This window comes from Hippocampus comes, unplaced genomic scaffold (assembly GCF_001891065.2).
Source record: "Hippocampus comes isolate QL1 unplaced genomic scaffold, H_comes_QL1_v1.1 scaffold157, whole genome shotgun sequence".
In the NCBI taxonomy this organism is placed as follows: domain Eukaryota; kingdom Metazoa; phylum Chordata; class Actinopteri; order Syngnathiformes; family Syngnathidae; genus Hippocampus; species Hippocampus comes.
In genome coordinates this window covers 710703-781672 of record NW_017805149.1, presented here as the reverse complement: position 1 = coordinate 781672, position 70970 = coordinate 710703, and the positions used below count along the sequence as shown (strand labels likewise).

At 43.4% G+C, this 70970-nt stretch overlaps 4 protein-coding genes and 2 long non-coding RNA genes across 10 annotated transcripts in view; 2 read left to right on the top strand and 4 right to left on the bottom strand.

Moving 5' to 3' along the window:
* Nucleotides 1-5828, bottom strand: part of gpr153 (G protein-coupled receptor 153) — a 19560-nt gene extending 13732 nt beyond the window's left edge. For 2 of the 3 annotated variants that reach the window (XR_002168050.1, XM_019868131.1), the window contains exons 1-2: nucleotides 5231-5687; nucleotides 1-95 (exon numbers count right to left, since the gene is read on the bottom strand). The exon at nucleotides 1-95 is cut by the window's left edge. Coding sequence is in view for 2 of the 3 variants with exons in the window: in XM_019868131.1 (XP_019723690.1) it covers nucleotides 1-95; nucleotides 5231-5583 (448 nt within the window). In the remaining variant the exon portion in view is untranslated. Of the gene's footprint in view, nucleotides 96-5230 lie in introns of all 3 variants that reach the window. The other variant, XM_019868132.1, reaches the window with a different exon arrangement.
* A 17154-nt stretch (nucleotides 5829-22982) lies between these two features.
* acot7 (acyl-CoA thioesterase 7) lies at nucleotides 22983-58202 on the bottom strand. Of its 2 annotated transcripts, XM_019868127.1 has the most exons (10): nucleotides 58052-58202; nucleotides 57869-57943; nucleotides 53634-53751; nucleotides 51626-51782; nucleotides 44030-44121; nucleotides 43145-43256; nucleotides 42852-42938; nucleotides 32518-32634; nucleotides 30312-30496; nucleotides 22983-23354 (listed from the first exon to the last, which is right to left on the bottom strand). In XM_019868127.1, the coding sequence occupies exons 2-10, from the start codon at nucleotides 57916-57918 to the stop codon at nucleotides 23259-23261; spliced, it is 1014 nt and encodes a 337-aa protein (XP_019723686.1). In that variant the 5' UTR covers nucleotides 57919-57943; nucleotides 58052-58202; the 3' UTR covers nucleotides 22983-23258. The 2 variants fall into 2 exon arrangements, with proteins under 2 accessions (XP_019723686.1, XP_019723685.1); XM_019868126.1 differs by lacking the exons at nucleotides 57869-57943; nucleotides 58052-58202 and adding an exon at nucleotides 54552-54715.
* On the top strand, nucleotides 23364-38913 carry LOC109514765 (uncharacterized). Its single transcript, XR_002168049.1, has 3 exons — nucleotides 23364-23954; nucleotides 28825-28830; nucleotides 38902-38913. It is a non-coding gene; the product is annotated as an uncharacterized LOC109514765 (long non-coding RNA).
* Nucleotides 55826-56746, top strand: LOC109514764 (uncharacterized). The gene is made up of 2 exons (XR_002168048.1): nucleotides 55826-56301; nucleotides 56387-56746. It is a non-coding gene; the product is annotated as an uncharacterized LOC109514764 (long non-coding RNA).
* A 546-nt stretch (nucleotides 58203-58748) lies between the features above and the next one.
* On the bottom strand, nucleotides 58749-60771 carry LOC109514763 (transcription factor HES-2-like). 2 transcript variants are annotated; one of them, XM_019868129.1, is made up of 4 exons: nucleotides 60001-60770; nucleotides 59818-59913; nucleotides 59617-59704; nucleotides 58749-59522 (listed from the first exon to the last, which is right to left on the bottom strand). In XM_019868129.1, exons 1-4 carry the CDS (start codon nucleotides 60088-60090, stop codon nucleotides 59218-59220), a joined length of 579 nt encoding a protein of 192 aa, XP_019723688.1. In that variant the 5' UTR covers nucleotides 60091-60770; the 3' UTR covers nucleotides 58749-59217. The 2 variants fall into 2 exon arrangements, with proteins under 2 accessions (XP_019723688.1, XP_019723687.1); XM_019868128.1 differs by having other exon boundaries at nucleotides 59818-60771.
* Nucleotides 60772-66919: 6148 nt separating this feature from the next.
* hes2.1 (hes family bHLH transcription factor 2, tandem duplicate 1) lies at nucleotides 66920-68189 on the bottom strand. The gene is made up of 3 exons (XM_019868096.1): nucleotides 68064-68189; nucleotides 67765-67948; nucleotides 66920-67658 (listed from the first exon to the last, which is right to left on the bottom strand). The coding sequence occupies exons 1-3, from the start codon at nucleotides 68151-68153 to the stop codon at nucleotides 67324-67326; spliced, it is 609 nt and encodes a 202-aa protein (XP_019723655.1). The 5' UTR covers nucleotides 68154-68189; the 3' UTR covers nucleotides 66920-67323.
* Nucleotides 68190-70970: the final 2781 nt, after the last annotated feature.

Below are 70970 nucleotides of genomic sequence, written 5' to 3'. Positions count from 1 at the left end.
CGTGCCAGCCCACTGCTGGGAGTGTGGACAGGATGAAAGAGACCATCCAGATCCCCATCACCGTGTGCACCGCCTGCTTCTTGGTGTTGCTCAACCTGGAAACACAAATACACAATTTAGAACAGGAAACACGAATCAGCCCACAAAAAAACAACAACACACGGCTGCCCCTTGACTTACGAGCAACCCCCCTTCCTATTTGCTTTGACTTGCGAGCAACCGTTCACGACACAAACGCTAGACGGCGGCAGCAATCTCAACTCAGCTCACTTCCCATTAAGCAGCAGTTTGTCAGAGAGTGAACAATTCTCTAAAAAAGAGGCTTGAGACTGTTGACTGACACAACCAGTTCAGAGTTTACTGCCAAACTAAACATAAAGAGAACTAAAACAACCATATGACTGTCCCTTTAAGTCCACCAGCTTAATGTTCACGGTAAATGCCAATGATGGGCTAAAAAAAAATCACATAATATCATGATACTCACAGGCATATTTTCTTTATCTTCACCCCCCAAAAAAAGTGTCATCTTACTACTTGAAAAAGTAACTCAGTTATTACAAATTACTTCCAGGGGTGTCAAACTCATTTTTGTCGCGGGCCACATTGTAGTTACGGTTTCCCTTGGAGGGCTGTTATGAATTTTGGGAAACCATATAAAAGTTTAACCACCTCCACGTTTACATACACTGTGAACAACAAATTGATAACTAGTTTAGACATCAGAAGTCAAGAATAATGGATTGTTCAAATATTGTAATTATTACATTATATATGACCATTTGAAATTTTGGTTCAGACTTTAGCAAGCATCACGGAAGTTGACATGCTTGAATTGTTTTGTGGGCCACATAAAATGATGTGGCGGACCAGATCTGGCCCCCGGGCTTTGACTTGGACACCTGTCCTTTTTTTTTTTTTGGCCTCTTTGGTGAACTAGAAGTGCATTTTAACAGTGATGTTGACGAATAAATATTGTTTTTAGTAAAAATAAAATAAAGACAACCTTTTTTGACTTAACGTGATTTTTTAATTTTTTTTATTTGAAAAATGTGTCTTTTCCGGATTTCACTTGCCATAAATGGACTACTTTTTATGATTAAAAACAATAGAATAGACAGTCATTCTAGACTTCACTGAACATCTTTTTTTAACTGACATTTATCATGTTCATTGTTTATAAAAACGATGACATTTGGGAGCGTCCTGCAGTCACACATTATGCTGGGACTTTCTCTTTAAGCTTGAATGCATACCGTGCTGGGAATATGTTATTGTTTTTTGGTTTTGTTTTTTTAACGTTGAATTTTTTAAGCTAGATAACACTTTGAGAGCACAGCGTGTGCAACAAACCTTAATATTTTTGTCTTTAGCTGACACAAATTCAAAATATAGTGACTTGTATTTCCAGTTTTTGATGTCACGTCCTTTGGATTTTCAGCCTAGGCTGGTATGTTTTTTTGTTTTTTGCTTTGACTTGCAGGCAAAAATGTGTGGTGGCCGTGAACTCAACTCACTTCACTCCAAGCAGCAGAGCAATTCTTCCAAAAAAAAAAAAAAAAAATAGAGAGGCTTCAAGTTGTTTATTGTCACTCCCGGTTGAGGTTTACTGTCAGATTAAATATAAAACAAAGAGAATTCTACTTTGTGTATTTAAAACGACCACATAACTTTGCCTTCAAGTATGCTCTGTTAATACTGTTACAGAGTTAATGAATAGCATCGGCGTGGCAGTTCCTACTTTGTATTTGGCTCCTTGATCTGAATTGGCCGCAAGGCTGATGGAGAGTGATGTGCACCAAGGGGGTGTGGCTTTAATTTACTTTGTGTGCGTAGAATTGAGGGTACATTTGTTTTGCATTAGTACAGAACTCACCACATTCCTTCAGCAGAACAGGAATAAATGTTGCATGTCTGATATTTGCACTTGCCAAAATCCACCAAAACATCAACAAAGATACACCCCCCAAAAAATTAAAATATTGTTGTTTCCATGTCCTAATCCATTTTTAAAGGATTATTTCACATACATGGTCGCAAAATGAAGGGCAGCAGTAGCTTCTGCAGCTTTGTGCAAAGACTAAGGAGGTCTTGTTGTCATTATGAGCAAAAAAAAAAAAAAAAAAAATGCTAGCCTTTCCTCAACATGCCAACAGTTCCTATAGCGGTGAGAACGCATCACTAAGCAGCTTGAATCTATTGCGTGAATGAGCGTCGCAAAGGGCAGCGGACGCTGTGAGAGAGCAGCAGCACACCACGACAAGGTTGAAATTCATTATTCAGGCTGTCAGTGTATGTTAATGTCAGAGACAAGGCAGCCATACTAGCTAGCTCAGCTGGGCAAATATGGAACCGCTGGAATGAAAAACGAACGTTTCCCCACACGGCGTTTTTACTGTTCTACAATTCTGTTGTTACAAGTAAGTGAATACTGAAAGGAAATGGCGAGTACAATGCCAAAGAGAAGGGAAGTGAAAAGCGGCTCTGATGGGTGTGATTGGGACAAATTCATGAAATTTAGTTGACAATACACCAGCTAGTCACGTCGGTGAGCCTGGTTTTGATTAACAGTCAGCAATTCATAATTAATTGTACAATGTTTATTATTTTCACAGTGGTGTAAAATAGCTCATGTGAGCTGTTCATCTTTTGACTGAACAAGGAAACCAGCATATTTGATGATACAGGTGTACAATGTACACCGCTGCAAAGTACACTCCCAAAAATAAACACATTGTCAAAGGCCCAGTGGCGTAAAAATGAGCGCTTTCAAAATTTGACACACAAACAGAGAGGAATGTTGTAAATATCTTGCATCTGTCCTATGCCTAAATGTTCGAGCTGCAAAAATATATGCGCTTAAAGCCAACAGTGGTTGAAATGTATGTCGCAAAGGCCTTCCAAGTCTTTCCATGCTGCGAAAAAAGGCGCTAGTTAACGGGCTTCTTCTAGGGCTCCCATCGGCCGGCAGACGGGTGGCGGGCTCGTTAAAATAGAGACATTGAGCTGTTATGTAATTTGTGGCATCGAGGGTTTAGGCATGGATGGCGAGTTAACCGCTTTCTGTCGTGGTAGAGATGGATATACAGTGGTACTTCAACTTACAAAATTAATTGGTTCTGGAAGACATTTCTAGAAACTAGAAAAATTTGTAAGCAGAGACACGTTTTCCATGTAAATGCCCTAATCCGTTCCAAGCCCCCACAAAATTCAGACATAAATGTTTTCTAACGCATAAAAATGCCTCAAAATATGTAACAAATACATGTTACAATTAGATTATTGAACAATAAATGAGAGTTGTGCATCATGTAAAAAACAAAGAATAAACAATAAAAATGGTGGTCGTTTAACTTTTAACTGCATCCTCATCGTTTTTTTTGCCCTCTTTAGTTCATGTTCTCTCTCAGAAGTGGTTTTTGCCTGGCGTTTTGTAAAGAACTGATCCAAGGACATTTGCTTTTAACAATCTTTCTAAAATGTCCAAGGCAAATATCAGCGTAGTGAGCGATTGTCCGACTGGTGAACACTTTTTCTGGGTGATTCACAATTACGTAAAACTATCAGAACGTCTCATGGCCCAAGGGGCGAATGACGAGGACGCTGACGAGACACATATCTACCTATTTATCTATCTACACACATAGACACACTCGGTAGATGTCCCTCTTAGCCAATGGGATGCCAGGAAGATGCCAGGTAATAGCCAATGGCAGAGCAGCTATGAGTATGTTGCGTTCGGGAAACTCTGAGCTGCGAGTAGTAGCCCATACTGTATTTTTACCTTTCGTATCTTGAAATTACGTAACAAGAGGCGATATTTCCGGGTGAAGCGTTTCCTAACTTGAAAATTTCGCATGAAGAGACAGACGTTCGTAAGTAGAAGTACCACTGTCGTTATAATAACGACAGTACGTAACTCGCAATTGCGCTGGGTAACCACAGATGCTAACAAGGGCGCTCGGTTTTCATATCGTGGGGCGGGGCGGAATCACCCCATTTTAGCTAGACCCAAGAGTTCAGGACAATTGAAATGGTGAAAAAATGTTTCAAGCTACAGTACCGCTCCACAATTCAGTCTAACATAGTTCTCTGTCTTTTCACAAGGTTTCATATGTTCCAACTTGTATAACGCATTATAAGAAAATCTCCAAATTCACTTGATTGGGTCTTGAAATTACTCCCTCTCTGACCAAAACAAATGTAACTCTTGTGCTGGACTTGATTAGATTGTGCAGGTATGCCTAATGTTACGGCCAGTTCGTATCTAAAACACCAGCGTGTAAGTGTGATAGATTGCGAATTTGAGCATCTGTTTGTCTCCGCAGTGCTGCCAAATTGGCCAAGCTAACTGTAAATGCATCATGCCCGAAAGGCAAACTCATTCTTCGTTTCTCAGCATCGGACTAAGGGTGAGACGTCTCGATCATCACCACGTATCACCGCAACACTTTCTGCACATCTCACTCACCACACCGCAAGCTTGTCGCTCTGCAAAGCTCAATACCGAGTTCATAGGTGCTGCGTTTGTTGGCTACTGGACGGCGACCACAAAATGAGAATTTAAATCATCGTCATTTAACAGATGGTCTGCAGCAAACCAAAGCGCTTTGAGGCGTGCCTTCGGCGAGCTGTCTTCATCTGCGCCAATAGTTTCTAGCAGAGCAAAATGTTTCTATGTGAAGCAAAACAACACCCCAAAAAAATATCCTACGATAAACCATCTTAAAAAAATATGTCGTGTAAAAATACTTACAAATTTGGCCAAATGGGGGGAAAAAAAGGTCCTACTGCCTAAAAATGACCACCATAAAAGAAATCATCACGTATCCAAGCTAAAAATAGCAACCACATCTTATTGCAAAGCAAGCGTCGATGTGTGAACAGCAGATGTCTTGGGAGTCTTGCGAGGCCAAATTGTGTTACTGCAAGATCATGCTGTCTGCTCACGGGAATCTTTATTATTCAGTGTCACTTTGCTAATATCGCTTGTGGTTTGGAGCCAAATGGAGCCGAAGGCCAGAGCTGGCAGATGCTCCTTGTGGAATATTCTTCCATGGTGTGAACTCAAATAGAAGCATTGGCTGGAGAGGAGCGTCACCTAGTACAGACTGTGAACCCATCTGAGAAGATAATTCGTTCAGGACCATATCCCGCCATTCACACCCAAGTCTGTTTTGTTTCCCTCCACACAAAACAAAAAAAAAAAGAACAAGAAAAGGTGGCTCACCTGTAGTTGACAGGCCAGCGTACCATCCACATTCGGTGGTAAGAGAGCGAGGTGACGGAGAAGCAGGTGACCAGCGTGAGGGTGTAGAAGGTGGACACAAACACCTTACACAATCCCTCATTCCACTCGTAGTTGGAGTGCTGGCGGCGCAGCGTGATGACGCAGTACATGGTGATGGGGATGGCCATGTTGAGGATGTGCGTTCCAGCCAGCGTGCAGATGAGGAACTCCAGCGGCTTCCACTTCTTCTGCTTGGCGCTGACGCTGAGGATGCTCCACGTGTTGGCCAGGATGGACACTCCCGAGCAGACCAGCCAAGCCAACGTGTTGGCGTTGATGATGTCATCCACCATGTTGGAGACGGGCGGGGCACAGCCTTGGGGGCCGCAATGAACTGTTGGCGAGAGCGGAGGCGCGCGAGGACGAGGAGGAGGTGGCGGCGGCGGGCAGGAGGGGATGCAGGGCGTCGGCCGAGGCAGGCATCCTACATGGGCGGGCGTGCACTCTCCATGGGAAGTGCCACAGCACGGCGACGACACGACAGCGGGGCGACGCGGTGGGAGGTGAGCGGGGAGAGGGTGGCGGATCCGGGCTGGTTGCCTGGGAATCGGAAACAGAGCGGGGGCGGCCATGTCATCAAACGCCATTAGTCGGTCCAATTGAAACTAATCCTTCATCAGACATAATCCCTCTTCCCAGTCAACTAATTACGCGAATCATCACACTGTATTACAGTTAATACCGAAAGTCATTCATTGGGCGTCCTTCAAGCAGAAACAGTGATCAGTCAGCAGGGCTATTTTGAAAAGAGCCGCAAGCAACATCCAAGAATTAAGCTGCCAGTGTAGCAGTGGATCAGAAAAGTCCACACACCCTTGGTAAAATGCCAGGATATTGTGAGAAATCAAGTTAAAACTTTTTTTACACAACTGATGTGACCTGTTCACTCAATTAAAAAAAATAAATCTTTCCGAGATGTGAAGCTGTAATAAACACCTAAGATGATTTGGTAGAACAAGTGTAAATAAAGAGCTGGGATGTGGCTATATTCTGAATTAACCCATCACGTTCATAATCATGTCGAATTGGCGTCCGCACACACCTGCCACAATTAAGAGAGCCTCATTAACCACAAATAAAATTCAAATGTTCTAGTAGGCTTTTCCTGACATGTGTTTTGTTCTCTGACAGTGTTCGTGTTAGTGCTGACACTGACTGCTATTTCCAGAATTTCACAACTCCTTCCTTAGTGACATTTTGTTGAGGACACACAAAATGGCAAACATCCACAAATGAAGTCATTGTACAAATAACACAACATAGTTATTTGAAAGGGCTTCTTGATGTCGCAGTAAAATATAAAAATAAAATAAAGAATAATAATCATATTTGCCCGTGTTCATATCACTGCAAACTGAGCATATTTTCATTTGCACCGCAGCTAAATCACAGATACTTAAGCGTTTATGAAAATATCGTTTATGAGCCACGGGCGCGAACGGGGCACAGCAAAACGGAATAAAAACCTTGTCACAACAAGCTATTAAAGATCATGCACATACTGTAAATATTACTGCTGGTGAGAGTCTACTTTTACAGCACCATTTACGACGCAACACGAGCCAAAGCACCGGAAGAAATAGAATGATGTTCTTCCCACTGCGGGGTGAAAAATGCTCGCCACACAGCCAGGGCATGTTGTCACATTCATTCTCTGTCTTTTGGCGTGTCCAAACACTCTTGTGCTGCGGGCTGTGGGCAGTACCCCTGAGAGGGGACACTGACAATGACCTCATCAGCATCATCATCATCATCATCATCATCACCACAACCAGCGCTTGCACAAGAGAGTCGCTGATGGTGTCGTGGTTCATTTGCCAGACCTCCGTGCAGGCGAGCGGCGTGGGTTCAGTTCCCACTCAGTGACAGTGAGTGTAAATGGTTGTCTGTCTCAATGTGCTCTGGTGATTAACTTGGCGACCGGTCCAGGGTGTAGTCTGGGAACGTCAGCTGGGTAAGGCCTCAGTTACCCATGACCTTGAATGGGAAAAGTGAAAAAAATGGAAGCCTGGATGGCAAAAACAAAACAAAATTAATGTACATGGTTTACACTTTCTGTTTGATGTGCTTCCAGAATTGCCAATTCATGTTCAAACGTAGACAACAAATTGTGGGCTTTTTTTCTCGGCACAATTTGTGAGACAAAATTCACTTGCACCCTGAAGCCTTATTTTAAAAAAAAAAAAATGTCATACAGCAGTCACCATCTGGTGTTGCATTACAAAATGTGGGGCACCAGATAGCAGACAATGGACACAGAAAAAGTGATAAACGGGGTCAAAAATTTTTTTACACATTTTTTTTTTGCGCTTATTCCAAATCTGCCCTTGTTTTTTTTCTCTAGCTCATCTGATTTCCATAATCATCATCAGCATCATTCAGAAAATGTGAAAGAACAACTCAACATCGACTATCAACACCCACTACTTGAAATGATGTTACCGTCACTTCAAAATGCATCCATCGCCTTTAAAAGCAAACAAACAAGCCACAGCTGGATAACGCAGGATTAAGTTCATTAAATATTTTCATAAAAATATTTCCCCTTGCTGAAAAGCTGAGCCTCAAAACAAACATGAAATTGTATAGTTCTGACCAAACGAGATTTTTTTAAAAAAGGCACTTGACCAATATTCGCGATGGAGACGATCAAAGCAAACTCCCGCATCGTGTTAAAATACGATCACAAAGCATTCCAAACCAAGCAAGGTCTGTAAAAAAAATTCCGTCTTTGATCCAGAGGTCCCCAGGTGCTTGGGAGAGCGAGGTGCTCTTCCACAGTTTGAACCAAATGCAGAAATTCTGTTTTACAAGCATAGCAAAAGTATCAAAATAACCCTACAAAGACTCCCCTTTAACTTAGCTTGTTAAGGATTGTTTATGATGGACGTAGGTGAATGGAAATATGATGTACCTTTAATTGAAAAATATATACTCAGGGCTAATTTTTGGAGAGTGACACTGTATTCTTTTCGTAACCTTGAGGGGCAGTTATTATATCAGTGAATTGTTATCATAGCTGACTTTTATGAAGCTGGCATGGGATCAATTCTTCCCCCAAATGATTTCAGCGCAATTCCCTTTTGCTCTCATGAACAGGGACAGACTCTATTGGACAGTATAAGCAATACAGAACATGCTTGGATGAATAGAGGGAGCCAAATATTTTGCCACCTTCAAGAAGGAACGCTGACAATTACAAGACTTTCTCTCTCCAACTTCAAGGGCCCGAATGATAAGAGAGACGCATGGAGTCACCGAGAACAGACGGTCTTTGCGAAGAATGACTTGCAGAGAAAAGACGCTGTTAATTCATGTTTCGACCTGATGAAATATGCGGGAACAACCTACTTGTCAACATGCCATATGGGGAGGTCTCTGACATGTGCTGGTAGAACAAGTGCATTTATTCAATTAGCTCTGGTGGGCTACAGCTTGACCTGAAATTATTTCTGCCCAAATTAAGAGCTTCAAAAATGATGAATTCTATTTCTATGGAGTCCTAGATACAAAAATCTTGAAAGCGCTGGCTGACGTTACTTATGACAAGTCAAACCACCAACCATATTCTGTATTTTACCTAGCAGTGCACAAAACGGCTGTTGGTGTATTTTATTTTTTATTTTTTGAACAAGGCACCATTAGCAGTGACTAGAGATAATACTAACACGAACTCTTGCTCTCCTACAGGAAATTCCATTTAAAGCCCCTTAAATGAGATTTATTAAATGACACATTTACTGACAATCTGTACGAATTTGAATTTTTTTTTTTCCCCGATTAGGCTTTATTATTTGGAGTGTCTAAAAGATTATCCAGAGTGATTGTAAAAAGTAACTTTTTTTTTCTCCTCCCTCAAACTGTCAGGTTGACAATTCCAAATGTTAAACTCTCTCAATATTTACAATCACAAATCTTAATGCGTGCGTTCAATACAGAGGACTTTGTGAATGTGATGTGAAACGGGCGGTAGTTAACACGGTAAAAATGACAAAGGGGAGGGTTTGCAACTGCCATTGTGTGTACTGACGAGACAAGCAACAACTCATTCTTCTTTTTGTCATTTCAGGTAGTCTGGACTTCCCTGTGCCAACATGCTGCCTCTCACAGGACAATCTTGGTACTACAACAGACACCTGATTTTTTTTAGGGGAGGAGACTCCCAATTCTCGGTTGGAGATCTCGTTATGTGTGTTCATCTCGAGTACACTACGGGCTGTAACAGCAGTAAATGGCCATTTTCATTCATCCTGTGTGGGGTTGCTCACATTTTGTTTAAATAAAACCTGCTAAAATATGATGTAATATTATAGATCAAAACGTGTGTACCTTCCTTTAGAGCAGGGGCCCCCAACCTTTTTTGCCCCACGGACCGGTTTATGTCAGACAATATTTTCAGGGACCGGCATTTAAGGTGTGGCGGAAATAATACAACAAAATAATATGGTATGAGCTGCATGAAAACTGTGGTGTTTTCGAAATATCATAATAAACACAAGGAGCGTCTAATCTCGCCGCAACACTCCGATCGCTGTGGCAATGTTTAATGCCTTCAAAATACGATACAACGCAAATTCAAAGTGCATGAAAATGACGACTCACCACAGCACCGAGCTTGATTTTCTGCAACCAGACGGTCCCATCTCGGGGTAATAGGAGAGACAATGACACCTCAAGTGCGATCTCCAGCAGTTTTTTTACTCATTTTGCGAGCTCCGGTGTTTGTTTTTAGCCTAATTGGTCACGTTACGGAGAAGCGTGGCTTGACGTGTGTCAAGCTGGACACAGACGGATGTAAAGGAGAATCCGGTAATTTTTCAAAATAAAACATCTTTCGTATTCCGAAATAAATAAAACGGAATTAAGGCAAGTTCTTTCTGTGCGGCCCGGTACCAAATGCCCGGCGGACCGGTACCGGTCCGCGGACCGGCGGTTGGGGACCCCTGCTTTAGAGAGCCTGTCCGAGATGGGATTTATGCAACACAGGATTTAAGGGGAGCCAAAAACGCATATATTGTAAAATACTGTGCAAAGTGCAGTTTTTTTTTTTGCCAGCGATCAGATGTGCTTTAAAATGTTTTAATAGACGATAAAACAAGACTGCATTGTGTTGCCAGCTGGAAGAATCTGAATTACCAGAGACATTTTGTGGCTGTTGAGGGGATAATTACCAACTATTTAAGAGTGTACTACAACGATACTTCAATGCCTTGAAAGAAGAGTGAGATTGCAGGTATTCATGGGGTGCAGTGTCCCCACCCCCCCCCCCCCACACACACACACACACACACACACACACGGACACAGAAGAGCTCTCCTTCACAGGAGAAGGGATTAGGTCGTCACTCAGAGGTCACCACACAATCAATCTGGTGCTCATTAGCTTGTTATCAGAGTCCAGCAGAGGCGCCTTCATGCAGAACCAAGCGTATGCAGGACCCGCTTGTTAACCCGCTGTCCCACAAATAGACTAACAGGGGCTGAAGGGCATGATATGGGGAGGTTTTCTGCAACTCTTGCTCCCTACAGTTTGCATAAAATGGTATTTCACTGCCCCGATAACTCAGACTTCCTGATCCAATCCGCCACCCAATGCCACTCTATGTGATCACATTGCACCCATGGCCTGAATTAAGATGTGATTAAGTGCCATTAGGATTCTTATAACCGGATTAGCTTTTTTGAGGCTCCAAAGACCTTTTCTTGTACACAAGTGACCTGCTTACATCACATCATTCATAAACCACATACCTTAATTTCAGCTGCTTAATAAGGATAATAATTAAGTAAATATAATAAGGAAATAAGTAAGGAAGTAAGGTAGGAAGAAAGGAATAAAGTAAGGCAGTGAGATAATAATTAACTTCATCATTATCTCTCTTGAGCATCTGGGGACACTTGCTTGAGTCCCCTGGGCAAAGGTGTGCATTTCTCCATGATGTCATCTTGTCATTTGGGGTAAAGGGCTTCCCACTCTCGAGTCAGGGCAAAATAATATGTGTTTGGTTTGCTGTGTTTTCCTTTTCAATAAAACAACATTGCATCATGTGATCACAGGAAACAGGAGAACGACGCTTGTGTTCAGTTCTTTTTTTCCCTATCGTTGCCATAACCACCAAATCACCCTATTTCCCACCAAAACATTTTTTTTCCATTAACTCTGACAATGTGGTCACAAAAATACATGTTCAGTGTGAATTTTTTCTTCAGTTATCCTATATAATAACACACGTCCAGGCACATTCTGACCTCCACGGATATGTGCTGTGGATGTCGGTGTATTTCCATCCATCCATCCATTTTCTGAACCGCTTATCCTCACAAAGATCGTGGGCATGCTGGAGCCTATCCCAGCTGTCTGTGGGCAGTTGGCGGGGGACACCCTGAACCGGTTGCCAGCCAATCGCAGGGCACACACAGACGAAGAACCATTCGCGCTCACAATCACACCGAGGGACAATTTGGAGTGTTCAATCAGCCTGCCATGCATGTTTTTGGAATGTGGGAGGAAACCGGAGTACCCGGAGAAAACCCACGCAGGGACAGGGGGAACATGCAAACTCCACACGGAAAGTCCGGAGCCGGAATCGAATCCTGCCCATCTGTACTGTGAGGCAGACTTGCTAGCCAGTCGACTACCGTGCCGCCTGTATTTAATTTTTTTGGTGTTAAATCCCCCCTTTAAAATAAATTGAAAAATAGTTGAACAATTTAGGCTTCTGATTTCAAAACTAGTTATCCCTCAATTTGTTGTGTATACTGTAAGAGCTAATATAAGGGGATCATACATTTACAATTCACAATCCTAAAGAAAAATAATGATAATGATGAAAAGTGTCACATAAAAATTAAAACTCTGACTATAATTAGGCCTGGGCATGCTAATTGTCATTTGGAAGCTGGGCTACTTCAACACAGACCTTAACTAAATAAGCCAAGCAAGAGAATGTACTAAGTACTTGCTTAACAATCACAAAAGCCAGTCAGTGTGTGACAATCCCGTTTTGAAATCAATAATGTTGGATCGACTTCAGGCAAGCCCGAAACCAAATTGGAATAAATGCTGACATTGATGCTAATGCTAATGCAACATGAGGGGCAGCCTGGCTGATCCACCAACTACAGCAGGTGCTCCGGACTCAACAGAGATGATGAGTTTCTCATTATTCCGCACATCACCCCGCTCATTTAAAGGTGTTAGTTCAAAAAGGAAAATATTATTGCTTAGGTCTGCTTGTTTTTAACTATTTCCAGGGTCTAAACTTTTTTTTTTTTTTTTTAATAAAACTGAGGCGCCCAGATGTGAAAGCATGAACATTAAGTCCAAGCATAAATCGTCCACCAATGAATTAGATATCGCACGGTGGATGTTCCCACACTGCAAACATTTGATTCAAGTCATTGGGGAACGCATTATTAAATGGAACATGCGTCCCGATTAAATAATCTCGAGGTAAAATTCGCACCGGCATCGCACACAGAGGTACCTCTTCCCTTTTAATTGAATTGCCTCTAATTGCTTTTCCTCTCTGCATTGAACATAAAAGTCCTTTGGACTTTTAGCGAGATTATTTTGTCATTTTTGGAGTTGGGCTATGAGACTATATAGTTAAAACGCGAGCGCTGTGAATAATCTGCTTGTGTGAGGCTTCCATCCTTTATTTATGTTTTTTTTTTTTTTTTTTTTTTTTTTTTTTTTTTTTTTATGAGCTGCTATTTTCCATGTTCCTTTGCGGCTTACGATGTATAAAGACAATACAAAGGCGCAAGATGACGATCTACTAATCATGATGAAGTCAAGGCGCATGGCGGAATACGATCTGGCGCTTGCCATCCCTGTGGGACAGTTGTAAACACTTTGTTACAGTCACCAGCTTCTCGGAGGAAGTCGCTGAATTTTCCATCGCGTAACCCGAGCCTTTCTTCCTGTTTATGTAAAGCTCAGAGTGAGGTGGGATCACTGCTAGAGCCAGATGGCGCCTTTTTCTTTCTTTCTTTCTTTTTTTTTTTTGTCTCAACGCTCACACATCGTTCCCAGCATTTGAATCTCCCCACGTTTGTTATTTATGAAAACATGCGCTGTGCTTATGGCGTTCTTATCATCATCACCACCACAGGAGAGGCGACGAGAATAGCACTCAGTTGAGCGCAGACCTCCAACTGGGCTGGAAAATCTGAATTTGATTCAGCAACAGAATGTGCATATTCATAGATGCACACCTCCTGCAGATGCCGCAAATATTCATGGAGAAAAAGGGAGAGTGTTGAGAAACTTCACGGTTTAAACTAAAATATGTACAGTGTCCATGCCTCATATGGGAAATATTTGCTAACATTTAAAGGCATGTTTACAGAGGAGGCGCGTCAGAAAGGTCCCAGGACTGGCATCACACAAGATTTATTTCAACCCTAAACGATATATTTTCCCATTCAATGCGGGCCAACCAGCACGTCTGCAAAGACATTTTGGGCATTTGCTTCTTTCAGTGCATGAGAAGTGGTGAAGGTTGCGACAGAACAACTCAAAACGCTCCAGCTCACCATGCCTTGAGCATCTGACAGTTCCCGGTCAAGAAGAACATTGTTGTGCTGGAGCAATCTACCCAACTCTGTGATTTTTTTTTTTTTTTTTTTTTACTCTCTCTTTCCCAAGCTCAAAGGAGTCCTCAAGGGGACCTGTTTTGAAGAAGTGGTCTACATCAAGAAGGCCCTGATGACGCAACTGTCTAGAGTTCCGGAAGAATCCTTCCAGGAGAGCATGAATGTGTGACAGAGATGCCTGAGAAATTGCATTAGACTTTGGAGAGTTATATCAATTGATGTCAAGCTGAAACTTATTTTATTTTTTTTAATTTTGACTTCTGTGACACCTCAAACTATGAAACAAAAAAAAAAAAAGACCGAAAAGGTAATTTTGATGGGAAAATAATCCGTTTACAAATATGAAACGAAAAAAATCAATGAATGGATTGAGTATGGCACTTTTACACTGTGTTTGCCATTCACTCCATGAACAGGTTCATCTTTTCTCACATTCAGCACACACACGTTCTTCCAAATACGGTGACACATTTTCAGTTTATACCAAGCGCGTACATACTCTGTGAAAGTGTAAGGTGCCTAAACTTGACACACCCTTTCTCTCTCTGATAATCGACATGACAACTTCACATCCACCCCTTATCTTTATCTTCAACTCAAAAGCTGTGCTGATCTGAAACCCAAAGCGATGTCAAGATCTGTTCGTCATCGCATTAGTCATTGGTTTACAAAGCTGAATTTCACAGACGAGCTGGGGCCTGACCTTCTTTCAGGCCTACCCTTTGACGAAAAGTACTTGGCAAATATATTCATCGGCGGGAGTGAACGGTTGGCTTCCAGTTAATGAGTTTTCAAATGTTTGTGTTTCCAAAACACTGTTGTGTATGAACAAACAAAACGGTATGTTTGTTTAACATCCATAGTTGACCAAAGTGTGACTCAAACAAGCCTCAAACTAAGAAAAACGAGCCCTTCCGGTCCAGGTCACAAACAGCAATGACAAGAAACTCCTTGATGCGAGCAAACGGCGTGTGAATCGGGGCCTACACGTTCTGCGCTCAAGTGACAGAAAGCGCAGAGTGCACACAAATAGCAAGAGGCAAAACGTGTGACGCACAAAATGTCAGACGTGCGCCGTGAAACGCTGAGCTCGGTGGTGGAGGCGCCCCTGTCACGTGATCTCCAGCCTGCGTGGCCACATGACATCCCACTCTGCCGCACACTTAATGGCCCCTCCATTGACATGAATGTCTGCTGCTACGGTTGCTGAAATGTCGACACGTTTAAATTTTCAGAGCGACAGCATAACACTCCGATTTACTGACTTCACCAAGAACATGAAATGCAGAGGAGTAACGTTGGACCACTTGGCAGGCGCAAATGACCTGGAATCGTGTGTTCGTTCACGTGACAGAGACACCAAATTTTAATGAGCATTCATAGGGAATACAAATGTTGATCCCGCCAGAATTTGCCTGATTTCAGAGACATAGAAGTTGCTCAAACCAGCCACAACACTCCTTTGCAAATGAAGACGACAATACTTTTGTTATTCGTAAGAGCCTACAAACAGCCCATTGGGCTGCTCGCTAGTTTTGATATGAGAGGCACTGCCTATTATATGACAGTGGGGAGATCATTTGCAAAAGAACCACCCCCAGACTGAGTTTCTCCGCCTTCGACTCGGGGGGTCAGGCCGGGTGAAGATCCGTCGCTAGATTGCACCGAAACACGATCATATCAAAGTCGAAAGGTAAGCAGAGCTGCATCAGAAGGATAGATTAGGGTTATCTAACAGTATTACCTGCATTCGTTTCTGACAAACTGCACATAGAACATTCGAAAGTTGTCAACGTGGGGCAGGAGGTGTTTGTTTTTGGGGAATGTGTCTGCTGCATGCGCCACATGCACAAATCTGCTGCACTAATTGACAAAGAGTAATTTGATGCCTTGGTGAATTATTACCTCCAAAAGTAAAACTATGAGTGAATCTTGATGGGTGGTTCGTTTTTTTTGGGGGGGGGGGGTTAATTTACACGTAGCTTTGTACAAGCATGATTAATTTGCACATTGCTGTCTGACATGGGTGAACATCCGCTCCGGAGTGAGTCCAAAAGTCTCCAGTAACACCATAAAAAGTCGAGGGTTGGAAAAGTTGCTTAGTAGGTAAAATTAAAAGTTAGCAACATTGAGTCACTATCACTTTATTAGTGGCAAAAAAACATTTTCGCCATAAATGAGATGGCACCGCCTTCTTCAAAACGGAGCGATTTTAAACACAGTGTGACGTTAAAGAGAGGTAGATGTCAAGTGCGGTGCAGTTCTTTATCTTCGCATACTTTGAAAGAAAAAAAAACCCTCATATTATGGACACAGTAGCAGCAAGAAGAGTGTAAAGAGGAAAAAAGTACATGGAATCAGATATCCGCAGACCGGAAACAGGCGAAACAATATACTCGTGCCCTCTGTAGTTGCACTACAAATATAAACACAGTGACATTAGTCACAGGGCTTGAAAGAAAATACAAATATTTTGTACAAAAGTTATGACAGTGACGACACATTGATGTGTATTAATTATTTTGGTCACATCTATGTTGTTATGCTCTCTCGGGTCTTATCGTTGCCATGAAAGGTGTCAATATCTAAACAGAAAAGTTCTAGCAGTGTGCAGATGTATAAACTCGCACATGCTGATTGTTGCTCTCACACATCACACCTCAAAATGAAACATTTTAAACCGTGGTTGTCACAGCATAAGAAATGAATACATCTGTATATGAGAGCACCTTTCCCGTCAAGAGAGCAGCTACCTGATGAAAGGTCATTTCTAGTTTATTAGTTTCAGATGGAGTCTTTCCCCACACCTTATCAAACGTAAGATTATCATCCTGGACCCAGCATGGTGCACATGCTGATGCTGCGTTGACGGCGTTGCTATCAGTGTGTTATTTCACCTCTCAACTGGGTCATTTTTCATCTCGCATCCAACAAAAAAAAAAAATCGATTTGAATGCAATCAGACAAATAGGTCAGATTAGCTCAGCGCATGCTGGAATGCTGCGTTAGTTCACGTGTCTTCACATCGGATGCAGGACACCACCTGTTTGGGCTGGAGCCGATATAGCCCACTTACTGGTCGAATTCGGCTACTACTACCTTATCATCATCATCATCATCATCATCACTAAACTGACTTGTGTGGTGCGGTTTGTTTCTTACCTTTTGACGACACTATGAGAGCGTCCTTTCAGCCTCTCACCCTCCACGCGAGGTGGTTCATATTCTCACAGGAAGTGGCTTCCCGGCATCTGTCCAACAGCCCAAAGTCAGCAAAAGGGGGTCGGCAGCTCTAAAGATAACGGAGGACCTCCTGGGGGGGGGGGGGCACACACTTCACCTCCGCCGGACTCCTCTTTGTCTTCCTAAGCGACGGAGAAGACCGTCAGGTTGAAAGATTATCGACGAGTATCGATCAAACGATCAGAGTCGCTCTCCCGGCAAGGCCGATAGCAAGGTATCGAGGGTGCCCGAGTGGTGCGAAAGGCAAGTAAAAGATGTATCATCCTCGCCTGTTCGCTCGCCCCTCACCTTAGTCGCTCGGCGGCGCTTCGGTTGCTGTTGCTGCTGGCTGGCTGGCTGGCTGGCTGCGCGCTCCCGCACCCCGCACAGGCGCGTGCGCGATCTAGGCAAGACGCTCCGTGGCGGTGGCGGTGGGAGCGGGAGTTACACTGACCCCAACGGGATTGAGAAAAATCATTCATGGAAGGGGGGAGCGACAAACACTTCAAGCCTTATGGGGCGAGCCTTTAAACCAGGGATGGGTGACTGGCTGCCCGGGGGCCACACTCTGAGTGGCCCCATGATAAATTAATGAATTACCCCCCCCCAAAAAAAAAATTAAATTACAACCCCCAAAATTATTTAGAAACGATGATACGAAATATGGGGAGTGAATATATATATATATATATATGTATATATATATATATATATATATATATATAAACTAGTGGAAAAAAAAAACGGAGCGAATTTTCCTGTGCTGATGGCAGACATGGCTTGGTTGTGCCTACATTGGGTTTTCTATACTGACCTACACTACAACATCAACACCCAATAATTTTGGGTGTATTAGGAATGATATGTAGGACAAACGTAGCACCTCAATAAGATCCAAATTTTCCGTGAGGTGATTTTTGGAGGAAAAATGCACAAGATAAGTTTGTGCATTAAATGCTGGTTTCTTGTTCAGCAGTTTTGTGCCATCCTTAAATTGTGGGTTTCACATTTTACCATGGAAAAAAGGTGCACACTTGTAAATGCAAACACACATACACACACAGTTAACTCATCAGTTGCACCCAGGCTTTATCTATCTATCTATCTATCTATCTATCTATCTATCTATCTATCTATCTATCTATCTATCTATCTATCTATCTATCTATCTATCTATCTATCTATCTATCTTTCCATCTATCTATCCACCATATATGTCTTCAATTTCGAAGGTTAACATTATGTTATATAATTTGCAGCGGCTGGAACTGCACTGCATCATGACAGCTGTTTCTGATATCTTTGTTACAATACCGTACCGAGCTATATGGGACAGTCAAAACATGAGAAACAGCTCTCAGTATGATGCAAACCACAACCACAAATACACACATATCGTTCAATAATTGTGACATGTTACAGGATGGAAACAACGCAACAGTGACATAAACATCATCATAGTTTAACCCCACCCCCACCCCCTGACAGCTGTCACCTCAGACATTGTGGAAGCGGAACCGTTTTAGGTGTCCCTAACTTTGTGACTACACTGGATCACACAGAGTATGAATCACACGGCATCACGTTATTCACGCTGCTTTAAAAATGAGCAGTTTTCATTGACATTATATGAGTGGTTATGTAAGACTCCTCCCATGGAGGCTGCCTTCAGAATAGCGTTCTCCCCTCTGGGCTCACATTGTACCCAATGAAAAAACAAAGAGACCCTGCATGAGACGAGAGCTGCCTGGAACACAGACGATGTTCTGTCTTTGCAGGATGCACCTGCCTCCCATTCGCTCACAACTACACTTGACAGCTGCACATCCTGGGAGGTTCAAAAAAAAAAAAAAAAAAAAAAAAGCTCCTCTTGATTCTGAAATAACAAGAGGGGATTTTGGAGGAGGGGGGCGAGGGGAGGGCTATTTCCCAAGAGCTTATGTGATCCAGTCAATAAAAGCTGCGCCGTGCTCCCTCGAGGTTTCATCTCCAACGACATCTGTAATTGGACTGCAACAAAAATCAACACAATCTGCATATATTTGCGGTGTTTGCCTCGAAGTAGGCCAACGAGACACAACAGAAATTTGGAGCGTGAATCGAATCCTTCTGCATGTCAAAATGCTACTGGGTCAACGATATTTCATTGGATGCTTCTTTCGAAAAAATAAAACAAAAACAAATAGTCACTCTAACTTGAGCAGTGTAGCCTACACACAAATCGATAATTAAACCTAAAAAAAAAAATGTCTGATGAGGATCTTAAAAAAATGCATGCTTCGGCACTCGAGGTCATTTTTTTTTTTTTAAACAAGTTGTCCATTTCTTGCCACGTCGTCGTAATGTTAAGGGACCTGGAAGTAAACAGTAACAGAAGGCATTCCCGCCCACTGGCTCCTCTGGCACCAGGCTGCCCCCGCTCTCCCTCCGTCAGCCTCACACCATCACCCACCCGCCCACATGTACACACGGACGAGCTTTAATACCTGACATTGTCACAAGGTCTTACCGGTGGTGTATGCTCCCTCACAAACGCCGTGTGTTCTCGCAAGAAAGACAACCACCACTCTTGGGGCTGGAGCGTGGTCATCTTACTGCCAAATAGGAGCCCAGTTTAATGAGACCCGCCAGCAAGGTCCCTTGTTGAATGAAAACACCGAAAAGGATGGCAGTGGGAGGTATTACAGGCGCGTTACCCAAAATTCCCTTGCAAGGAAAGCTCTGCCGCTTCCAAGTCCAGGTAACGGAAAGGCGAGCTCGAGCTCGAGCTCTGAGAATGCGTTTCCCGGTCGCTTGTGTGTGCAATGGTCAGGTGTCCCGATATTTTTGCCCGTATCGTGAACAAAAGATGGAGGCATATCGACTCACTGGTGAGGCAGGTGACAACAAACTTGGTTGTTTTACACGATTCATTTCTCTTATCATTTCGGCGAGCTTGAAGTAGGATGTGGACGTGGTTCGGGTATCTGTGTGAAGATCAACTGTTATGCCTATCAAAAAAAAAAAAAAAAGATTTCTCCAAAGTGCCCACTTTAATCCATCCTTATGAGCCCTTAATGCTTTTCCCTCTTGCTCTCGATCATCGTTCATCCTATGTAAGTGGCTTTGTCGCTCTCCCCATGCACTCTCTTATCCATCATTGCTCTCATTCAGATGACATGACGCGTGCTTGTGGGCTTCATTTCTTGTTCCCAGTTTGTTTGATGGACAGCTTCCTCAGGTGGCTTGCGTGATTTTCCGACTTTCTTCGTTCTCTTTTATGTTCTGTTCCTGCACGAGCTTTGGTCCCCACATTCCAAAAACGTGTATGTTGCTAGGTTAACCAAAGATTGGAATGGCTGTATTTTCTTGCCCGGCCCAAGTCGAGCACAAAGCGGAGACTAATTGTGCTCAAGGGTGGAATTTTTCTTTCTTTTGTTATTTTCACAGACAAGCGCAGTTCGCGACGTTGTTGCCATGAACACAGCCGACTTGTTTCCCGGCCAATGGAAGCGGCTCCTCTCATTCCCTTTCGAATCTCAGCGCGTGAGTGATACGCAGTATTTGACACCGCGGAGGCAGCGATAGACTTGCTGGAGTCGATGCAGGAGATCGAAGCGCACAAAATACGTTTATTAGGGATACAATGACATCTACCGCACATATCTATCTGTGGAGTTCGAAATCTGCCTCCACCTTGATCAAATTCACCATAATTGCTTTACACAACCGGCGCCACAAATTAGACCTGCTTCAACCTGGTCGTAAACTTTGTCTACTTTCAGCCACCAAATTGTCAGGTGTGCCGAAGACATGTACAATGATGACAAATGAGATGTTTTACAGCAGTGCACATAATTGCATTTCAATAAGAAGAGATCATGTTTAGCTTTCTGAAATTGATTGCGTCCTCTTTTTTTTCCTCCTCAAAATGCTTCAAGCTCACTCGGGTTAAAAATAGATCCAAACCAACCACCTTGCGGAAGCTCGGGCCGAACTTAATTTTCGTGGCCGGGAATGAAAAGCTCGCATGCTGCGCTGGAGGGACTCGGGGGACAGACACAATAACCTTGAATGACAAATCATTTTTGTGCTGGCACAAGGAGGAAGAGCAAAAGAAGTGCTTTGCTGTGATGATTCCGTGCCGGCTGCCTTTTTGCCATCTTTCTCTCTCTCTCTCTCTCGAACGCAGCCTTCATTCTAGTGCGCTTTTTCGTCTCACGGCAAATCTTGCCATCTGTTGCATGGAATGAAAATCGGACGACTTTTTGAACAACTTTCAGCTTTCTAACAAGCTGGGACTCCAAATCCCAAGAGTTGTTGAACACATCAATCGTCCCGAAAATGTGCATGGTTTTATTCAAATTAGTATTGAAATAGTTGTCATCATCAGGCGACTCGCATTTTGACATCACGAGGACCAAGATGATCAAACAGGTGATCAACAGTACCTTGCCAGTGCGAGGCTTTCAGCAGTGGAAGGAAAGTGGCCAATGATCTTAAGATAAGATAAGATAAGAAAATCTTTTTAGTCTCACAATGGAGAAATTCCCAAATCACAGCAGCAAAGTTATGAAAGGAAGAAGTCGAAGAACAAAATGTATATCTCGCGGCGCCAGCTTGAAGTCAAAATAACAAAATAATACAACACAACACAAAACGCAGGGATCTTCATTTCAGACCTTACATTTCTGCATTTCTGCTTTTTGCAGATTATGTGCGGCTGTTGGCTTCATCAAGCCATGATCTCCAACTTTCACTGGGGCGGTTAGCAGCCGAGTGTGAAGTGGTTCGGGATTAAAATCAGCACCTCCAAATCTGAGAACAAGGTCCTCAATCGGAAAAAGATGGCATAGTATTGGGGTCTTGTTCGCAAGCGAGGGAAGAATGGAACAGGAGATCAACAGGCGTATCGGTGCAGCGTTTGCAGTGATGTCAACTTTGTATTGATGAAGGAGATTTACGTTGCTACCCTTACCTCTAATCATTAGCTGGGGGGTGTGACCAAAAGAACGAGATCCCGAATACAAGCGACCGAAATGAGCTTCCGCCGTAGGTCGTCTGGGCTCTCCCAAAGAGATCGGGTGAGAAACTTAGTCAGGAGGGGCATGGAATGAAAATCTACTTCTTCACATTGAGGGGAGCCAGATGAGGTGGCTCAGGCAATTGATCAGGATGCTTCCTCGACAGTTCCCAGGTGGCCCTGGGGAAGGTCCAGGACACACTGTAGAGACGATGTCTGCCAGCTGGCCTGGCACCACCTTGGCATCCCCTTGGAGGAGCTGGATGAAGTGGCTGGGGACAGGGTAGTTTGGGCTTATCTACGAAAGCTGCTGCGCCCGTAAATCAAAAAGTGATATACCTTGAGGCAAATTGATCGAACTGCACAATAAGTGTCTTTCTCATTAGAAAGGTGCTCGTAAATAAGTCCTCTATACTGTACTGTAAATGCCATTGAATTTCGATTTTTGGTGGTACGAAGCTGGCCAAGGCGCAGAAAGCGTAAAAGCGAGGAATATGCTTGTGACAAAGCGGCAGAATGGAGAATCAGAGTGCACATGGCGCTTTTACAGGAGGAAAGAAGAGAAAGATGTGAGGCAGAGTGAGGGAGCACAGGGGGAGAGCGAGGGTGGGGCGGCGGGGTGGGGTGGCGGGCTTTGGTGTTGCGTGGAGGCGTGGGAGACATGCGAGTTGAGTCAACCCCCAAGCCACCGCTGAACCTCCTCCCCCTCCCCCCCTATGATTTCACTGTGAACGACAGTGGTGAAAAGATGGGTGACGTGTGTCCTCTGTGCCAAGGCATGCCCATGATGATGATGTCATCACCATCATCATCATCATCATCATCATCATCACCAAATAAGCAAAGACATGAGGAGAGAGCTCAGACTCGCGTTCGGATCTTTTATTTGTTCCTTCATGTATTTATTTTGGTGGCACTATTACCCTGTACACTTCATCAAGTCCTTTGAAAAGCTTCTAATCTAGTCAGCACTTGTCTGTCACAAAACTAAAATATTTCACTCATGAATTTAACACACATACTGTATATAGATATGATCGCTTTGGCGCATGAAACAGGTCACGGTTCAGGAGGCTACAATCCGAGGAGAGGATGAGGAAAAGGGACTTTGTTTTCCTTTGGTGTCGTGTTGCGGCCGTGTCATTAGTTGGCTTCCTTCGCTGCAAGTCTCTTGGCTTTATTGAAGAGGTAACGGGCTTGGCCTTCATCATAACGCTTTTGCTCATCCTCGCCATTAACCTGAATATAAAGAAAGTAAGAAACGGACATTGCAAAATATAAGCACATTAGCTATCAACTTAAAATTTGCTGTTGACCAAATCTCTCGCTCGCTCTCTCTCTCTCTCTCTCTCTCTCTCTCTTTCTCTCTCAGAAACTGAAAAAGTTGAAACCTCCTTTTTTCACCTTCACTGAACTCAAACAGGCTTTAAAATTCACAGGGTTGCCCACGTCGTTCAATTCCGCCGCCTCGCCACTTAAAACGGCGCGGCCACCCACAGCAACAATGCCCGTGGCAACTTTGGCAGCGCAGTCGGTCCTCTCCCTCGTCTACCTCACCAGACAGGGGGAGCACGCGTGCGGCTGTTTATTTTTAAATACACTCTGCAAGCGAATATCCGCATTCATGGCTGATTCAGACCGAGACTCTCCAATCTGCTCACACCAGGGGGGGGGTTGGCACATTCAAGAGCACCTGCCACTCAGCGGCGCACCGAGCGCTGAGCTGACAGATGGCACTTTTAACTTTACGGAGGGAGCAAGGTGGCAGCACATATGACAAAATGTCAGCATTTTGGGACGGGGGCAAAGGTCACCTCTCAAATGGGATGACCATTCAAGGTTATTTAGGTTGGCTTGATTTGAGTGTCGAGGGTGTCGTGGAATGGAATGTAAAATGATGTGTGTTATCCCATCAGACTGATTTTCAAAAACAAGCGACACAAAATGAATTGAGTTATTTTGAAACAAAAAGAAGAAAAATAAGAAATGTACAAAGGAGTTCATCACTAGTCAGTGTTTTAAGCCATGATCAATGGCTTTATCTCTTTAAATTTACCGAGACACACAGTATTGCTGAGAGCGCCACTAGAAAGTGTACATTGCGCTCCCTTGAAATTGCTATTCACACTGCAGCTGCAGATTAATAACTATGATTACTCTACCGCTAATGACTACCAGCTCTCCGATAGCAGTCCTGCGTGTTTCGTTGTGTTATTGTACACCAAATGTCTGCGTCTCAAAGAATATGGTAAAACTTGATTATTATTATTAGGCAAAATGTTGGACACATATCAAATTGTCATTTCGGAAAAAAAATATATACTCTTGACTGCTCCATACTAGTTTTCTTTGTTTTGTTTTCTTTTGTTTTTTATCATAATACAACTCCAATACCATTTACATGACCCCAATTTTACACCTTGCATCCCCAAATCTTTACGATGCACGGAAATCAACACTGGGCTGCAGTCACGAATGTCCCTTGTTTCGCTTGCCGCCATGAACCTGTTGACTATCAAGTTGAAGGCTTGCCGTCTAAAAATAAACACTGCATTACTTGGATTACAGCAGGTTGCCATGACAGCCAGCCTTGTTTTCATGTCAGGGGACACCGGTGGAGTCGCTGCCACTAAGGAAGGCAGGAGGAAAGCAATCTCAAAGGAAGCAAGGAAGGAAAAGTTGGAGGACAGGAAGGAAGGAAGGAGGAAGGAGAAGAACAAAGGTGAAGGAAAAGGGGCAGAGTTGCGGGAGACTAAGACTAGACGGGAGCGAGAAAAATGAGAATGAGGCATGAAGAAAGGGAGCCGCAGAGGATGGAATGCTGGGTGATGTAAGAAATGGAAAGAATAAAAGGAAGCGAGGGCAGAACTGGGGAAGGAGATCCAAGTTCGATGGATTCAGATGAGAAGCGTGAGAGGGCAGGGGAAGAATGGAGAGGGGAGGGGCCAGGAAGTGTGGCGTGAGTGTGGCCCGCCTCTCAAATATACCAAGAGAGCAAGCAGTGCAGTGACAGCATCCAAAGTGCGCTAACGTGTCATATAATGCACTGGAGTGTATGTAGAGGACGATGGAAGTGGAATACGGCAAAGAATGCTTTTCGCTTATCTTTTTTTTTTTCTGCGGCCCAACACAAAAAAATGATGATGCTTTTTTTTCACGGGAGATACCACCAGCCCCCCGTGTCCACTGCCCCCACGCTGTCCTCCTTCCCCAATTTACATGACATCCCCCACCATGCGCGCACACACACACACACACACACACACACACACACACACACACACACAATTGTTGAGACCCTGCTGAGAGAAAATGGCCAATTCCATAAATAGACACAGAGTGGGCTCAGTGGGGAGGAAGCCTGGTTGACAGAAAGGGGTGCTGGGGTGCCAGGGTGGTGGGGGGGAAGCACCAGCAGTCAAAAATAGCACAAGCTGTCTTTCACCTGAACTATTTATAGAGCACAACTGGAGCTGAAACGGCCCCCAAGTCATCAAATATTCATCGGTGAAGACGCTTACCGTTTGATTGCGTCGGCGTCTATTCCAAGATCATGTATGGTGACTCAAATGGAAATGTAAGCCGCAAGGTTTAATTAAAGCCACAAGCGCTGATCAATGCGTCTTTTTCAACGCCGTGCCTCTTGGCGGATGTTACAGTACATACAAAGATGGAGGACTTGATGCGAGCGCAGTGTTCCGCTGCATATTAGGAAGGCAATGTTGAAAAAAATTAACCTATTTGCTGTTCTTTTCACTAAATCCTGTTTCATATAAAAGTCATCCTTTTATAGTACCAGGGGTGTCAAACTCATTATGGTTGCACGGCACTTTGTAGTTACGGCTTCCCTCAGAGGGCCGGCATGACAGTGAAATGAAATAAATGTTTTAATTGTCTCATCCTATTATTATGGATGACTAGTTTTGAAATCAGAAGTCAAGGATAATAGTTTGTTCAATACTTGTTCAAGTTACCGCAAAAAGGGTTATTTAAAAAAGTGAAATTTCAACGTTCAATACTTATTCAAGTTACCTCAAAAAGGGTTATTAAAAAAAAAAAAAAAAAGTGAAATTTCAACGTTACTTACTACAGCTGATCATTTGAAATTTTGGTACCGATTTTAGCAAGAATCATGGAAGTTGACATGATTTGCTTTTGCGGGCCACATAAAAAGATGTGGCGGGCCAAATGTGACCCCCGGGCCTTGAGTTTGACACCAGTGTTTTATACGGCTTGGGGTGTCCATGGACAATTACAATCATTCTGGCGTGGAAATAAGTCATGGATTTTCATTTTTCTATGGTACCCGGTTCCTGTTGGATCTCATTTAGGGCCCTGAAATTAGCTCAAAACGCCTCATTTCAAGCATAACGGCCACATTCCTCTTTAGTGTGTCTCATGGGTCTTTGAGATTTATTTATTTATTATTATTATTTTTTGCGCATTCTATCACGATCGACCTGTATTTCAAATTGTGTGTCGATTGGTGAAACCGGCGTCGGGGGCGAATTAATCAATTTGTTGAAAGACTCTTTTTTTGGGGGGGAGTGGGGAGAATAGGGGGATACATAACACATAACAAAACAAGGTCCTTCCACTGTCCAGTACATACGCCGTCATCTAGCTTGCACTGCAAATTTACGGTCACGTTTCCATTCATTAAAGTCCCATCACTAGCAGGTGTTAATTGGATTGATGTGTTGCATCTTATTCCCTGCTCATGATAATGCGTCTCTTTTTGCAACGAGCGACAGACGTTAGGTGTGGAGTCAGTAAGAAGAATCACATGAGTGCTCCCTCATTTCCATCTCATTCTGTTCCGTGTTTAAGAAGAAGAAGACCAAAATAGTCTCTGTTTCGCAGAGAAATGAACGCGCTTGGTCGTCAAGCTAATGCACGTTTGCACACGCGCACAAGCACACGTACAGGTGCCCGCACACACGCGCGCGAGCACCCACAAACATTCAGGAGCTTTCTCTTTTAAGCTAGCACATCAATCCTTTTTATCTGACTGTATTTTTGGCCGACATTATCTCTCAACAAATGCACACGTACACTTTTCATTTGGCACGCAGCAACAGAATCGCGGCCGTGCACGTTCCATTTACGGAGCCGAGGATGAATTATTAAAATCATCAGGAGAGCTCATTTTTGTTGTTTTGCGTTTCTTTTCATGGAATCGAGACGTGGAGGTGCATTACAGCAAGGGCTATTCTGGCTAAGCTTGCGTGCGATTAAAACAAAAGGCAGGAGCAGCTCATTCGAGATGGAAAAGTGGCTCTAATGAATGCGTGGAAGCAGATACGCAAAAAGGTGAAGCAAACATGGACGGGCTTGTGTCAAATAAAGATGGGGGGGTGGTAGGGGCTTCTAAAAATGTAGAGTGGAAGCAGAGGTGGATTGGAATTCAAATGTCTGTATGCGCCAAAAAAAACAAACAAACAAACAAACAAAAAAAAACCCAGGTGCATTTTCCAACTGCCACCATCCGAAGCCCCTCCTTCACCTACCACCACAGCACATAAACGTACATTTAATGTACCGCAATTAACCCATTATGTTCTTTGTACAGTCTGAAATGTACTCAAGTAAACTGTAAAAAAATATTTTTTTCCCCTGAAATTAGCTCGCCATCTTTGGCTTTTACGTTCTCAAAACAATGTGTTCCCATATCATATGTTGTGCACTGACTAACGACGACAAATGCAAAATGAGCAGAAAAATACACCTTTATATATATATATATATATATATGTTTTTTTCCCCGGACAAATTTAGAATTTTCAAGCTTGTTGTTTTAGGCTGGCACAATACAAAGTGCAAGACTCGTTCTTGAAGCCGACAACATTGAGTTCAAAAGATCTCAATCAACCAATCAAGAATGGCTAAGTTCAAAATGCGGCAAAATGTGACCCAAGTTGGATATTTTGGCCCATATGTGACCTATTTTTGATTTCTTTATGACATTATGAATGGCTCATTCAATTTTTTTTTCAAATGCGACCTTCATATGTGGTCCTAGATCGGATACGTATCCAATGGCGTCTGAATGGCCTGGTCGCATGTATCCGACCTACACACCATCAAAAGTCCAACATGCACTTCACACGGACTAGAGAAAGTGTTTGGGAGGAGATTGACAAATGGCCGTGAATCTGCAAAGTTGGTTTGAGTAATAGTGTTGCATTTACATTTGACTTTAATTTACCGTATTTTCTGCACTGTAAGGCGCACCTAAAAGCATTCAATTTTTTTTGACAGTGCACCTTTCAATCCGATTGCCTTATATATATGGGTCAATATTCAGCTTTCTTGGACTTAGTATTTGAAATCTTCTGTAAAGCGCTTTGTTACAGCTGCAGCGGTTGTGAAAGCGCAATATAAATGAAGTTGTATTGTAATGTACTGTATTTCCCTTAGCGTAGCTCCCTCTTGTGGATACATAACGCAATCTCAGCTACTTTTGTAGTTTCTATTCTACGTGCCTTATAATGTGGCGCACCCTACATATGAAAACCGTTTTAAAATAGGGCATTCGTTGAAGGTGCGCCTCATACTCCGAAGTGCCTTATAGTGCGGATAATACGGCACTCTGAAGGGTCGAAGCAAACAGTGACATTTGGTCTTTGAGAGGACCTCATTACTCCATACAGGCATCCTGGCACAAAACACGTACCGATAACAGTTTTCATTGAAAGCCGAACAGAAGTTGTGAGTATCAGCGGCAACATAAATTGGCTGCCCTCTGGCCTCAGCCACGAGGGGCTAATTAAGAGGCCATCATATTTAAGTCTGTGTCTGTGGGTAATTAGCTTCACAACAATTCATTTTTTTAAACCTGATTCTTCCTTGTCCCGTGACACAATCATTGAGTATTTTTTTTCCCCCACAAATTAAAAGTTGTATAATTACGTCTCAACAGCCAGGTTTTTAGCCGAAAAAAAGTTTTAAAGGGCTACATCTACGGTATCCAGAGTATCCGCGCTGTAGAATGCTGCCTGAAAAAAGTCGAGTCGCTTCATTAAAAGAGATGGTAGTGTGTTTGCATCTTAACAGGATATGGATGAGGGCGTGTGCTGCACAGCCAGTTCCAACAGCATTGCACTCCGGAGGTAAAGACACAAAGTTTGTATGCAGGTAGGAAGTGCTAAATCAGCCAAATATTTAGCAAATGCTCAGGGATCTTGTTAGGGCATCAGTAATCAACCATCCTCACGACAATACCGCGATGCATTTAATCAAACGGAGCTTAAATTAAACGAATCACCGTACAGGCGCTGTCTCTCTATTGTGGGCAGGTGATCATGATCACCACATAATAATCCTTAAAGTACCACCACCAACTTCTCCCACGTAACAAATCTCAGTCCAATGGCTCGTTAGTCTCTACTTCGAGCTTCTTAAATGTTTGTTTCGTCCTAAGTCATTTTATATGGACACATATCTTAAGATTTCGGGGTTTTTTTTCCAATGGCACAAATGGTTCGTTAATTAGAAATTCATTCCGATTCAAACTTGATTCAAATAATCCTGAAAAAAATAATCTTAATCATTATGTATGTGTACCTATATACAGTGCTGAAAGATGCTTCATACACCAGCACGTGGAAGCTCTTGGACCAAATTTTATTTTTAATGCGAAATTAATTTCTGGTTTAACATCAAATTATGAACACATATTTACTTGCATTCCCATATTTGTGTTAGTGGCTGAATGTCATACTTGAGTAATGTGTGACTTTCCAGAGAAGCCCAATGAGCCGGTTCAAATTTGGCTCGAAAAAGAATTCTGTTTCAAACTCCTCATTCTCACTCAACATCGTAAATGTCGAGTGCTCACAGACATTCGAAAACGTCCCCATTAAGGCTCTTCATAGTGCAGGATTATTCCTCAGACAAATCTTATCGTTTTAAAGGACAATTTGTAAATTGGTCCAAAAAAAAATGACAATGAATTAAATAGTAGATGTTCCATCTGTACGCAAGGCTCTGAGGCCGCAATGAATGTTTCATGCGATCCTAATTTAAAATCTTATTCCACAAGTTCACACACTGAGGTTGTAAATTGTTGCTCATTTTAAGGATTGAATAGATTTTGTTCCCTTGGATCCAGACATGGGTGAATAACGTGATATGTTACAACAGGGCGGGAAACATTTAAGCGTCATATTTAAGAGTCTGCACGATGGTACCAACCTTAAGAGGAGGGACGGACTGAGCTTTGCCATACTTGTCCAGCGAGATGAAAGTGAAGAAGGCAGAAACTGCGCGATAGCTAACTTTCTCCGTGTCAACCAGCGAGCAGGCATCTACCACCACTTCTATTTCCATGGACTTGTTGCTGATGAACGTGAGACGGCCTGTCACAGTCACCACACAGCCTTGACAGAGGAAGATGGGAAAAAGGAAAATGTATTTTTTGTGTTTACGTACAGTGACAGACTGCAGGTTGAATAATGTGATCATGCACAGCGGTACACCGGGGCCGAGGGCCAGCCGCCGCCACGGACTCCCCGCCAGCCAGCTAGCATAGCCTTGGCTCTGAGGCAACCTACGTGTGTTTGTGCGAGACAGGGCGGGGGGTGAATCTGTGCATTAGGTTGCGAGTTTTAAAATATTTTCTGCGCGCACATTGGTTCCCAACGACTGTTCGGAGACTGAGAGAATCACTTAAACTTGTCGTTCAGAGTGAACCAAAAATGGCATTAGGGAGTAGCGCTCCGACTCGGGCGTTCCTGGCAGCATTTGGAAATTAATGAGAGCGGAGCGCACTCTCTCCGAACACACTCACTCTCAGCGTACTATACGGATGTCAGAGTGAATTTTTAAACGTGCCTTAGGTTAGTGTTTGTTAGCTTGCAGTCCATCGCAGCATTGCATCGCTTTGTAGTTTAAAAATAAATCAATAAATCAACTAATTTTCCCCCAAAAAGATCTCTCAGTCTTGCAGGAGGGTAAAGAAGAAGCGGGCAATTGGAAAAATGAGCCCGGTCCAACTCCTGAAGGAGCACCAGCCGCAGCTTCAAAATAGTGTTCAACAAGCATTCCCCAATAACTGGGGACATCAGCGAGGTGATGCGGGCATAAAATTTGAATATTTCTGTCACACTGAGCAGAGCACTTGAAAGGTGTCACAAAGATGTAATAAATTACTGCAATTGGAGAGTGGGCTCCAAATCTGTCTTTGGGCAAATTTATCCCTTATATTATATATACCTTATACACATCAATACCGCGCACGAAGAGTGTGTATTGTACTTTAATTTAAGAAAAACGAGAGAAAATCCTGAATAAGTCAAGTCATGAAAAACATTTTTTTTCCCCATGATGTCTAATAAACATCATGTTCAACTTCTACGGAGAGACACAAAGACAGGCACAAGAAATTCAATAACGAACCTGTCAAAGACTACACATTTTTAAAAATGTTAATTAAATGTATGATACCATTTTTTTGTTTAATTAAATATATGATAATACATATACGGTACATCTGCTGATCAAAAGAAGGAGCAAACTGCATGTCCTTTCATTTAAAAAAGTTTTCTTCCATTTTTGCCAGCGGGGTTGTTTCCTTACTCCTTTTAATGTGCTCAAAGTGTGTTATTACTGCGGGTTGCCACGGAAACATGGAAAGAAGGCATTATTCCTGCAGTCTGTGTTCTATTTTGAAGCTCAAATAACAAACTAGAGTCGAAGGAAAATGAACATGTCTTTTTCTGTGCTGCAAACATTCTTTTGAATGTCGCGTCTAGATGTAGAATCCTATCGTTTGCATACTTTAGTAGATAAAGTACCGTAGTCTCTTTTGATTGTGTGGGTTTTAGGAGTGAGCATCAAGCAGTTTTTAGAAGAAGGATCATTTTTAAAATGAGCGAAATAAAACGGCTGCAAGGGTCTCGATCAGGTATATACATTAGAATTTTCAAGCATTGTTTTGTCAGCCCATCACACATTTCTCACCATGCGCTTGGGAGATTTCAAATGTGCTTTTGCAAAAATTTGAAACCAAGGTTGAACTTTATATTATTTCAAAACATATTGCGTGGATGAGACCAATATTGGGGTTAAGTGGTGTCAAAAAGGTCACACTGAAATTTCATTTGTGCTTTAAGAAGCGCTTTGGTCAAACTAGAGGATTTGAGCAAAGAATTATGCAATTCGAACTGATAATGTATAAAAAAAATTATTATTTCCTCAACTGCAGCTGCCAGTTTTTCTTTTAGTAGCCTGTGGTCATGAAAAAAAAAAAGTTTTTTTTGTCCGACACGAAATGCTCTGACGATGGACCAAAACCAAAGTGCAGGTCTCATCCAACTTTGGAGAAGTTCTGAATGCCTTTTATGGCAGTACGGAGCATCATTAATGGGCATCAGGAGTAAAGTATCGTCATGGTAACAACCTTTCTTAATCTTGCGATGAAAATTGATGGCGTCCACAGAGGCGGTGACAATGTTGGTGTTGCAGTGGCGTGCTGCCACAATGCCGGCAACCTCATCCATCAACTTCATGGTGACGCCTGTTCGACACACAAACAGGCATACTTCAGTCACACGCTAGAAATCTACGAAGAGGATCAGTAGATATGTTCGCTTTCCCATCGGAAGTCCGAAGAAGTAAGTAGAGCGTAGTACCATGAATTGTACAATGTCAAGAAGTTCCAGAATTTCGAGGTATTTCTGGATAGGTTAACTTTGCTGGACACCGTTTTAACGAAACTGCACATGAAATGAAACAGTTTAGAGCATTCAATGAACTTTGGATACGTACATGTTTTCGGTGGGTAGGAGGATGCTGGAATACCCGCATAAAACCCACAAAAAGCACAGGAAGAAGATAGAAAGTATTAAAAAGTGTTTCATTTTCTTTGTTGGATGAAACCAAGACCTTCTTGCTGTGATGTTACTGTGCTAGCATATTTGGTACGTTGAAAACAGGGTGATATATTATTTTGGGTGATTTTTCACTTTGCAGACCACGTCAAATAATTCAGAAAGCTTACCGGGCACTTTGCCAGATTTCACATTAAAAGTTGATGAATTTTTAAAGAGCTAGAAAGAAATAGTGGGAGTGCAACGAAAGCTGCAGATTATAAAAGAGCACAAATGTAGATGCGCCCGTTGAAATGACGGCTTACTTTATGATTTGTCAGTGACATTTTGAATTTGTGATTGAAATGAAGGAAACTGGGGGGCCCAGTGATCCAGCGGGTAGCGCGTCGACCTCACAGTGCAGAGGTCGTGGTTTCGATCCCGGCTCCGGCCTTCCTGTGTGGAGTTTGCATGTTCTCCCAGGGTCTGTGTGGGTTTTCTCCGGGTTCTCCGGTTTCTTCCCACATTCCAAAAACATGCATGGCAGGCTGATCGAACACTCAAAATTGTCCCAACGTGTGAGTGTGAGCGTGGATGGTTGATCGGCTGTGTGCGCCCTGCGATTGGCTGACAACCGGTTCAGGGTGTCCCCCGCCTACTGCCCGCAGACAGTTGGGATTGGCTCCAGCAACCCCTGTGAGGATAAAGTGGATCGGAAAACGGATGGATGCATGGACATGTCAATCATGATAACAGCACGAGTGATTGGTCCCGAAGCAGCATAGATGATGATTGGCACATGTAGTTACCGCAAGCAATAAATGCCATTCATTGTTGCTTCCTTTATTTTTACAAGTTGTGCTTTGCTTTTGTTTTGAGGAAAGAAATGAACAGGTGGCCATCCCTTCCTTCTGATTTACTTTCAAAAGACAGAACCTAAGGAGAGGCAACATATTACCTTTTTGGAAGGGACATGCCCCACTCACAGCCAAGAGGCGTTCAGCAGCGTGAGCGTTTTCATTGGATTTTTTTCGGCATTTTGTCTCAGTGACATCTATCAACATCCCCATGCCATTTCGGAAAGCACTGCAATTTCTACTAATAAAACGTAGTTGCCAGATTCATTCCCCCAGAGTCTCACTCGCAACACAAAATCAATAAGTCTGCTTGGGATGGCTTTTTGGCGCTGACCATCTGCACGGTGTTGGGAGCCTGATGTGTGGGAGTACATAGAAAGAAGAATGTGCTGCCTGCCGCATTCACGTCAAAGGCAGCCTGTTCACTTGCTTCCTCGAATAAAGTTTCAGACTACCCCGACGTGTTGTTCCTCATAAATCTATGAAAAGCCAACCGCGATTTTGCGAATAAGACTCATAAAAGCTTTGGTCAGGTTTGGAGAGCGGTGCGTCTTCCTGATTCTGCCTCATTCACTTGTACCATCCGTGACTTCCCATTTCCCGTGCTGTCAAAAACATTTTCATTCCCGAATCTGATGTCATTTGTTAAAGTCCAGTCATCTCCTCTGAGCTCATCAAGCTCTGCCGGATGCCCTTTAAATATCAGGGCGACCCTGACATTCTACAACATGTATGACTTTGTGGCCCACCTCATCCCTATCACCATCGCTGAACAAAAAAAAACTGCCTAGTCCTAGAACACTGTCAAACTCAAGGCCCGGGGGCCATATCTGGCCCGCCACGTCGTTTTATGTGGCCCGCGAAAGCAAATCATGCCTGTCAACTTCAATGATCCTTGCTAAAATCTGCATCAAAATGTAGAAATGTCATTTGCAATAACAGTGAGATTTTTGTTTACCCTGTTCGCACTCACTTGAACAATAATTGAACAAACAACAAATTGAGCAAACTAGTAATCGATCAATTTGTTGTGTGCAAGTAGGAATATGATTTGATGAAATATACGATATGAAACATTGATTCAATTTCACCGTCGTAACGGCCCTCCGAGGGAAGACGTAACTCCAAAGTGGCCCGCGACAAATGTGAGTTTGACACCCCTATCTTCGATACAGCATATACATCGTAGATCTTTACAGGCAACTTTCTATTTCCACCTGCAATCTAGCTCAAGTTCAACACTGGTGGTCGTATGAGTGCTTCTCAAAAGCGTGTAAGATCCCTCTACTGGTATGCAAAAAACAAATAAATAAATAATAACTCAACATAATTTTAGTTTTATTGAGTACAGTTCACTTGTATTTAACTGTTAAGTACAATACATTTGCATGTGATCTTTTAGAAAAGTTTTAGATTCGAACATTTATTGAGGTACAATCTTTATTTATTCAGGTGAAACAAATTTTTTTTAAGTAAATGTTTTTATTATCCTATGTGTAAGGGCGGTGTTATGTACAAACTGTGCATAATCATTGCAACAGTGGCTCAAGGTAATATAAACATACTTTTTCCGAATTAAAACTTCCATCTCTTTTTTTTGATTAACACAGGCCTTCGATGCTACTCTGTTTTAAATTTTTGTCATTGTGGTCGTATTTAGAGAGCTAAACATTTTTAGGGTTGCACTTGCGGTAAACAGTTTGAGAATCGCTGGTCTGGATGAGTAATAATCCTAAACAATGAGTAAGAATCAATCAAGGGTTGGACAAAGTGCTAAATTATTCATCGAACCAAGACATCATATGACAGAGTCTATTTTTCCAACATTGCGGGAACAATTTCAGGAAGGATGCTAATTCCAACTGACATGCAGCGCAATCAAACTTTTATCTACACAGAGTATCATCACGTTTTTTCCTATTCTTTTTCGAGAGAGAGAGAGAGAGAGAGCTTTTTATTTGGCTCTCTGCAACCGAACGAATTTGTGACGGTAGACGCACGAAGTTAGAACAGCAGGTCAGACCGACCCAAATGTGTAGCGCGTCAATCGTAGACAGTGGCAGCAGCGTGCTGCACAAAAGCCTGAAAGAGAAGCGGAGCGTGCAAGAAGTGAACAACATTAGAGCAGAAGAGTGACAAAATGCGGCGCAGAAGTGTGTGACATAAGCGGCTCGCCAATTGGTCGTGAGCCCTGAGCGTGGCTGCCACGGTCACGTTTCTGCCACTTATTTCGGTTGAGGCAGAACACGTACAAGGAAGCTGAAGTTAATGATTCCAATCGTCATACTTAAGAAGGAATCGTGATTGGGATTCTAGGTGTCTTCTAACCGGCTCTTGGTACTGCATGTACAACACTCAAGTGAATCGGAGAACTGAATCGCATTTGTGAGTGACTCAGAGCAACCGAGTCTATAAAATGAGTTTACCACGAGCAACATACATCGTGACGCTGCATATTGCAAATTTCCACATTGCGGGACTAACAAGGGGTGAAACAAGAAGACTTGTGTTAAGAGTCCATTGTGTTGATCGTCAGTGTTCCACTGTGTGGCCCCTCCTTCTGTTCTGTTTTTGGTTGCCTTTCCCTGAATTCAGTGTGGTACTCTCTGTTGCCTAGCAAGTCGCGCCCAGCCCTTCAGTACGCCTGGATTTGGTTTCTCTGACTCCTTTTGGGTCCTGCCTCCTTGAACTGTCCCTCTGCCCACACACATACACACACACCAAAAAAGTGTTTCATATGAAGCAGAATCTGTGATATGAAGAAATTATTTCTTGAGAAAAGTTTCTTGTCATTGTTGTCATTTCAGGAGAAAAGCAAAACGATACACACGGTGAAACTCAGTGTCACACAGTCACTCCTCGTCAGTGTGAGACCCCCATTACAGTCCCCGGGGGTTAAAAATGGTCCTTCCGCGATCAACAGAGGTTCACTGTATAGCAAATAATACAGTTCCCTTTACACCATGTACTGTAGAGCTGATATAAAAGGTTGATGCTGAGACTAAATGTGAGACTGAAAACGAGGACAAGCAAGGCCAAGACAGCCCAAGGGCCCCCGTTACACATTTGCAGGGTGACATGGCACACTATGACTCCCTTTGCCGTAGGGAGGGAACAAGCCAGGGGGGTGGATGGGAGGTGGGGGGTGGTCGGGTGGCGTAGTGTCATGGCGTCGCTGTGTGTGAAGAGGACAGAGAGCTCACTCCAAAAGGGGGAAAAGTCCAATTAGTAAGCCAGTCTCTAGTGCAACCCAGTTTGCCAGAGGGCAAAATACCCCTGTGACCACACTCCTTGCCCCTTCCTCCTCCCCCCACTTATCTTCAAATACATTATGCTCCCGTGGTAGCGGAACAGTCGAGGGAGGTCTTCAAGGGAGTCTTAATAGCGCATCAACATGTCATATGAACCCACTTAAACATTGCACATGATACGAGTGCCCGCTGTTGTAAAGAGTGTGGAGAAAAAAAAAAAAAGAGTGAGGTCTGCATGACCTCTCGCAGTCTTGACACCACAAGATATATGGACCCCCCTCGAGCTTCATTATTGAAATGTTCAGCCTGCGATATTGTCAAGAGGAAAAGAGACCGTTTATTTGGTGGCGTTGAGGACTCCCTGGGTGACGATGCATCACTATGAAATACTGTTGAGAGAACTCAATTATTTTCACGTTCGATGTGCACTAAGTCAAAGGCACAAACGCATACACACGCACCTTCATCGTTCTCATTTTTGCCTTGTAGAGTACCCTGGTATTTTCTTTTAATATGCTGTACAAAATAAAAATGATGTGAATACGGTCTATTGTGCAAAAGCATTAACCAATATCAACAACGTGTGGTAGAGCCAGGACCAAGAAAGCGCCATTATCATTTTGGGTAAGATCCAGATAAAGGTGTGTAAATATAGGTCAAGGAATATAGTTTCGCAGTTTGAGGCATCAATAAAATCATCCACAACCTCACAATCGTAATGCCGCAGCCTCTCTGTTCATCAAGCTCCATGAACTCCATTGTGGCCTGATTACAGGTGACACACAGCCTGGTTTGGTCGCCAGTTGGTCAAACCTCTTTTCAACAGGCGCTATTGACTGGACTTTTTCCGTAAAGTCTTAAAAGGAGCAGATGTGAACGGAAAAGCAAGGATGATATAATGAGGCTTCAAAATTGCGAAAAAAAATCAAGCCCTTCTCACCGCTCCCAAACGCTGGGTGTGTCTGCTGAACGCGCTGAAAACATGCCTCGTTCAACTGTCAATTTTCAACTGTCAATAAATGTCACACATCTTTCTTACGCCGACACATCCCTGCAGGTTTGAGCTGCAAAAATATAAGGTTATTTACGGTGCTTACTTAGCATTTCAACAGCAAGTTCAGAGCTGCGGATTGCAATGATACAGTTTGAATGAGTTCAACCAGTATAGTCTTCAATTCATTTTATCCTCATTTCTTGTTTTGAAATTGCGCACGTCTAAGCAAGCAATGATGATTCACTCAAAATTACACGGCTACTCATTTATCTCAATCCTATAATTTTCTTGATTTGCCGGATGTTGGTAAAAGCAATCGGCATATTGATGTCCATCTGGTCTATGAGTAAACTTTGAACTACTGTAGGTCCTTTTATCGTTTCTTAAGCTCCCATCGTTGCCCTCTGCTCACCTTCTTATCCACCCCCGCTGCAAGTGCTTTGATCGTGGACAGCATCAAATTGCCCCAACTGCCTCCTAATGAGATGTAGCTATGGAAACGGCTCCTGTTAATGTTGGTGCCTCCCAGCAATCTCCCCACATCATGGCGGAAATCACCATAAACTGTTGTTTTTCTAAGTGGTCTCCTTCAGGCTTTATGAAGCACACTCCTTACAAAAATTAGCGAGAAGTGCTGACTGCGTTATTGTGCACACTCAGCAACAGGCACCGCAACTGAGATGGACTTTTGGGAAGGGAAATGTTCGACTTCATAAGTGGATGTTTACTATTGTGCTCGCGGCTTGCAAGGACGCAGAAATGCATCTCATCATACTGACAGTGTACGACTATATTTTGCCATATGATTTGTCATTTATATAAGTCAGAAAAGGGCGGACCGTTGGTGCACGGGTTAGCGCGTCGGTCTCACAGTGCAGGGTTGCATTCCGGTTGCGGCCTTCCTGTGTGGAGTTTGCATGTTCTCCCCATGCCAGAGTGGATTTTCTCCGGGTACTTCGGTTTCCTCCCATATTCCAAAAACATGCATGGCAGGTGAATGGAACACTTGAAATTGAGTGTGAGCGCGGATGGTTGTTCGTCTTTGTGTGCAACACGTTCAGGGTGCCCCCGCTTACTGCCCGATGATGGCTGGCATAGGCTCGGCATGCCCGGACCCTAGCGAGGATGAGCGGATTACAAAATGGATGAACGGATGGATGGATGGATGGATGGATGGATGGATGGATGGATGGATGGATAAACAGTATTGTAGTTGAACAATGACACTTGGATTCTTCTCTCATTGGATTGTGAGATCTTTTTTTTTTCTTGATCTACATTTATGTATGTTGGGGCTCGAAATAACATTTCTCGGAGCTAGAATTAGTTTTACATTGCCAAGAGTGCAGTGCTGAGTCTCAACTGAATGCACACACAGCAACACATCTGTGCTTAACCAATGCACTGCATCAGAGCAAGGATGGATGGATGGACCACCTGTCAAAACATTACAAAAAGAACATCCACTATCAAGAAGTGCTTTGACACAGACTCTTTCAACGTCAATGACCGTTAGGTGTTTTAGGACCTAGAACAGGAGAGAGGAACTTCAAAAGGAATCCTCTGAATATTTTTGGATCAATCTAAAGCTCCCAAGAAATCCGAAGTGACATACCATGCCAGTCCCCAAAAGAATGTTGCGAAAAGCACATTTGAAAGGAACTTTGTCGAGTACATTTGTTTTTGTGCACGTCACTCATTATTTTCAATTCTAAAAATGTCTTGTCACTTTCAACGGAGAAATCAAACCAAACAATATCAATCTGATGTTGTTGCTGCTTTTTTAAAAAAATATATATTGTCAATCTGTCATTTTAATTAGACTGCGACGGGGTCCACCAGTGGAGATCAACTGGTGTTTCCATGGAAACAGGTGGTACACTGAGAACATAGACTGATGACGGATTAACGAGGAGGAGCAGGCAAACAACTGTGAACATGCAACAGAGAAAAGGAATGATCAACTGAGACGAGAGGGAATGTGAAGTTTCATGACATCAGTCTGTCTCTGGAAAATAGCATTTTCAACGATGGCTCGCAACAAACACTGCCGGTGCATTTAGGTTTTGATTCTCTCCTTTGGCATTCATTTAAGTGGCTGGGCGTGTGTTTGATTTACTTGGATTCTCCCGTCTCGACTTCTGACTGAATAAATTGTTTCATATTTTGATGCATTTTTATGCTTTATTTTGATGCATTTTTATGCTTTATAAAACATTTATGTCTGAATTTTGGGGGGCTTGGAACGGATTAGGGCATTTACATGGAAAACGTGTCTCTACTTTTCCTCGTGAAGAAATTTCTTCCAGAACCAATTAATTTCGTAAGTAGAGGTACCACTGTTTACGGTACATTTAGAATTTCAATTCTCCACTAAACTCGTCATGCCAATATTGTGTACTACGACATAATGCAAAAAAAAAAAAGACAAAGCCACGATTGTAGCTTCTATTTTATGCGCCTTTTATATGAAAACAGTTTTAAAATAGGCCATTCAATGAAGGTGTGCCTTATACTCGGACGGAAATATAACAATATTCAACGGCCCAAATAGAGAGAACTGCCTAATGCATCGATTATGCAGCTAAATTGCATTGGCTCGTCTTATGTTTTAAAATGGATGATGATGTCAGCCATGCCCCTGCTGTTGTATTCACTGAGAGCTCTCCTCCGGATTTTCTGTGTTAACCAGCAGGATATTCATGTGCCGTGCTCTTGAATGTTCCTGTGTTGATGCGTGTGGCTCACGTCTCCTAAGGCTGCGGCTAACTAGGTCACATTTCCACCGAGTGGAGGGAAAACGTACAGAAAATGATTAGTTTGTATTCTCAAATAGAAGTTAATTTTCTCAAGTAAGGGATGGAGAGAGAGTTGGGGTGAGGGGGAGGGGGGGTGTAATGGGGGCTGCCTGACCTGACTCCCGCTTATGTAAACAAAATAAGTGTAGAGCAAGCAGCAGCAGCGGCGAGCAAAGGGGAAGATTGCCCTAATGAGCAAAACCATATATAAAGACAGTGCGTATGTGTGTGTGTGTGTGTGTGTGTGTGTGTGTGTGTGTGTGTGTGTGTGTGTGCGAGCGCGTGCACGCGCGCATGTGGTGGGTGTGTGGGGCTGCGCTTGTTCCATTTGATTCTTAATTGGCCAGATGTCTCAGCAAGCTCTCCAAATTAAAAAGCCAAGCATGACACGTGCAACATTTATCCGTCCCGCCCTGTTTACTTCCATCTCTAGTCCTGCCCACCATGCGCCTCTCCGCTGTTCATTTCGCTCACATCTCTCCTGTTGTTCTTCATGCATTCTTTACGCACATGACATTGGCAGAAATGTCCAAAACCGTATACAGTACACCAAAGGCGCCCTAGTCTGGTCCTCGAGAGCCGCCCAGCGGGCCGCCCGGCTTTGCTGCAAAAGATCCTAAGCCTTGCACGCTTTACTGTGTACACAAGCTCAATTGACCTACAACCTGGCTTTGCTTTTTCAATCATTTTCTGAATTTCCTCTTCTGCACAGGACAAATTCTACCAACTTGAAGGTCATAAGCAAAGTCACGAGAGTCATAAAATTAAACTGACTTCAGTGATGTAGACATTGTTTTGTTTTGTTTTTTTCATTGTTCCCTCTTCTACAACTGTGATTCATTCCGATTCCCTTTTCTCTCTTCTCTTCTGTGGAGGTCTCAACTTCATCCTCCCCCGAGGGACATCCACACAACACTTTAAGGCCGTGGGTGGGTTCAGTCTGCTTCAATGTTGAAACCCAAACACGGAGATGCCGCTTCCTCTTGTATTCTTTGTATTGCTTATGTTTGAGATGGAGTAAAAAATAAAAAAAAAACTGCAGACAAAATAGCACCTATATTTATGGTTAGGTGTGTGAAGCTATCCCACAATTCATATTTGACCACAGTGGATGAATTGTGTGTATTTGTTGAGAATTCTGATTGTACTTTATAGATAAAATCGCTGCTTCTCCTGCCTATCTATCAACATGAGAGCAAATGTGTGTCTGAGGTGTGACACAAAATACACCCTGCATGACATTAGGAAGATCGATACTATATCTTCCAAATGTTAAATTACGGCTATATTTTATTGATCTACAAACCAGCCTCAATATGCAGATTTTTGGTCTTAAATTCACCACTGGGTCCAAAGCCAAGTCTTGACACACTTGAGATACTGACAGCCCAAAAGGCATCAGTCAGGCTTTTTTTTTTTTTTTTCACAGCAAGGTGCTGAAAGAGGTACGCAATAAATATAAAATGTTAAGCCCTCTTTGGGCAGTGGCTATAAATGTGTCCAAAGAATTTCGAGCAATAATTCAAAAGGCAACTAAAGTGCAGACTATAAGTGATCGAAGAGTATTGCTGTGTTTGTGTGTGTGTGTGTGTGTGTGTGTGTGTGTGTGTGTGTGTGTGTGTGCGTGCGTGCGTGCGTGCGTGCGTGCGTGCGTGTGTGTGTGTGTGTGTGTTTGTGTGTGTAATGTTCTCTGACATTAAAGCTTGTTTGAAAAGCAGTGTGTGATGAAACGGTTGCACTCCGGACCTGCAGGTGGCGGTAACGTTCATTGTCAAAGTGGGTGCAAATACCACACTTAAAAAAAAAAAAAAAAAAAAAAAAAAACATTTTTATTTTACTGCTACATCATTAGGGACTGTGCTGAAAAAAATATAAATGACATAATTGACCTCGATTTGACTTTCATCACATTATGGTTGATTACAAAAAAAAAAATGTTTGTGATCCATCCAACCACTAGTAACTCTTTCACATGGCCTTTTTCAGCCAGTTTGGAATGTCTGAGGCAAAAGCCAATGAACTCACCTCCGTGAACGTAATCGTGCAGCGTGCAGTCCGAGGGACCCACCAAATGGATCAGACTGGACTGGCTGAAGCCAACGCTGTGCTTTTCTGCAATGCAAAAGAATAATGCATTCCCATGCAGTTTGCCTTGACATGCTGCTACAACTACAAAACTGCTAATGCGGTCATGAGAGAAAAGCAGCGTGCTGTGCCTTTTGACGTGTCCTCTCTTAATCGAAAGACTACTTCAGTGTACACACTTTCTTCTTTTTGGATGCAACTACAGTACATTCCTTCGAAAGCGAGTCTGTTACCTGGCTTGGGGGGAGGTGGCATGACCTCTTCAACCATTTCTTTGGTTTTCAGTCTCGCCGTCTTCTGAGCCTCGTACCGCTTCTGACCCTCCTCCTCTTGTTCTGCCGCAAACTACACATTGCGGGGAAAACGTTGCCGTGTGATGTTTTTCATTACTATGCAATCATGTCATGGAAAACTTTATCCGCCGGTTCCTCAAGTATGAAACTGCAACGTCTCCTTTACCTGGCATCTGGTGTGTGAATCTTGTGTCAAGATAAAGAGCTCAAGTGGGGAGCTGAGGGACGGGGGGGGGGGGTCTTATGTTGCTGAAAATAATCTTCATATTGCCCTTCTTGGTATCTTGATGAGGGGGGGGGGACTGTTTTGTGATGTAAAGAAGAGATGAGGGACATCGATGTTGTTTTTTTGTTTGATGCAAACTGTTGACTCATTTCTGAGCACTCCATCAATCCATCCATTTTCTAGACTGCTTATCCTCGCTGGCATCGCAGGTGAGCCGGAGTCTAACCTAGCTGATTTTGGGTGAGAGGCCGGTTGGACTGGTTTCCCTGCATCTTCAGAAAATGAATATTCTTAAAGATGTCGAAATCAGATACGTGATTTCCTCATCGCATAAGGACAAACCGAAAACTCTACAAGACATTTATAGAAGGAAGAGATGCACGGCACTGACACAGGAGAGCCTTACACTACTGCACTGAGTCCCTCTAATGAGGATTTCTCAGAGAGGCATTCAGGCAAGATGACTAAAACGGGCATTTGAAATGTTGCGTGACTATGACTTGATCGGATGGCCTTTTTTCTCCGTGAAAGATAGGAGCCTGGTGAAATGTCAGACTTTGGTTGATTCAGGTCAGGGCAAGCTGACGTTTTCGACATACCTTGATGGGCGGCACCTCCATGATCTTGTCGACATTCTGCAGAGAGCAGGGTACGTACCACAGCACGGCCCTGTTGACCAGCTTTTTGGCACCTGCAGTCATCGAGAAAAAAAAGGTCAAAGTCTTCTACCCGAGGAAAATGTCACCGGGAATCGGGAAGCTTTCTTCTCTCGGGACGTTTTGAAACGTTGAGAAATGAGATGCGCGGCCCGTGCGAAGCAATCACTGATTAGCGGTGAGACCAACCTGTTGAGAGCTGCAACAGGTAGAAAGTTGACTATGACAAAATGACAAAGGCTTGCTATGACATGGAGGAAATCATTCAAAACTTTCAAGAGAATTAGGTTGACAACCGTGTGTGGACATTCTATGTCATTTACACACTCTCGGTGCGTCACATTTGTCAGTGTGTAAAAAAACAGATGACTTATCAGCGAGTAGAGTTATTTGAATAACTGTTTCAGCCCTAATGAATATCACAGACCATTGTGCTCCAAACTTGACAAGTTGGCCAAAATTAGAAGACGGTTTGAAACTACATAAAGTATACGTCACAAAAAGTATCGTTACATGCAGTCCGACTCTAGAAATTTCTTGAGGTAATCGTCTGCATCCGGAATATGTATCCCACGGTCAGCCATCTTGGAATAAGAGAACTTACTTTGTAATTGCAGAGCGGTGCCATTTTTGTGCAGCCTTTTGTTTAACTATGTTGCAAAAGGCCAAATGGGTCTCTTTTGCCAAAATTGAATTAAAAATGAACTCAAGATTATATTAATTCCTGTTTCGGCATAGTTACAAGATGTAACATTGAGCAGGGATGGAACATTTCAATTGCCTCGCAGCACCAAGAGGCAGGAGATCAGACAACAAACCTTGTGTAAAAAAAAAAAAAAAAAAAAATCACTTCTCAGAGCAATCTGGCGGAGAGGTTGTCATGGTGATATCAGTTCTATTCTGCCAACACGTTGTCACTTAATTTGCTAACTGTGAGAACTGGAAGCTATTTTGAGGCGTTCGGACAAGAGGAACGCACGGGGCTGACTCATTTAACGGTGTCTTATTTGGGCAGAAAACATTTGCATGTAGCTGATGAAAAAAAAAAAAAACATTGTGAAAACCTCCTGCTAACATATAACAAGATCACAGAAAAAAAATATGTAAATTGTGACAATTCGTAACCACAATAGCACAGGCTGAAAACAGACTTCTCTCGGCGGTGTAGCATTTGCATCTTACACCCGAGTTAGAACGGCGCCGACGGCCCGGGCACCGTTGCCATGCCAACCCCCTCTTCTCTCCTCCTCCATTCATTGGCTCCCGCCCTTGTCAACAATCAGGAAGTTGCCCACAGGAAAAAAAAAAAGAGTCATATTTACATATCCTTGACTCCACCAAGACTGTTCGAGTCCAGTCTATTATTAGCCACTGCTAGACATTTTAAATGAACTGTGCTCAGGATGGAGGAGGAAGAGAAGCGAGAGTGGGGTGAAGGAGGTGACCGTTGCGGACCATTCCCTGATGACCTTTTTGGCCAGAATCTAACGAGGGAATGGTTTTCAATTTCGGGTCCCCCCTCCCCTGCATTGAATGACAACAATGTCAATGTTCGACCATGTTGTCTTTTCAACAGCAGCCGTCGTGTGTTCACCGAAGCAGCATGATGGTCTCATTAAGGTTACAGTTCATGCACACGGATTATTAAAATTCTGCATCTGGGAATTCATCCAGAAACACATTTTTGATTTTCATGTATTTATTTTTAACAAAACCACTGCGCCCGAGGAGGAATGACCTATCATCTTATATATCCAAATTACTGGCACACTACTGTCACCGGCACACACACGTACCCTCAATCTGAGCTGTTAGTTTGAGCTGTAGGAGCTTTGCTATTTTGGAATATCCACCTCTCGAAAATAATGAGGAAAAAAAAAAACACCCATCCCTGGTTTGCTAACAACTGGGCAAGTCTAGCAAACAGAAGCAGAGCAAAGAGACCTCAGGCCCCTGAGAGGATTCAGAGGTCATGTGTACTTAGCATAATTTTGCTCAAGAAGTAAATTTATCAACTCTTGGTACCTTTCAAAAAATGTAACTTTGAACTGATAAATTTCGTGTAATAGTAACACTATTCCGGATAAGTCATGCTACCAATGAAGTGGCCGTGGCTAACATTAGCTTGTATACAGTGCTGTCGCTAGCTTAGTATTGCTCGCACCGCTCTCTTGTTGAAGCTTGACGATGAGTTCTGTCCCTTGTGAAGTGAGCTTAAAAACTGCACAAACTCTTTTTGAACAAAATATAGTGCCTTTGAAACCAGGCTCCGCCCCCTCAAAAGGTTTGTGGAAAGGGGGTCGTTTTTAAATATGGCTGCCAATAACATAACACCCTTACTCATATATTTGATATCATTATAATGTGTAATTGTTCCTTATTTAGGGACTAATCAATGTCTTGTAAACATTTTATTTTGTGGGTCACTTTGAATTCCAGTTACATGATTGTTTTATTTTGTTTTGGCCTTTTGGAGGCACTGCAGCATAAACGCCTGTCTATTAATCCGGGTTTACGTAAGCATTAGCTCCTTCTTCTACTTGATGGAGGTAAGTAGGGCATTGTAATAATTGCCTTTGTGCAGATAAGCCCCAACAGTACTGTTTTTGCTTCATTCAATCACCTTTAATCCAGTTTAAAGGCATTATTCAACATTTCAGACAGGTCTCGATGTTGTTATTTCACTTATATTTACTTATTTTTCTACCCCACAGTCTTTAAATGCTTCATCGCTGTTGTCACTGTGATCTGTCAGCTGTTTGCAGCCCCTCCATCTTCTTGTTGCTGCTGTCTCCATCGCCAAAATCAAGCCTCCCCTTATTTATCAACGTAGGGTAGATTTATTCCAACTGTCTGTAACTTCGTCACACTGATATTCTCCACTTTGTCTCTCACGCAGGAGTTTTCAAGCCCTCAAAGCATATTAAAAAACATTTCTACCTCCTGTACAGCGTGTTCCAGAGAGAGGGATCAAAATGGCTAATTGACTTTTAACTGAGGCACACTATGGCTTGACGAGACTACACGATTTCAAGTTTGTGCCATCATTTCATCGAACTGGAAGGTCTTCACGTTTGAATACCTGAGATGTCATGACATGCATGATTACATCGAAGCGTATCATGCATTTAGCAAATGTTGCCTTTGCAGGCTCACAAAGTTAACATTCAGAGTGTGCAGTTGAATGACCCATCAGGATCACAGGGAGAACTGTCATGCTTTTTTTTAGCTTCACCCATAATGCATTGCACTCAGCTGTGTCTATGCATGCGTATGTATGTGTGCATGCTGCACGCAGTGGGGGTGGGGGGTGGGGGGGGCACGATTTCTGCATACAGTCTTTATGCAAACGCATGCCTGAATGTGCATGTGATGCAAGCATTATTACCTCCCGATGTGTGTGCATGCAGATTGTGTGTTGTCATTTGTGAATGGAGACCGAAAGCTCAACTGGGTGCGTTGCCGAGACCACGTTTGTTGCATTTGTGTGTAAACTCAGAATGTGAGACTTTGTGGTTTTACTGAGTACGCACCATTACTGTACATGCACATATGCAAATTTGTGTGTGCGTGTGTGTGTGTGTGTGTGTGTGTGTGTGTGTGTGTGTGTGTGTGTGTGTGTGTGTGTGTGTGTGTGTGTATCCGCGCATCTGTGTAGAGTGCGCATGAGCGTTGTGCATAGCGGGGACAATCATCACGGCTTGTGCCCACAGTAGGCAGGGTCCCCCTGGGGGGCCGTGACTGAGGCCTGCTTGATGAGATCCTGCCTGACTGACTGCGGAACCTGGATGCCTGCCTCCTCCGCCACACGGAATAGACATAAATGCTTGCAACCACAAAGAGCCAACAGTAATCCATCTTAGAATGTATGAATATACAGAAATACATTAGCAAACTGATTTACGTAAAAACAAACTTGGCTGATGAGCCATGGAGACAAGAAATGGAAACAAATATTTCCCGTCAAAGCTTTGTTCGAATACCGAGACACTAATGTGAAAGGTAATCCCTTTAAGACATCTTTTTTGAGGGAGCACAAGTGTGTGCGTTCAGTGCGTGGGCTTTGTCTATGTGCAGCCCTACACTGAATGTGTGAGAGAGAGAGAGAGAGAGAGAGAGAGAGAGAGAGACACACACACACACACACACACACACACACACACACACACGTGTTCAGGTACACCCACTTGGCGTCCATGTGCGAGTGGAGCTCAGTGTGTGGGACCTGATGCTAAGTCGACATGACAGAAGCAAATAATGTCTGCTCCCGTTATCCTCTCTTCCCCCTCGGCCCCGCAGGAAACTTTTAAAGGGCCAAACACTGATACAAGCACACATGCACAGACATGCACATATGTACAGTATGCCATACATATGCACACTGCGCCAGGATATATACTGAGCCGTGCTCACATGTTACGCCCATGTTACATATTACACATTGAGTCCCGCAGTCCAAAATTCTCTGAATGAATACTGTTTACTAGTTTTGCCACAGTCAAACGATCCATCCATCCATTTTCTGATCCGCTTTTTCCTCACGAGGGTCGAGGGACTCTGAAACTGCGATGTCAAACATTGCATTCAAGACTGCTGGGAAATCTGAAAACCATAGTTTGGAGCTAACCAAGTCAGAAGCATCCCTGTCGGAATGACACACACACACACGCTTGGTTAGTGAAAAAAGAATCTTTCACTGAAAAAAAAAAAAAAAGAACACAAGTTCATAAGGAGGAACTCAGCACATCCTGTATTTTTAAATCTTTGGTGAACTCTTTTATTTTTTATTTGGAACATGTATCCTTCAATGTACCAAATTCCTTGTGTACTATGGGTTCAACAATTGGCTCAATGCAGCGCACGGGTGTAGATTGTACTTCGACTGGCAGAAATGGACTCTACCGCACACCTGTTTTGGGCGAGGACTGAACATACGCTGTTCTCCACTTATCTCATATCTCCAATAAATGTCTGTCAACCGACTCCTAACCCAGCAACCAGCCAACCAACCAACCGGTACAAGCCTGTTGCTAGGGCAACAGCTGTCTAGGGGATACTTCTTGTTTCTCACACCTCCTTCATCTTTCCCTCTTTTTCCAACCCTTACTCAATCTTCTTTCATTCGGTCTGCGGGCATTGCATGGTAGCCATCTGATATGGCGTCTGTCTTTTCTCGGCTTCTTACTCATCTAGGATAATGAAGACAAACAAGGGTGCCGTGATGCGCCAGCACATTCTTCACCATAATTGAATCATTGATCAATCAAGATTCACCATTACGCAAAGTAATGGCACATTACACAAAAACAGAGGTCGGCAACCCAAAATGATGAAAGAGCCATATTGGACTAAAATAAATAAAATAAATAAATAAATATGTCTGGAGCCGCAAAAAAATTAAAGCTTTATATAAGCCTTAAATGAAGGCAACACATGCTATATGTATCAATATTACCTGTATTAGCCTACTATCAAAATGACTAAGTTGGTTACACAATGAGCCTTCATGTTTAAAAGGTTTTTTTTTCCCCTAGCAGTGCATCTGAAGAGGAGGGGTGCGCAACCTTTTTTGACCGAAGATCTACCTTCGATCAACCAACCTCCCGCGATCGACCCGTTAGTGCACACGGGAACGTACGCACGCACTTGCGCACCATCAGGAGCAACGGCCATAACGGCCGCTAAGATGATCGAGGCTTTGGACGCACTTTTGCAGCGTGTTAACTATCGTAGCTCACGTGTACTGTTTAAAAATGCTTCTCTCGGCCCTCCAGATTCCCATTCTTTGCCAGTACCCTCAGTGTAATGTACATGAAATGCCATTTTTTTTCACAGCAGTCACCTGCCCGGCATTTCGCCCTGCTAGTCGAAATGTGCGTCGCAGGCTATGACGCAAATCTTCATCGACAGAAATGTTGAAATGTAATATTTATTCCACCCATTTTTACAGCATTGGAAAACGTTAAGAATGTTTGTGTCATGTTTGTCCTCCTACAGAAACCATATTGAAGACAAAAAAAATCTATTTCCCTCCCCCATCTTTTTCCATTTTCAAACATTTTTGAAAAAGCTCCATGGAGCCACTAGGGCGGCGCTAAAGAGCCGCATACGGCTCGGGTGGCAGACCCCCAGCACAAAAAGGAGGCCAATGTGTGTTCGTCTATTTGTCTTCTGTGCGTCAACTACTGTATCCCTATGGCAGATGATACGTAGTGTGTGCTGCCCTCTACTGATCAAAAAGCGGAAGTGTGACACCACACTCAATAGTCCAGTTCTGTAATTGGCCTGTTCTGTGTGCGGTTTGATTTTGGAATCACGGTGTTTCTGATTAATTAGAGTCATCGTATTTATGAGGAAGCAGAAACTACAAGGAAAAAAAAGAGAAAAAACTCTTTTGCAATCCTTATTGTAATTATCTGTGAGCTTTCGGTCCAAGAAGTGCTGTCAAGTCCTAGTTTTCCATTTAGATGGATGAGTGGGCACATCGAGTGACCTGTGGCAGTGGCTCTCTACTGGCAGTGGTATTTAACATTTAAATTCAATACATTTGCATTTAATCTTTTCTAATGTTTTTTGCAATCCTTATTGTAATTATCTGTGAGCTTTCAGTCCAAGAAGTGCTGTCAAGTCCTAGTTTGCTAGTTTTCTTTTCCAGTGTTTTTTTTCAAACACAGTTTTACAGTTTGTATCTAACTTTCAATACATTTGAATTGAGTCATGATTGAAGCACTTTTTTTTTTTTTTTTAAGTGGAGTGATCATGTCCACCTGTGCACATTGTTACAGTGGCTTACAATAATATGAAATATACCTTTCCAGAATACAACCTCTGCCTTTTTATTGATGAAAACTTGGGCCTAGTACACCGATGCGTTTGAATGTTGGTCATAGTTGGGAGTTTAAATTTAAAAAGTTTAAGAACTACTCGCCGGTGAGACAAGAACGATTGCACTCTGCAAATTGTGACAAGCAACAGACTACAAATTTTTAAATAAAAAAATAAAATAATAAAAAATAACACTACTAATTTGATTTGACCAAGACGAAAACTATCTGATGGGATTGCTTTGCCTGCTAGATAATTAAAGTTTGATTACACATTGCAAGGAAGGAAGCGATGGGATTGCTTTGCCTGCTAGATAATTAAAGTTTACTGCAATTATAAACTTTTATGGGCTAAAATTTGATGACACATTGCAAGGAAGGAAGTCCTCTTATTTGGCGGGCCAGTCAAGTTGTCAAAGAATGAACCGGAGATTCGAAGAAAAGCGACAGCGGAAGTTGTCACCGATTTGGACATGTGAGTGTATGTCCAGGTGTGTTTGAATGGTGCTTGTTATCAGTGAATGCCGGCACACATGAATGGTTGTCATTCTTTGTATTCTCGTCGGGATGGCGGGAGGTGGAGGGAAGAATGAGGCAATGGGTTAAGACTTTGTGAGCAGCAGCGAGTCAATAAACGCTCTGTGATTTGCCCCCCGGAGGACTCCATGTGGACGACGTCATCAAATCAAACTTTGAGGTCTTGACAAGTTAGTACCTGTGAGGATGTTCTCGCCCATGACTTTGACTTGCACTTCCAGCGAGTGCGGCGAGGTGTACGTGATCTCAGCCGTGGCGTGGGCGACCTCCCCGATGAATAAGGGGGACAAGAACTCGGTCTTCTCCACACGAACCAAAACAGCCAGGCAGCGGTCCTGGAGAAGGCAGTTCGGGACGACATTTTATCATACTTGCGGTATCGCTATTGATTAGCACACAAAAGGAAAGCGAGCACACTGAAGCTGCTTTGTTCAGACAAGCAAGGTACCATGATGTCTGAAGATGGATCGTGTGATATTTTTTACTTAGAGACGTCGCTGCATTGTCGCTCCTTTCAAACGTACCATTTCAGAATATAAACCAAAACCTCTTTTTCGATTCTGTTTGACAATATTTATGAGTAAAGGTTTTTTCGCTATAAGAATCTGACTTTGACTTATTGCTGAACTCATTTATTCATGAAGTGCTTTCATGCACACTTTTTAAAATAAACCTACAGTACCGATGGGGAGTGTTCTTAATATACTTTCGGTCCAATGCATTTTTCAAGCATTGTAAATATTCAAACATATGTGTGTTCGGGAAAGCAGCTGTGTACAATACTGCAGATCGCACGTCATATCTGGAGAGAGGCAGAAATGTAAGACATCATCAGAATGTTGTTGAATGCAAGACAAGGATCCAATGATGCGAGTCAAAGCAGAATTTGGTTCAGTGGGTAAAAGGTAAAACATGATATGAGAGTCGCAGCTGATGGGCAGTCGTCGTGTCAGTAACTCAACTTAACTGTTGCTTCTGTTCAGTGTTGTGACTGTTTTTTATTTCCTGTTTTTTTTTTTCAACTGTTGTTGGCTTCATAGGATCCCGTTTTAGGCAGAGCTGGCATTCAGCGTGTTTTGGGGACATCCATCTGTACGTGCCGTTTGAAGAAGTGGCGCTGAGTGAACATGTAGACTGGGCTGCTTCAACGGCTTCTTGGACCAGCCACTACTAGCTAGCCACCTACTTGTGGACATTTGTCATTGACATTTTTTATTTAATTTATTTCATTTGATTGGGACGGTGCACATTAATCAACATGAGAGTAAAAACTGCCCATCATAGATACTGTGAGAGAGCATGGGAAAAATTAGCAAGAGTACCGTATTTTCCGCACTATAAGGCGCTTCGGATTTTAAGGCGTACCTTCAATGAATTTGAAAACTTTTTTCATATATTGGGTGCACTGCATGATAAATCACATAGAATAGAAGCTACAACAGTGGCTCCGGTTGCGCTATGCATCCACTAGATGGTGCTACGCTAAAGGGAATACAATACAATACAGCTTTATTTATATAGAGCCTCCACAACCGCTGCAGCTGTAACAATGAGAACTGGTCACAAACACGGACATGGAACATATAAATACAAATGGCATTACAAAACAATAAATGAAAGACAAAAGTTATGCAGACAACTGATTCAACAAAAAGGCACACAAACCTCATGGGCTCACATCCACAAGGGGCTAAATATCCTTCGAGGTCTTGCTTGTCTCCTTCTTCCTTCGTTTAGTCAGTAGTTAATTATGCTTTTGGTATAATCTTTGTTTCATTTTGCCTGCGCAGAGCTCACAAAGTAGTTGTCTGTTTGAGTGTGTGTTGGCGACTGCACGTCAATTAGTGCCAGGCAGAACCCTTTTAGGTTACAGTTGGTTCCTGCTAATAATCACCACTAGATGGCATAGGATCACTTACAGGGAAACAACGCAATGGGGTTATAAAGAGAGTTAAAGTTATGTTAGGCGCATTGGATTATAGGGCGCACTGACGGCTTTTGAGAAAATTGAATGCTTTTAGGTGTGTCTTAGAGTGCAGAAAATACGGTAAATATGGATGAAAAAAAAATGTCCACAATCCCATGGTGCACTACGTTTGGTGCAAACGGGGGCTTCTATGACCACAGATGACATTTCGTCCATTTCAACTAAACAAAAATAAATGGATCCGCTTGTAAGATCTCACCTCATTCTGTGTGTTGCAGTGCCGTGTGCTAATAATGCATCCGGCTTCCTCGATCATCTTCAGGATGTTGCCACCGTGCACGTTACCGACAATGTTGGCATCATCCGGCCGCATGATCCTGCAATAAAAAAAAAAAAGACGGAATTAGAACGGGGGGGCAGTTTGGGCTGTCCAAAGTGCCATTTCCTCCGATCACAAGAGAAATTGGATCACTCACTTCTGGGTTTCACTCGCAAAAATGTTGTGCTTGCTTTGGGATGCTGAACAGTTTGACAAAACGTGGTATTCATTTGACTGGTATGTTCCATTGGAGGCAGGTTAGAGAGTGGGAAACAATGACCTTCCAAATAAAAAGTTGATGCCGGTAGAAAACAAAAAGCAGCACATAACAGTCACAATAAAAACAATACGATCTGAATGCTGTTGAATGTTATCAAGGAATACATGATATGTAAAATGACAATCTGCTAAGAAAAGTTTTTAATTATTTGAGTGCCCTACGAGTGGTACAATCCTGTTTCTTAATGGCTACACGTATTTTTGGTTACATTTTTTTATGTTGTTTGTTGTCTGAGTCATTTAGCAGTTTATAACTCACCTCAGATGCCAAACCACATGCGCTGCCCATCAAAAATATCATAAAAAAAAGAAAATCCACATCGTCACACCATAAGCCAGCAAATGAGTCACATTTACCATCTGACAAACTGAGTCTTGATTTTATGAATGACTGAGGACAAAATGACTGATGTTGTTTAGTCATGGCAACAAAGTTGACGTGTAAGCGTCGAGAACGGAGCAGCTGGTCACAATGCTGGAACTTCTACGAGATGTCCTTGGAGTTTGAAAAGACACTTTCAAGGAAGGTCACACGGCAACCAGATACGCGATTACAAATGGAAGTATTGTGTGAACTACCTGCAGAGCTCATATTTGAAGTCTGCCGTCTCCACGTAGGGCACAAACTTTTTCGGGGGCCTGAAGCAGCGCATCTTCCAAACCTGACACTCTGTCTCTCTCTCTCTCTCTCTCTTCTCTCCGTCAGCTACTCAATTGCCTTCTGGATGCCTTCTGCATCCAGGCCTGATATTTGAGGCCCTGAAGTCACCACGGTGCCCATCACGACTGGTCTGACTGGATCAGAACCCCTCCCCCTTGATGAAGCGATAAGACACCAAAGTGACAATAACAGCGACTATCTCCGTCAGTGTCGTGTGCCGTGGCTGACGAGGGAATCTCAGGAATCTGGATTGCCTCTGCCAAGGAACTCGTCTATGTGAGGGCTGTTACATAAAACACTTTTAACCACTTATGGGTTTTTTTTTGTTTTGTTTTCTTGTTTCAGAACAGCAATTCTGCGTATTCACACTTTATTCTGTGGCGTGCCCTCCAATACCAAAAGATGTCGCCATCTTTTTAAAAGGAAAGCAGGACAAAAACAGGTGTCAAGGTAGCATTTTGAAGTGGTACGGGTTGAGCGATTTTGGAAAGTCATCTAATTTCAATTCCCCCACCCCCTCTCAATAATTACAATTGAATATGCGATTTTTTTTCAAGGTCCTCTTCACGTTTTTTTTTTTAACACAAGAAGTAAATAATGTGTATTACATTAGACAGTACCAGATTTATAATACACCAATGTTTTTGTTTTATAGGTTACGCTAATATCAAGGCAAACGAAACATGAATTAAGTCTTCAGCAATTTCGATACTTTGACTTACAGTTTTTTCGGCGTTCACTGGGACAACTTCTCAAAATTCGACCAGGGCGTGCGTGGGTTTTCTCTGGGTGCTCCGGTTTCCTCCCACGTTCCAAAAATATGCATGGCAGGCTGATTGAACATTCTAAATTGTCCCTAGGTGTAAGTGTGAGCGCCGATGATTGCTCGTCTCTGTGTGCCCTACGATTGGCTGGCAACCGGTTCAGGGTGTACTCCGGCTTACTGCCCGAAGACAGCTGGGATAGGCTCCAGAATGCCCCGTGACCCTTGTGAAGATAAAGCGGTTCAGAACATGGATGGAATAGTAAACAGTTTTTAGGGGCCATCAATTGTTTTATTTTTCTATTTTATAAGCAGTACTTTTTACGTTTAAGAGGAAATAGGTCATGAGCATAGACCACTCCTGACTACTTTTCACCACCTTTTACAAACAGCAAAAGGGTGATGTTGGTTATTTGTACAGTTCAATTTTATCTTCACTTGGGGAGAGAAATACGGAAAGATCTTTCATCAGCCCGTTTTAGGGCCAAAACAAGCAACTCCAGGGCTTACAAGAGAAAGTCCGGCTTCCTTTTTTACCACATGCAGCAAAAAGTTCCTGGTCATGTTGGTGTGTTCCTCAATTGCTCAACAAGAAATGTGCTTCAAAATGAACATTGCTGTGACTGGATCTCAGAAATAAAGTGAAAAGACTCTCCTCAAAGGAAGAATAGCAAAGTTAAAGCAAGTGAATCTTGCTCAGGCGTCATATGGTGTCAAAAAATAACTATTGGGATTTGGCTCTAAATAAAGAAGTGCTTGGGTTGATTTGATTTTTTGTTTCAAACAATATTTTTCTAGCTTTTGAAACCCCATTTCACACTGGAAGCAGTGAAATTGTGAATAATTTAAGTGCTCTGTTGCACCCTGTTGTGCATATTTGTCTGAAAGATTATCTTCTGGATAGGGTGATGACACATCGCAAATATAATTTGCAGGTCTTGTAAAACTGTGGCTTCCCTGTGTGTCATGTCTGTATTTGTTTTGTTTCAGTTCCAGCTGGAGTGAAGGGCGTTTCCCTCCAGACCTGTTCCCAACCATCATCATGACTTGTATTTCAGGACTACAACTTCTGCTACTCCTGATCGGATTGTTGACCTTGTTCCCTGTATCGAATCAAGTGTTGTTTTCTCGGCCTCTCAATCATAGTCGCTCTCATTTTCATAAGTTTCTTATTTGTATGGACAGTATTATTATTTGTTCTTGGTTTTGTGAAATCGAGCTCCTTGTCATTTAATTTTGTTTTTTCTCCGTGATTACCAGGACGTTTACACCTTATTTTTCCTTGCACCTTGTGATGAGCAATTTCTGTTTGCACTTTGTGCTCATCTATAAATAAATATTTTTATCACATTTTGTCTGAGCCTGCATTTCTGGGATTCAAAACATTCGGTTCATTTCAGAACATGATATAGAGTGTCAAAATGAATTTTTGACACGGTTCGGGAACGAACTGAATGGCGATCGGATCCCACATACATCAAACAGTAATCCTCACAAAAATATTCATTTAGGACAACAACACACCAACAAAGTGTAAACAGAAATCGCTGGTCAAAAGAACCAGGAAAACCATATATTATCAAAAAGTGCTTACAAAAGCAAGGAAAAAAACTCGAGATATAAACAAAATGACAAAAGTCAAATTTTACGAAAAACAAAAACATGAGCAAGGTCAAAGACAGAAAAAATAAATACAAAGCAAGAGGGTAGAGCGCAAAAACAGATTTAAAATCATGATCAAATAGGCAGCAGTTGTGCAGTTGTGCACGCTGGAGAAACCCTACACTGCTACCTGCTGGACACGCACAAGAACAGCATCATAACAAATTTATACGACACCGAGAAACTGTTTGTGAAAAACGCATAATGTCTCCTTTAACCTGTGTTTGCCCAGCAACATTTGCGCAGTGCAGACACAGATGTGGGAGTGTTAAAAATAAAAATAAAAAAATTAAAATACATTTAAAAAAAGGATGGGCATTATGCGCCCCCTGTTGGGGACCAAGAGTACAACGACGCAGGACATGCTGCTGGGACAGGAAGCCCATTCATCATGGTTCCAGCTTTGCACATGAACGTCTTGTCATATACGATAAAGAAATGAGCAGTAAGATACGTGGTGGCATCATCTTGTACGCGTTTAACAACCAACGTGTATTTTAGTGTTAAGCGACACGAATCACAAGAACGAAAGAAAAATGCCTTAATCATCCCCGAACGTATCCTGTGTGACGCGGTACGCCATCCCTGGTAAACATCTTAAACGTCGTCACCAAAAAACGATAACGTGCAGGGAAATAAAATGGTAAATCAGATCAAGCAGATTAAGCCGGCGAGTGACGTAAAGTCTCGCGACGGACGCATGCCGGCATACGTGAGTTCCGTGTATGCGTTCATGTGTCGCACGTCTAATAACGAAGAAAAGTCAGGACACCTCGTAATAAACATAAATAACCAAATGAAACATCTTACCTGCATAGTTGAAGGGATGATGCGGCGTCAGAAGCCTTCATCGCAGACATGATGCTGGTGAGGATGTGCTCTTTCCTGATGGAGAAAACGACACATGAAACCACTCGCACAGAATACGGGACGAGTCAAAAGAAAAACGTGACGGAAGTGATTTAAAAAAAAAAGGTTTTAAAGGTTTCTCACGGTTGTAACGAAACACGATGTGCTGAACAAGTGATTCCTTAAAGCGAATCCGTAGTGTTTAGTTTGGAAATGTCACGCTAACAGCCATTTTGCTTCCCTCGGTGGGCTTCCGTCTGAACGAGGCGACTCTGACTGAGCCCGTGAACGCATAACACTGTGGCAATAGCACCACCGGCCTTTAGAGGGCAGAAAAACTCAATGCAAAAAGACACCGAGGGCAAAACACATTGATTTAATTACAGTACATTTTAAACAAACGAATAAACAATGAGAGTTTTAGTCAAGCAATTGCTGTGTCAAAACAAAATCTCTTTTCAAAGATATTATAATGCTATCAACACTGACAACGTGTTTTGCACTGCACGCTCTGTAAATAACCTAACCAAAGTATGTGTATTATTTCTCTCTGACTTTATTTTTTATAATATTCAATATATAATGTGTCCCGCGACAAAAATGAGTTTAACACCCCTGATGTAGGGTGTGAATAAATGGTCGTTTGCCTCGATGTGCCCTGCGAATGACTGGTGATCAATTCAGGGTGTTCGGGCGGGGTAGGCTCAAGCAACCCCCGCGACCCTGTTCAGGATAAGAGGTGTTGAAAATGGGTGGGTGGATAGATGGATGGATGGATGAAGTGTCATGAGGTACTGGTAAAACTATTCTGTATGGAAAAATGAGAAACACGCACAATATGACCACGACGTCGCAGTTTTATTGTTTTCATATATGTACATTAAATACATAATTCGCTGAAAATTGCGAAAATAAAACATCCCAACAGAGATACTTGCTGTGACACACAACATGTCCACCAAATCAATCTGCACAGATTCAGAACCATGAAGTCATACAGTGCAAATTCACTAAGAGTGACCCATAGGGTCTTACAGGGCTGGTCCAATAGCCCTTAAATCATTCAGTCCTCAAAGCAGACCAAATACTGAACGTAAAACATACATGCGGAGTTTTAACAAAATACGACAGTCTAGATTTGTCAACTTATACAGGACAACCGACGCGTACGCAAAAGGTAAAGTATACAATACTCGGCTAAGTCGATTTATAGTAAATCTTAATTGTGGACAAGTCATATAAACATGTACTGGATCTATTTATGTATGGACACATGCTCGGGGCGCTTCTTTTGACTTGCGTTGAACAATCTACCAGGGTCTCCACATGGGGGCGCTGTCGTGCCGTGGAACTGAGCGAGCTCTGCCCGGGGGCAGCGCGCTCTCTGGTTTGGGGCCCAGGCTGGACTTGAGCCTCAGGAGCCTCTGCTGGATGTGTGCCGCGGAGCTCTGGCCGCAGCAGTTGAGGCATTGCCGGTTGACGTTGGCCACCATGGACCGCTGGATGAAGTCGGTCACCTGCCGGGTCGCGTCGGGCTCGAGGCCGCTTTTGGGAAGGAGCGCAGAGACGCGCTGGAGGCAAGCGTGGTAGCCCTCTTTGTAACTGTCTGTGGAATCTGAAATTTAGAAGAAAAACAAGGATGAGTGAGCCGTTAGGTAAGCGTTTTAGAAATCCAAATATCCCTCATATTTGTATGATATTATACTCACGTTTGTTTTGGACAGGGGGGATGTCACTGAGGAACCGCACAGTCATCTCCAGGATGTCTGCTTTCTCCAGCTTTGAGTTACGACTCTTCTACAGATGGTTGGGGGAAAAAAAAGAAAAATATTCATACAGATGATATGATTGATGATAATATTTCACATCTAATAATATCTTCATTCAAATGAAATTCGAAAACAACTTACATCTCTGCCGGTGAGTGGAAGAATCAGCTCTTTCAAGTGGTTCAGGCTGTCGTTGATGCGTGCGCGCCTTCTCTTTTCCACCAACGGTTTCATAGTCTGAAAAAGAACAAAGACGGTTGGCATTATATGAAATCTAAAACAACCAAAGACAGTTTTAAATGCGTGAAGGAAGACACAACTCACCTTTCTGAGCTCATGGGCTTCTTTTCTTTTGGCCACGGTGGGCCTCGGAGAAAAGGATGCCAGAGGGTCACAAGTTACGTTTGGAGACATGTTCTTCGTCCTTTCGATTCTCGAGGTGTATCCTCGACAAGATACTCGAGGAGAAATGTTTCTAACTGCCACTGGCTGGGGTTTATATCCACATCGACGGCGTGGGTGCCCGTGCGTCACAGCGACGCCCCCAAGCCAACACCAAACGACGTGACTGGCCACGCATTGGACGACGACGACAACAGAAAAAAAAAAGCATCACGTTTATTAAAATAGCCATCTGTCTTGGATCCAAGCGTGACAGCTTCAGTGCGTGTCTACATTATAATAAGCAAAAAAAAAAAAAAAAAAAAAATCTGTATAATCCACATCCAGACACCCAGCGTCAAACTTATTTGCTCGCACACAAACCCAACACACGTTTGAATAGACGTATGGCTATTTTTTTTTATTCCACGCATGTGTAAACAGCGCTTTATGTAGTATATTGCTTTGTTGGTCGTATATAGAAAAACAACATGAATTGTATTAGTGCGTAATTGTCGTTGTTTTGCGTAATTGCGCAGAGCCTCAAAACGTTCGAAAAATGAAACGAGGCCAATTTAATGCTCATGTATATGTTGTGGTTACACAATTGTTGTGATTATACTTCATATGCTGTACTTTAAAAATATATATCACACATCCAGTACTCTTTACGACTTGTATTATTGTTTGAGTTGAATTAAATGTATTTTTACTTTGTTTAATTCCCACAATGGATGTTTGCGCATATAAATACTTTTTCACGGGGACACATAAATGAATACATGAAACAAATGACGGCGTATTACAGCTGTCCGGGGGGAAAAAAATGGACGCTTGCGTGCGTCGAAAAACGGGGTCCAAGGACAGCCAGTCTCCTGTTCCAATCGAATCCACGCCACATCAAGTAAACCCAAGCCACGCTACTTCCAAATAACATCTGCTCGTAAATTTTGACAACAATAGTTTTGCATATGAGGTTTATGCAGTTCGAGCCGGAGGGGGCGAGGTCTCAATACCTGTGGGGTGTTTAGTGCGTCTCGCTGCCAACGCTATACACAGAGAGGCGCGGGTGCTGAAACCAAAAGGGGGCCAGGGGAGGCAAGGGAGGGGGGTGGGGGGGCATTGGGTGGTTTGGCAGTCACGAGATGCGCACAATAGAGCAGATAGAAACAGAACAGCAACATCAATCCTCAAAATAAATGATTGCGCGTTTGATGCGTTTCTGCTAAGCAGTGGATCACATCCTTGACGGGGGTGTTGGGGGTAATGACACAATTCATGCGTCTCGCTTTTTCATGTGTACGTGTACGAAAAACTTCAGTTTCAAATTATCATCGTATCGAACAAGAACTGAATTGTATGACAAGCCATCAGATGCCGCTGCACTCTGGGGAACCACGCGTGCTGCACGCGCCGCGGTGACCAGATGGCTCCCGGCCCCCTTCTGAACAGCCCCCATTCTCCCTCCTCCTTAGCCTGCGTCCACCCAAGTCAACCCATCCTGCAGGGCCAACATCCCAGCCACCACCATTCATTCCTTTCATGGCCATCGTTCGAACGGACACACCCGCACACACACGCACGCACGCACACACACGCACACACTGTCATTGAGTTGTGTCGATCTTTCTTGAACGCGCATGACACATGATCCCAAGCACTTTTAGCGTGGCTACCCCATCTGCATGTTTCTAATGATGTGCAACTGCAACGAGTCGTGAACACCCCCGACACATACACACGCAACACTGTGGAATACCCCTATGTGTCGCCTCTGCGTTGTGTTTTTCTTCGACGGCTGTTGGCGTCACAGGGAATCACGTGATGCCTGTTTTTGCATATTGTAAAAAAGAAAGATAGACAGACAGACACACAGACAGCAAGGAAGAAAGAAAGAAACAGACAGACAGGCAGGCAAGCAAGCAAAAAAGAAAGCATGTGATGTCGACTAACACGGACACCCTGATTAGGAAAGGTCAGAGCAGACTTTTCCTACTCAGGAAACTGAGGTCTTTTGGGGTTCAGGGGTCACTCCTTAAGACTTTTAAGACCTTCCACTTTTCCCCTCCTCTGTTGTGTTGGCAGTGTGTTTTGGCTCATTGTCTTGTTGCACGATGAAGCTTCTCCCTATTAGATTGGACGCATTCTTCTCTAAATGATGGCTGATGCAAAAAAAAAAAAAAAAAGTTAATTTCATTAATTTAGTGGTCCAGTGGTTAGCGCGTCGGCTTCACAGTGCCGAGGTGCAGGGTTTGATTTCCGTTCCGGCCACGGTGCCGCCATAGCTGATATTTACTGAATTAAACGCTGCAGCGCTGCTTTGTCAGGTTTTTCATAGTATGACCACAAATCCATTGGTTGATTTTGTCTTATATAACAGTTTACATGCACTGCATTATTCTCTACAATGGCCTCGATGCAAAGATGAGCCCTTTGAGAAGCACACTCGCTGCACGCGCCCCTCATAGTCCCGCTGGGATGGGGAGATTAATGGAAGGGAAGGGTGAGGCAGGGGGGTCCCACCTCTTCTCTCATTCTATGTCGTCGGTTAGAGTCCCCTTTTGTCTTTTCAAGTAAATTGGGCGTCTGTAACCCATCTGCGCAGGCCGGATAACAGGGAGCCTTTGTCTCTCAAGGTCCCGACACTTCAGAGGAATTAAGAGTAACAGGCAGGTTTTGGGATGAGGGAGACGGCGAGGGACCTTTTTTCACAGTGTTGGTTTAAAGCTGCGTCTAGTTAAGAATGGACGAGGTACGAATAGAGACAAAACTGTTGAATTGCTGATGTAACCACCCATCCATCCATTTTCTGATCCGCTTCATCCTCACAAGGGTGTGCTGGAGCCTATCCGAGAACAAATGACGGCGTATTACAGCTGTCGGGGGGGAAAAAAATGGACGCTTGCGTGCGTCGAAAAACGGGGTCCAAGGACAGCCAGTCTCCTGTTCCAATCGAATCCACGCCACATCAAGTAAACCCAAGCCACGCTACTTCCAAATAACATCTGCTCGTAAATTTTGACAACAATAGTTTTGCATATGAGGTTTATGCAGTTCGAGCCGGAGGGGGCGAGGTCTCAATACCTGTGGGGTGTTTAGTGCGTCTCGCTGCCAACGCTATACACAGAGAGGCGCGGGTGCTGAAACCAAAAGGGGGCCAGGGGAGGCAAGGGAGGGGGGTGGGGGGGCATTGGGTGGTTTGGCAGTCACGAGATGCGCACAATAGAGCAGATAGAAACAGAACAGCAACATCAATCCTCAAAATAAATGATTGCGCGTTTGATGCGTTTCTGCTAAGCAGTGGATCACATCCTTGACGGGGGTGTTGGGGGTAATGACACAATTCATGCGTCTCGCTTTTTCATGTGTGGGCCAGGGGAGGCAAGGGAGGGGGGTGGGGGGGCATTGGGTGGTTTGGCAGTCACGAGATGCGCACAATAGAGCAGATAGAAACAGAACAGCAACATCAATCCTCAAAATAAATGATTGCGCGTTTGATGCGTTTCTGCTAAGCAGTGGATCACATCCTTGACGGGGGTGTTGGGGGTAATGACACAATTCATGCGTCTCGCTTTTTCATGTGTACGTGTACGAAAAACTTCAGTTTCAAATTATCATCGTATCGAACAAGAACTGAATTGTATGACAAGCCATCAGATGCCGCTGCACTCTGGGGAACCACGCGTGCTGCACGCGCCGCGGTGACCAGATGGCTCCCGGCCCCCTTCTGAACAGCCCCCATTCTCCCTCCTCCTTAGCCTGCGTCCACCCAAGTCAACCCATCCTGCAGGGCCAACATCCCAGCCACCACCATTCATTCCTTTCATGGCCATCGTTCGAACGGACACACCCGCACACACACGCACGCACGCACACACACGCACACACTGTCATTGAGTTGTGTCGATCTTTCTTGAACGCGCATGACACATGATCCCAAGCACTTTTAGCGTGGCTACCCCATCTGCATGTTTCTAATGATGTGCAACTGCAACGAGTCGTGAACACCCCCGACACATACACACGCAACACTGTGGAATACCCCTATGTGTCGCCTCTGCGTTGTGTTTTTCTTCGACGGCTGTTGGCGTCACAGGGAATCACGTGATGCCTGTTTTTGCATATTGTAAAAAAGAAAGATAGACAGACAGACACACAGACAGCAAGGAAGAAAGAAAGAAACAGACAGACAGGCAGGCAAGCAAGCAAAAAAGAAAGCATGTGATGTCGACTAACACGGACACCCTGATTAGGAAAGGTCAGAGCAGACTTTTCCTACTCAGGAAACTGAGGTCTTTTGGGGTTCAGGGGTCACTCCTTAAGACTTTTAAGACCTTCCACTTTTCCCCTCCTCTGTTGTGTTGGCAGTGTGTTTTGGCTCATTGTCTTGTTGCACGATGAAGCTTCTCCCTATTAGATTGGACGCATTCTTCTCTAAATGATGGCTGATGCAAAAAAAAAAAAAAAAGTTAATTTCATTAATTTAGTGGTCCAGTGGTTAGCGCGTCGGCTTCACAGTGCCGAGGTGCAGGGTTTGATTTCCGTTCCGGCCACGGTGCCGCCATAGCTGATATTTACTGAATTAAACGCTGCAGCGCTGCTTTGTCAGGTTTTTCATAGTATGACCACAAATCCATTGGTTGATTTTGTCTTATATAACAGTTTACATGCACTGCATTATTCTCTACAATGGCCTCGATGCAAAGATGAGCCCTTTGAGAAGCACACTCGCTGCACGCGCCCCTCATAGTCCCGCTGGGATGGGGAGATTAATGGAAGGGAAGGGTGAGGCAGGGGGGTCCCACCTCTTCTCTCATTCTATGTCGTCGGTTAGAGTCCCCTTTTGTCTTTTCAAGTAAATTGGGCGTCTGTAACCCATCTGCGCAGGCCGGATAACAGGGAGCCTTTGTCTCTCAAGGTCCCGACACTTCAGAGGAATTAAGAGTAACAGGCAGGTTTTGGGATGAGGGAGACGGCGAGGGACCTTTTTTCACAGTGTTGGTTTAAAGCTGCGTCTAGTTAAGAATGGACGAGGTACGAATAGAGACAAAACTGTTGAATTGCTGATGTAACCACCCATCCATCCATTTTCTGATCCGCTTCATCCTCACAAGGGTGTGCTGGAGCCTATCCGAGCCCTCTTCGGGCAGTAGGCGGAGGACACCCTGAACCGGTGGCCAGCCAATCGCTGGGCACACAGAGACAAACAACCATCCACGCTCACACTCACACCTCAGGACAATTTGGAGTGCCCACTCAACCTGCCACACATGTTTTTGGAATGTGGGAGGAAACCGGAGTACCCAGGAGAAAACCCACGCAGGCACGGGGAGAACATGCAAACTCCACACAGGAAGGCCGGAGTGGGAGTCGAACCCTGGACCTCTCCACTGTGAGGTCAACATGCAAACCACTCGATCACCGTGCCGCTCACAGATTAAAAACAAATGATTTAAAATACAACAGACCATGACATGAAGTTGCGATTATTATTATGCATTGACTGTAGTTTTAAGGTGTAATATCACAATTCACCTTCATATGGCAAACATGGCTTAGCTGCAGTTACACCGTGACTTAGACTGCCCTTTACTACAACATAAGCAGGATTATTTATCATTATGCAGGACAAACACAGTACCTCAATAATATTAACATTTTGAGTGTGTTGATTTTTGTGGGCAAAAAATAAAAATAAAAATGCGCAAAATGAATCATTTCATTTTATGGACTTTTAAAGAAGTCCAAGATGGCGCCAGAGTAGGCAGCCGTCGGCAAGTGCTCTCATGAGACTTGCTTTTTGTTGTTTTAGTGTTGTCACTTTGTGTTGTTGTTGCGTGTGTGGACCGGATGTGGTTTGTTTTTCAACATTTTTTGGCCACGGCATTCATCAAGGAGGAGACTCGGTGCTTGGTGGTTGCGCCTTCTCGGCAGCATGGATATACCAGCACTGTTTTTGATTGGGAGGAATGTCGGTGCCATTTGACTGTCATTGCTGGACAGCTCTGGGGCGCTTGTGGGGGTTTTTTTGCGCCTGTAATGGGCAGCATTTTACACAGCCCCACACGGTTTGTTCAGCGGAGAGTTCGGTGCTGTTGGACGGTCTGCGGCTGGATGGATGCAAGGCTTGAGGAGCCGAGGGTGAGAAAAAAGGACCGTCAGCGCAGACCGCCGATGCGGATGTGGAACTGGGAGTCGCGGCTTGGAGTTGAAGCGGATTACGTGGGACAGGCAATATGAGCCAATCTCTTTTCGTCAGTGGACGCTACAGCTTCGTGTTTGCTTTCAAAACTTAGCTTGTAGCAGACGTGTGCACATTTTCAGCATGACGTCTCTGATCCACTGGTGAACGGACACTTTGATCCTCTCCTCTTTCATCTATAACTGCTTCAAACAATAAAGTGTATGCAGGAAAAGTGATTAAGAATGCACGACTGTCTGTGTCTTATGTGTTGTGTTGTGTTGTTTTATTTTGTTATTTTGACTTCAAGATGGCGCCACGAGAGTGGCTGCCTTTCCAGCAGCTCCTTTTTTTTTTTTTAACACCCAGATATGAATGTCACAAAACTGTTGCATGAAAGTTTTTGACAAGTGTAACAGACTGGAGCTGTTTCGGGGGGCTGTGCCCAGCCAGCCACGCAATGACCTCAGCGTTCTTCCCACCGAATTGGCGGCAAGCAGCGAGGCGCCTCAGCAACAATAGAGCAGCTGCTCTCAGCATCAATGGGCTGCGGGTGACCTGCGGCTTTGTGCATTTGCCGCCTTTCCTCCTCAACTCAACATCTCACTCATGATCTGTTTTTTTTTTTTTTAATGACACCAGAAAACACAAATTCGACCAAACAATTTTTCTGTGTTGTTATTTCGCATTTATTGACTCCTTCGCAGCGACACATTTCAGACATCACATTTTCGAGACATGCTTCCAACACGTTCATTTAACACATAGTGTTTACGGACTATTCTTTTGCACAGACCAAAATACTTTTAAGTCCATCGTGCAAACCTCCGACCGAGTAACCCTTGGGGTTTTACAAAAAGTGTTGTCGACAACCCGTTCCTTTGAAACCCCAAAGAGGATTGCAATAATAAAACGTAGCAAACGATACTGTTTCTTTGGGTTCTGTGCTCTATTTTACCCGAAAATTAACCAACTGCTGGATGACATTAGGCAACACAGCAGCTCCCGCCACTCATCTTAATCATTACGCGTGTTAAATGGATCGTCTCCAAATAAATAAAGCATTAAACAAGCGTCCATTGAATCTACCAGGGCCTCCACACGTCAGCGCTGACGGCAGGCGGGACTTGTTGCGCCGCACGGGGGCCCGGGACCACCGGCAGAGATTGAGGTTGGCTCTCAGCCCTCGTGGAGCTCAAGCCGGACTTGAGGCTCAGCAGCCTCTGCTGGATGTGGGGGAGAGCCCTGGAGGTCTGCGCGCAGCAGTTGAGGCAGGACGGGTTGACCGTGGCGGACATGGAGCGCTGCACAAAGTCACTGACCCGCTCGCATGCGTCCTGGTTGAGGCTGCTTTGAGGGAGCAGAGCGGAGACCCGCTGGAGGCACTCTTTGTAACCCTCTCGGTAACTTTCTGCGGGGTCTGAATCGGAAGGAAAGAACACCATTAAGATACCACATCACTTTGTGATTATTATTATTATTATTATATTATTATTATTAGTGACGCAGCTAATAACCAATCTCACCTTTTGTTGGAGACGCTGGAAGGTCCCTGAGGAAGCGGACGGTCATTTCCAGAATGTCCGCTTTCTCCAGCTTGGAGTAGCGCGCGTTGTCTTTGCCAACCAGGGGCAGAATGAGACCCTTCAAATGGTTCAGACTGTCATTAATACGAGCACGTCTTCTTTTCTCCAACAGCGGCTTGAGAGTCTGGGAAAAAAATAATGAAGGATGTACGTGTTATTCAATCGCACTGTTTGCGCAAGTCATAATGAAAAAAAATGTCCTGCAGGAAACATGCATGCAGTATTTTCCTTGTTCTTACCTTTCTGAGCTCGTGGGCTTGTTTCCTCTGGGCCACGGTGGAACTAGCAGGGAGAGGCTGGCTGGCCTCGGAAGGGATGCTTGGACTCATATTTTGGGGGTGTCTTGTGCTTGTGAGAGGTGTTTGAATCAGGGAGCTGTGAGTGTGCTGCGGAGCTGTGCCGCCTCCTATTTATGTGGCCCTGGCGCGTCACGGGGGCGGGACACAAGCCGCTGCGCGGTTTGATCTGGAGCACAGGGGGCTGCGGGCCCAAGCCACTCGGGAAATAAATTAATGACATGCACTCCTCTCTGGGCCATCTGTCCTTGTCAGGCCCACCGTGCGATCAAGCGCTGGTATGCAGAGATCATTCGTGGAGACCGAGTCGCTGAACGCGTATTATATTTGTGTTCAATTTCTTCTACTTCAAGACGTGTTGCAGACGACTGAACACGAAAAGCCAATTTCGTTGCGCGAGATTACGCCCTTATTTTCACTCGGCCTTGGCGGAAATTGATGGTCCCACACAAACAAACGCTCATACTTCTACGACAGACAAATTCATATATCAATAAATCCATACCCGTATGGTCACATGAAAATATTCTGTCGTGTTATATAATCTACTCCAATTTAGTGTGTATTGCCAGAACCACACATAACGCACGCACATACACACGGGATTAGATATTTGTTTGCAAGATAGCAAGACTAAAGTGTTCCTAAAATGCATGCATCAACCCATGCCACGCCATCTAACATCTGTCTGGGGACCCCCACAGAAGCTTGTTACAATGCTAACAACATGGTGTTTATCTGCATGGATGCTGCTTGGGGTGGAGGGGACACGTTATCACACAAGTGACGCCGAGTTGCAGCACCACACACAGTCATACACCCACACATATACACACACACTCACACGTATACACACAGAGAGAAACAGCACACAGAAATCCATCATTGCGGTTGGGGGCTGGGGTATATGCCCACGCGATTTGCATGAACGTAAAACGTGCACGACGTGTCAACAGAGCAGTAGTGACAAGTAACGAAGTAGGCTAAAAGTAGAGACTAAGACGCTTATGGTGCGATTCAAAAAGGCTTTACGTGCATGGTTGTGGTCATGTGATAGAAAAGTATGACCAATTGGCACCTAAAATGTGCATGGCCATCTCCACCTATGCCCACTTTAATCTGTGAAAATATCAAAGTTAAGGCTATAATATTTGGGATTTTATGGGCATCAAGCTTCGCACCAATCTTTGACATTTTATGGACGGGTAAATTGAGGGGTTCGTTGTTTTTAATGGATGGCTCTACTTTACGAACGGCAAAAAGTGAGATTGATTCCGTTTGAACGCAGCTTTATTCAAAGGAGAAAAAACGACTTCCGCACCGCAGCACGAGCGAGAACAACTCAAATCACTTCCGGCTTTCCCTTACTTCAACAGCCAATCAGAATCGATCGACATAAAAACATGTCTAAGCATTTGTAAGTTAAGGGGTTTGTTGTTTTTAGTGGATAGCTCTACTTTACGAACGGCAAAAGGAGAGATGGAATCCTTCCAATGCAGTTTTATTGAGAAGAAAAAACGATGCACCGCAGCACGTTCGAGAGAACAACCCCTTTTTCCGCTACTAATACACTTCCTGTTTCCTTCAGCCAATCAGACGCTCTCAACATAAACATGTTTAAGAAATTATCAAAGAGACTATAATTTAGGTAATTTTAACATCAAAGACAATACTGTAATGTTCAAACATAAAATGATAATAATTAACAATTCAACAAAAGCTTACACAATTATTAAACAACAGAATGTAATTTAGGTCATCTTAACATGAAATAAGATGATGCTCAAACATAAAATAATAATTAATAATATAACATAAGCTTACATTCTACCGTCTTCCTCTCCATCTTAATGAAGAAAATGCTTATTGCCCATAAAATCCAAAATAACGTGGCGATTGTTTTTCAGAAGTTAAAGTGGGCATAAGTAGAGATGTGCATGTGAATTTTGAGAACGATTAGTCGTCATTTCTTTCGATGAAGCCACTTTAAACTGCGTTTTACTTGGAGCGTGCCCCTGTAAGGTGAGCATTTAATCAACATGAGTTAATTTCATTGTAGTTACCCAGTTCACACCATGAACAAAACCATGGGAGCGCGCTGTTTTTACAAGAAACAGCACTAACTTCTTACTTTTTAGGTTCGTAAATATAAATCACATGATGCCTATGTCTTAACCTCTGCTGAAGTGGAGCGTGCAGTACTTTTGCCACCTCTGTCACGATTAAATCTAATAATTTTAAAATAGCGTATCAGTGAATTGTTACACGGTGAATTGTATACGTTTGAATTATCACCGAGTGTATGAGCTGGAACGACCACCGCAGCAAACACTGCAGTGAGCTGCTAGTGGAACTCACGCGTTCGGCACGCGCCAAAAGCACGCGACAGATGGGAAGCCACAGTTTGAATCAGCCGCCACCGCCGAGGCCCCCACCCCTTTTGCCTCCCGATTGTATTTCGGCAAACCCCTGCAACCCCACCCCCAGCCGCATCATTCCGGATCTGCACTTGTCCCGAGGGCCCCTTCGGAATCACGTAAAGAAGACTGCAAATACAGCGTTCGACTTGCTTGCGAACGTTTGACTAAATGTTGTACAGTATTGAATGACACGAACATGATTTTACGCATTTAGGTGGGCTCTGCGTTTTTTTTTCTTTTCCTTTTTTTTTTGGCAGCTCAATAAAAATGCCAATTTACTTTCAGAGACAAAATGGCGACTTAATGTTACACATGAGTTCCATTGCGCATTGTTTATTGATTTTTTTTTTTAGTCCAGTTACGTATATCTGACCTGTATTATTACTGTTTAAGTTTCATGTTGCACCTTCGAACCGGGAAAAAAATCTTG

What these genes read in the sequence shown, in the direction of transcription:
- hes2.1 (XM_019868096.1), bottom strand. Translation starts at nt 68,153, where the DNA reads ATGAGTCCAAGCATCCCTTCCGAGGCCAGCCAGCCTCTCCCTGCTAGT. An exon ending in AAGCCCACGAGCTCAGAAAG is followed by an intron (nt 67,949 to 68,063) that starts GTAAGAACAAGG and finishes TTTTTTTCCCAG; the next exon opens with ACTCTCAAGCCGCTGTTGGA. An exon ending in TCCAGCGTCTCCAACAAAAG is followed by an intron (nt 67,659 to 67,764) that starts GTGAGATTGGTT and finishes CTTCCGATTCAG; the next exon opens with ACCCCGCAGAAAGTTACCGA.
- acot7 (XM_019868126.1), bottom strand. Translation starts at nt 54,625, where the DNA reads ATGCGCTGCTTCAGGCCCCCGAAAAAGTTTGTGCCCTACGTGGAGACG. An exon ending in GGGCGAGAACATCCTCACAG is followed by an intron (nt 44,122 to 51,625) that starts GTACTAACTTGT and finishes CGATGACTGCAG; the next exon opens with GTGCCAAAAAGCTGGTCAAC. An exon ending in AGTCCGTCCCTCCTCTTAAG is followed by an intron (nt 23,355 to 30,311) that starts GTTGGTACCATC and finishes CTTTATATTCAG; the next exon opens with GTTAATGGCGAGGATGAGCA.
- LOC109514763 (XM_019868128.1), bottom strand. Translation starts at nt 60,090, where the DNA reads ATGTCTCCAAACGTAACTTGTGACCCTCTGGCATCCTTTTCTCCGAGG. An exon ending in TTCCACTCACCGGCAGAGAT is followed by an intron (nt 59,705 to 59,817) that starts GTAAGTTGTTTT and finishes AACCATCTGTAG; the next exon opens with AAGAGTCGTAACTCAAAGCT. An exon ending in CCCCCCTGTCCAAAACAAAC is followed by an intron (nt 59,523 to 59,616) that starts GTGAGTATAATA and finishes TCTAAATTTCAG; the next exon opens with ATTCCACAGACAGTTACAAA.